At 36.6% G+C, this 72,089-nt stretch overlaps 4 protein-coding genes across 7 annotated transcripts in view; 3 read left to right on the plus strand and 1 right to left on the minus strand.

The window, feature by feature from the left end:
* Positions 1-11,243: 11,243 nt before the first annotated feature.
* Positions 11,244-12,655, plus strand: LOC145989265 (uncharacterized). Of its 2 annotated transcripts, none has more exons than XM_083124590.1 (2): positions 11,244-11,286; positions 12,124-12,655. In XM_083124590.1, the coding sequence occupies exons 1-2, from the start codon at positions 11,278-11,280 to the stop codon at positions 12,598-12,600; spliced, it is 486 nt and encodes a 161-aa protein (XP_082980716.1). In that variant the 5' UTR covers positions 11,244-11,277; the 3' UTR covers positions 12,601-12,655. The 2 variants fall into 2 exon arrangements, 1 of the variants encoding a protein (XP_082980716.1); XR_014441817.1 differs by lacking the exon at positions 11,244-11,286 and adding an exon at positions 11,291-11,399.
* A 2,772-nt stretch (positions 12,656-15,427) lies between these two features.
* LOC145988610 (lipase 3-like) lies at positions 15,428-56,920 on the minus strand. Of its 3 annotated transcripts, none has more exons than XM_083123612.1 (9): positions 56,820-56,920; positions 28,082-28,194; positions 27,296-27,497; positions 26,393-26,507; positions 22,872-23,115; positions 20,945-21,103; positions 20,110-20,194; positions 19,253-19,395; positions 15,428-17,734 (listed from the first exon to the last, which is right to left on the minus strand). In XM_083123612.1, the coding sequence occupies exons 2-9, from the start codon at positions 28,187-28,189 to the stop codon at positions 17,582-17,584; spliced, it is 1,209 nt and encodes a 402-aa protein (XP_082979738.1). In that variant the 5' UTR covers positions 28,190-28,194; positions 56,820-56,920; the 3' UTR covers positions 15,428-17,581. The 3 variants fall into 3 exon arrangements, with proteins under 3 accessions (XP_082979738.1, XP_082979739.1, XP_082979740.1); XM_083123613.1 differs by lacking the exon at positions 56,820-56,920 and adding an exon at positions 49,865-50,125; XM_083123614.1 differs by lacking the exon at positions 56,820-56,920 and adding an exon at positions 28,663-28,693.
* On the plus strand, positions 15,873-16,958 carry LOC145988611 (uncharacterized). The gene is made up of 2 exons (XM_083123615.1): positions 15,873-15,915; positions 16,418-16,958. Exons 1-2 carry the CDS (start codon positions 15,907-15,909, stop codon positions 16,850-16,852), a joined length of 444 nt encoding a protein of 147 aa, XP_082979741.1. The 5' UTR covers positions 15,873-15,906; the 3' UTR covers positions 16,853-16,958.
* An 11,016-nt stretch (positions 56,921-67,936) lies between the features above and the next one.
* Positions 67,937-72,089, plus strand: part of LOC145988612 (uncharacterized) — a 5,004-nt gene continuing 851 nt past the window's right edge. The window contains exon 1 of the mRNA XM_083123616.1: positions 67,937-67,943. The gene's annotated coding sequence lies outside the window, so the exon portion shown is untranslated. The remainder of the gene's footprint in view (positions 67,944-72,089) is intronic.

A 72,089-nucleotide genomic window follows, 5' to 3' on the forward strand; every position in this document is an offset into this window, starting at 1 on the left:
TTTCCTCTAGACAGACAGACACCTTAGGAAGGTGTCCGAGAAACCACGACATGGGAGGAGAAGGATAAGTACTTTTAAGTTTCGAATTGGCACTCACACACCCAAATTATATTTTGTTCATCTTTCTCATCCGTTAAACTACGTGGAGTTGACTTAACTGTAAAGGAATCTATTTAATTCATCATTATTAATTATTTAGTTCAATTAATATCCATCCAACTGGCACAAGTGATACGACACAAAAATGTTTAGTTCAGCGAGTTTAACATCGAAAATCTTTCTTTATGTAGACTAATGGTGCTTGCACATTATGTGAATATGAATAAACTCGCATATTTTGGAAAAGGTGTTTTATCTGTACTTTCTAATAGCATAGCTGCCCCATAGCAAAATAAGTAGACCTATAAGGCGGAAATTTCCACTGCGCGCTTTCTAAAGGTTTGTATGCATTAAACAATCCAGTTTAACGTGCATAAACTACACGGTATTGAGTCCCCACCCAAGTCTGTCGTGTGCAAGACCCCGTCACGACCCCAATATATACTATATATATATATTTATCCGACTTCGGATAAAAACTGTTCATATCCACAGAATTCATCCCCTTCCCTTTTCCATCTCGCGATTGTTACGTTCATATTCGTGTTCAGCATGTGCAAATTAGTTAAAGATAAAGATAACTATTTTTAGGTCGGATTCATTTCTGTTGTTGTTCAGTGTAATTTAAGTGGCAATGCGTTTTATCAGTACTGAATACCCAGAAGGACTACATTTGCACATATATACCAAAATTATTTATTCTTATGTGATATTAATGATTTGACGAAAAGTCCAACTTCAGGTGCATATAATATTGGGTTTAATATCGGTATCGGAAAGTATCTGTTGGATTTTATATGCCGATACCGGTCAATACTTTTCTGGCGTTTTGAAAGTTTTGAACCTCGCAATAATAATTATTGTTATATTACAATAATGACCACTTTAAGTTATTAAAAATATGCCAGTTTCAATCCAAATTTATTGTTAATAATATTATGTAAATGGATAACCTTTACTACTCGATCCACCGTATCAGTGAATATGAATATCTAACACATTAATTCTCTTATATTTTGTACAGTTAGTGTACTGAAAATCATACTTATTGTATTTTGTTATTAACTTTTACACAAGCGTTCAAAAAAAGGCTTTAACAGTAAGTGGTAAATTTTACTCATGAAGTTTATATTCTGTGACTTTTCACAAAGTATACTATAAGTTTTAGAAGCTGTGGATCCATTTATTCTTTAGATTAAATGATAGAATATAAAAATATAACCTGCTTTCTCTATTATACACTAAACTTTTTTGTTGTAATGCAGTTTTTACTGTGGTTATAATGTTATTTCTGTTATTAAAAATAAAAATAACATTTAAATTAGATATTTGTAGGATTTCGGGGGGGGCTTTAGGCCCCTTAGCCCTCCCCCTGGCTACTTGCCTGCCAAGGGTGTAATGTCTCTCCTTCGAACTATGAAGTTGTTTAATGTTACACTATAAAAAACCTACGAAAATTGACGATTTTCCAGATTTTGCAAGAATTTCGATTTTATTCTGGCATAAATGAATGGATTCTTTGTGGAGAGAAGGCTCTAAAAGTATGGAACTACAATATTTGGTAAATTTAGCTTCATAATCATTGAATCAAAGTGGTCCAGTTTAGTCAGTACAGTCCATTTTATTTCCCGTCCCGAATTTTTGGATCTGCAGTCGTGATGCGAAAATTCCCATTTTTTGTTCTTTGCTCACATTCAGATATGTTCTTCATTATAAGAAACATTCCTAATACGTATAAATTAATTTATCAATGTATTATTTACTTTTATTTTTTTGTTTTAATTTTAATTAAATGTATTTTCTAAATATAGAATTATCGTAGCTTTTCAATGATGCTGATATAAGGGAATTAAAGGATTTGAAAATATCGTTAATTTGCGGAATTCTGTACTATTCGAATACTTCTGAGAATTACATGTATACAATAAGTATCAAGCTGAACGCCTTGTGACAACATTTGTCTGTAAGCGATTGTGTTGCTGATAGTCAGGATAAAGGGTATCGACGAGTTGATTTTTTCCGTTCCCTTGCAACTCTACAATTGTACCTTGGCTACATTGACTGATTTATTGCATTAGCTTATTTTTACGTCCTTTTTCTGTCATTTTTGGCTAATCGCGACGATGAGGATGAGTAATTTTGTGAAGAAATTTATGATGAGACACTCAAAAAGAATACCCGTGCCCATGCCCAGGATTCGAACTCGGAACCTCTGGCGTCGTAGTGCGCTATAATAACCACTCAGCCACAAAGGTCAGCTGTACGTGAAGCTCGATCTGCATTACTACCATAGCGTTGGTGGTCACATCTAATACTCCAACATCTTCTATCTTTTGTTCACATTTTTGTATCTGCACCGCCTCCTTTCAAAAATTTCTGAGCACGGGCCTGAGCTATGGCAAAGATAAACGCATCAAATTAAAGTCTGGTTATTTAAATCTTACATAAATTTAATTCTCACAGCATACAGGCAATCAAACAAAGGTAAACACAATAATCTGGTCGAATCCCCCAGTCTTCTGGGAAAGACTACTCAAGTATTATATTAGATTTAACAACATATTTCAAAGAAAATATCAAACAATGTTAACTACAAGCAATCAACGCCACTAGTAGTGTTTCTTAACGGAATATGACATTACATACATATACAAAAAGTGCGAAAGGTAATATTTAAACATTATTCTACAGCAGAAAGTTTCGAAGAAGTTTACTCTTACCAACAATATATTAATTATGTATGGCATAAAAGAAATAAGTAAATTTCATATGTATCATTAAAACTAAAAACTTATTAAAATGTTTGGTGGTAAAATATGCAATAGAAAGGTGTTATTTCCACATTTGTAAGGAATTGAAGGGCATTTCGGATACATGAACTTGAATTGGCTATGAAGTAATGTATCCACTGAATCCAGTCAACTTAAACATTCTGTTGTTTCACTCTGTCTATTACTCTGTAATCTTTGTTGTTTTGAGAAGGTTTTCTTTGGCAATTTGATAACTCTTGTTACCTAAGTTAGAAACAGAATTCCAGAGTGAAATATCTCTGGACATGTTACGCTTGGTTTCCGTGGACGTATCAGATAACACCGTAATTACGAGAAAGAAATAAGAGTCTCTGAAATGACAACGCTGAGGCATGAATATCGATCAAAAATTTTAAAAAATAGGACTCTTATTTGTACAACCAAACAAGAAACAATTATAATCGTTTAGTATAAATACCTTTCAAAAAATATTAACTTACAAATTTTCTATTTACGTAATAAAATTAATCATGGATAACTTCAGACCCCTCCCCCAATCCCCGCATTTGCAGTCGTCGTTTCAATACAAATAAGTTTTTTTTAAAGCGTAGTCGTATTCTCACCTGGATATCTCTTGTGCATGAGCTATGTGGGTGGGCGCATAACCCCTATGGACATTCTCTTCCGAGTGATTCTACACTTCCAATGAACATAGTTCATTTTAAATGTCAATGAACTATTATGGACATCGCTGGGCACACATGTTTGTTGAGAGTAACAAAATTAACATTCTAAATTACCTCTTTTGAAATTACACATACGTTCTGAATTGTTTGCGAAGAAACAGAGCAGCATTTCTCCTACAAAACCAATGACACAAACTCCTATTCCAATAAGCCATAACCACAATACTGGCGTCATATGCTTTACAGATATGGAAATATGAACGTCTTCATGGGATGTGTCTTTATGTGAACTTTCAAGCTTGAATTGTCGCATTAAACTTTCTTCCCAAATTAAATTTAATCCGCTCTCGAATATACGACTCGTTAACACATTCAATGTTGAAAGATAGGGTGACCCTTTGGCAACTGCATACCCTCCCACGTAGGAGATAAGAGGTTCTTTCACTACGTGAACTAAACGTTCGCCAAATCTAGAAGCACGAAGATATTCCAAACGCAATCTCTCTGTGAACAGTACACTCGTACCTTTAGTTACATTATCATAGTATTTCACGGTATTCTTTACAGTGTAAATTCGAGGATTCATTTTCCTCAAATTCACATTGGATGAATCGTTTATGATCGAACATTTTCCTTTTTTGCACGGTATAATTAAATTTGACTCTGCCACTTGCTGCAATGTATTAATTTCGGGATAGTAGCTGGGATGTGTTAGAAATCCCACCAAAGAACCTTGATATATCGCGTTTGCGACTATTGAAAGCAAAATGTACAACAGTAGAACTAATCTTAAAGGTAAAGCATCGGGTAGAGAAGGAACAGATATTTGTAACAGCAGACTATAGAAGTATATGATGTCACTTGCAAGTCCATGTTCTTGAACATTTTCCAACACACTGATAAATATTTTCCAAATTACCCACACGAGAATGGTAGAAATTGCAATACCAATCCACACATCAGCTTCGAAAGCTAACACTAGGCTCATCCATTGTGGTTTAGGCTTCGCATTGGGTGCAAGAAAGTTCATCGTTGAAATGATGTATGGTTCAGTGAGGGAACACACTGCAGATCTTCCAGGATGAAGTCGTACTCTGGTAATGGCCAAATCAGCACTACGATCCTCCAACTCGCCCAACACATTGTACCAGGTTCCGTCAGGAAGTTTCTTTCCCAGAGAATTATATATACTTATGACTTGTATCGTATAGTTCATGTACTGAGCAAATGTTTCGTGAACTTTCCAATCAAGTCCTACTAATTCATTTTCATTCTTTGTGGATACGTAAAGGTAGGGTACTTTTTCATACCCAGACAGAGAAATTTGGTACCGGTGAAGATTTTTTAGTTTATCAGAGAGAAAGTTGAATTTCAGGGAATGTATTTCTGAAATTGATATTTCTTTTATGTCGAAGAGATTAGTAAAAGGATTGTAGTTACACATTTCAACGAAGCTCCACACTTCATCCTCAAGGTAAGTATTAAGCGTGTTTGCTACAGGAAACTTGAAACTTATTGCAACAACATTTAATATGTAGCGTAACCAAAAATTTCTTAGAGTATCGTAAGTTTGGGTTCTGCTACCGTTGTTCTCAAAAAGTAAAACGAATTTTGTATTTGCATTGTGATATGCTTGCTTGTGAGCTATTTCAAGTACTTCATTGAGATCATTATTAGTCGTTATATGTATGATAAATGTAGGCACACCACGCCACTCCTCAGTATAATTTGAAGTGCTTCCGTAAAACTCTACAGCTAATGGTATGGTACAAGATTTCTGGAATGCTTTGCTTAACGTGGCTGCTTTGTCTGTAGAACCTGGTCCAAAGAGTAGAACAAGACGATTGGTGTCCTTAACTAATTGTTCACAAACAGGTTTTGCAAGGATATTAAATTGTTGGTAGCAAGTATTAGCAGGTGTTGATATACTGTTGCACAGTCTAAATGCACAGCCAACTACGTGAAAAAGTAGCAATCCAAACTTAGCTGCGAACATGCTTGTTGTAGTTGGCACACCTGCAAACAAAATAAAATCTAGATTAGGAACCAGCTTGTCTATTTGTTAGTCTCCTTTGATCGTCCATTTTTCGTTCTATTATCTTCCTGTCGCGATTTACCTAACGATACAGATTACCAAAGTAAATTGAATCGACAAACCAACGTTTTTAAATCCTCACTTAAGCCCCGCGACAGGTTAAGTTTGCAGCAACTTTTCACATATATGGACCCAAACGTGCGCGCAGAATATAGTTCCGCTCCAATACTGCAGATTTTCTCACTGTCTGTGATATGAACAGCTCGGCGGTTAAGGCAAGACTGGCACAGGAGATGCTGAGCGCTGTTCTAGAGTGGATTAATACATAACATCTGCTGCAAAGTTAACCTGTCGCGGGGCTTAGTTACAAATAAGGCTTTAGGACATCATAAATATAGTTACATAACTTCTTAGATCTACTTGATTATCGGTCCGCTTTTTTTATTTGTTTTCTCCTTTGCTATTCAGTCACATAGAAAACATCGGGGATAAGAAAATAAGTAATTTCCTGAATTATTAATATAACGTGGTCTTTATGAAATGTTCATACTTTTAAAAATATGTTTGGAACTGGGAAAGTAATTTGTATTAGTGTTCATGTTCATTCACAGCGACGCAGATACACACACACACACACACACACAAATGAAGCAACATAATCGTATGTAAAATCGGAATTGCCATTGTTAAGCCTCGACACAGAGAAGAAGCGAAATGGAGTAAATGAGCCATTGCGTCTGCTTTGTACAACTCGATAAAATCAGCCTCTCTTTGCAGTGTTTCTAAATTTAGGTTTGAAGTAATAACTGTACCTATTTTATGTCATCTCGAGATACTTCCAACATACAATTCGAGGCGAAGTGGATAATACTAAGATTTGTCCTAAGTATCAGCTGTAAGAGAACTCATTATGGCCAGGTAGGAGAGTACTCTCGCCCCCAAAATACATTTGTGAGATTAAGAAGAATGCCATGACTTCAAGTAAAAAGTCAAGGGAAAGCAGAAAGTTGACGTACAAAAATTGCTCACGAAGGTTAAATGCAGGTCAGGAAAGTGCCTTTATTTTTCAGATGAAAGATGTTGACAGTGCAGAAAAGGATGACTATTATGTAGTTTTCAAGGAAATGTATTACAGAAATGTTAATGTGGTGATTGGTTACGATGTAACCAAATGTAACAAATGGTACCACGAGAAATGTATTTCAGAGGCAAATAACACATTCTTTTCATGAGACATTTGCATTACTCAAAACAAGTAGCCAACATTGTAGACTATTTTTGATTAAAGTTGACACAAGGCTTTTAAGCAAAAATTTACATAATCAGTGCAAACGATAAATCATTGTGTCAATGAATAACATAAAATACATGTATATATTATCGTGTCCTTTTGGTCATACTGTTTACCCGTATATAACATGAAAATGTTTTACAGTAGTGTTGAGATAAGTAAAACTTTTTTTATGTTGATGGAAAAAATAATAATGCATTTACTCTCTTCAGTACAGCTATAAAGCATGAAATCCACAGTGCTTGGTTTCTGTCTGATCACGAACCTTTATTTACCCTTTAACAAATCGAGGTAATGCAGACTTAAATATATGAAAAGTGTAGTACCACATTGAGGAGGAAAGTCCAATGTTTCCTATTGTTGATATTTGTTTTATTAGCTGTAAATATAAGCACCCCTGATGCTGTAATATGCTTAGTGTGTCAGGACTACTCCCAAACAACCCTATTTCTTCTATGTCAATACAGGCACACATGGAACTGGAATGTAAAAATTAACTTTTATCCACTCCGGGGGTTATCCAGAATTTTCCATCTAGGGGCGACTAGGTTCGTTTTAAGGGGTCTAAAGCCGTTTCAGATTGGACTTTTATGAACAAATTGAATCAGAGGGTATTTTGGAGAAATTTGAGAATGGCATGTTAGGGGGGGCGCGTTGGCAGAGGCGTCGCCTGAAGGGGGTTCACGGATCACACGAACCCCCAACCGAAGACGGAAAATTTTCAATTTGTTTCCTTTTCTGCATAATAAAACATTACATTTCAATATACTTATTTTTCAAAGCAGGTTTTTTTCGTTCATAAAATCTTACCAATGCTTCAAATTTCCCAATTTCCCCAACTGTATGACAAGAAAACTCACCAGATTAGGCAGCGAGAGCTCGGGACACATCTGGTGCAATGAACTCCCTCTGTTGTATTCTTCCTGTGTTGTTGTAGGTCTACCGAAGGAGCCGACAGAAACCAAGGGGGAAAACTGGAGATCGGAGCACGTGCACCTTCCGAAAGAACACTGTCAACAGATGGCAGCAACTGTTCGGAGAATGCCGATAGCGGCAGAGGGACGAGGTATTTTATTTTTCCTTTCGTTTAGCTTCTGTATGGGGGAAAAGTAAGCAGTAGTTAAGATATAATGCAAGCACTGTTTGCATTGTTATAGTAATTCCTAAGATCTTCCATGTTTTAGCCTGATATCTTTCTTTTCCAATACATTTCACCAAATATTAAGGCCGCAAACCTACTCAACACTCCATTGCAAATAGTTGTCGCGCACCCGAAACCTTGCATGGCGAACGTTGTAAGTTCTAAAACACTATATCACCAAAATGAGCAGATTTACACTTACATCGATAGTTAAAATGTGTTGCTTAAACCTATACATAATGGACATGAGTCAAAACGAAATAAGATTAAGACACTGTTAGCAGAAAATAATATTTATCTTGGTACGTACATTTAAAACGAGTATGGATAATTTCCAGTTACATTCTTTGGAAAGATATTATAATTGTTATAAACTTCTACAGATAAGCTTTAAAACAATAATTTTTAAGTATCGCGAGTTGCAATTCTCATCATGAAATTTGAGCATTGCCAGAGACTTACGAATGCAATATAGGGAAGCTGCTGTGAAATTACAAATAGCTATTTAAAAAATTCATATATTCGACGGTATCATGATTAGGTAAAATGAGAGCGAGGGTTAATTTAGGAGCAAGAAAAGGAATGTCCAAAACTAAAATAAAGAGAAAAGTAATTGTTTATTGGTTTGGTTTACTTTACTTCGCTTTTCTGCATCTTTTCGCTAATCGCAAAGATGAGGATGGGTAAACATGTTGAAACTGATGAAGGGACATTGACAAAGAATATCCATGCCCTAGCTGAGATTCAAACCCTGGACCCCTAGCGTTGTAGGACGCTATGCTAACCACTCTGCCACGGAGTTCGGCGAGGAGAAAAGTAAGGAATTTCAAAAATTCAAATTTGCAAAAGATTAATTGATTGATTGATTGTTGTAAGTCCACTTTATGCACAGGAAGGCTAATCGGGACTGTACCTACAATTTAAAGTGGGATCTGAACCAAATTTGAAAAATAATTCTTGCAATGTAAGTTTTCCATGTTTTTGAGTGAGTCTTCACGGGCGATAGGGGGGAGGGGGTTGGTAAGCAGGCACAATAATTCGCAATAAATTAAAATGGCCTGTATTTTGTAAATGTATTTTTGCTAAGCACCCTGGCAGAGTGTCTACACAATACACTACAAATTCAAGGTCCCAGGTTCGTATCCTCGATAAAACACGCGCTGTTATATTCGTACTTTTATGTTGCTTTTCTTCGACATTTGGCAAAGGCACTGGAAGATAGAAGAAAATAAATCTTAGCTTCGATTCTTGGCTGAAATTTCTTCTTTTGTATGCTCAATTAACCAATGTCACTTAGGTTCACTGTTCTCTTCTCTGCTATGGTGATCAATAATTGATTTCTCTGTGTGTTTGAAGCCCCCTCGGTCTGGGGGACGGGGGTGCAAATTTTCTCTGATATTAGGCTGGCTGTGAACACTCAAGGATTTACTCCACGCGACGCCACTGGACGTTGGACGTGTGTATACTTACATACGAGCCTATAAAATATTTTGAAATGATATGAAAAGATCTACCAGATACCATTTTTTATTTTAAAACATTTATAACATTTTTATAAACTTTAAAATATCAATTATCAACATGATAATTTATTACGACACAGACGAAGTTGTGACTATTGGAATTCATTGTGTTACCCTCAGGGCTTCCATTATTATAATCTGCAAGATTTTACTTCATTTTCCTTAAATTAACCATTTCCGAATATTTTAATGTAAACACGAATTTGCTGTAATTTATTATTCACAACATAACCTAAACAGAATAGAATAAATAAAGAGTGGAGTTCATGAAATAAGACTAAAACCTGTAAACACAGCTATACCACAATGCTACTATTTCCCAATTCTTCTCCCATTGCAGAAGTAATGTATTTCAACTTGAAGTGCCGGACCCCGCTTAATTAGTAGAAGTGAAGATTCTTCCGGAGGTTCAATCTTGTCAGCTCTTTCCTTAATGTCCAAGGTCACGCATTTATTACAATTTCTTGGAAATTTGAAGAGTCGCAAAAATGTGAAACACCTTTGGAGCAAAACCGAGAACTAGTACCCGGAAAAAAAGTAAAAGCTTTCCTTCCAGACAACACTTCAAAATAATAACAATTTTATTAGTGTGCAAATGGTGAAAGCATTTACCTTCTAATATCAGTACATGAGGCCCAATCTCCACCGAAGTTGAAGTCAAAAGGAATTACTCAGTATACTACACACTTCATTCCTAGGAAACTGAAAAATTCTCGAACAGTACAACGAGGAAATGAAACACTAAACAGATCGAAGTCCATAACATAGTTGATAAAACTTTCAGAAGTTCGTGACAACTAGGCTAGCTGGATATGTAGAGTCGCGTATCTAAGATGGATATTGCGATAAGATATTGACCATAAAATATATAGACTAGTGTAGATTTATGTGTTGCGTGAATGGGGTTATATACATATTAATAACCATTCCCTTTCAAATCCAATGTTGTCTCCAAGCTAGTGAAATTCCAATGAAAAATCGGTAAATTCTACATGTACATACGTACACAGAATTAATTATTAAAATACAGGAAAAGGGCTTCCAATTATGTGTGTGCGTGTGTGTTTGTGTGTGTGTGTATGGGGCCTTCCATTGTCACGGGTGGGACGCCTAGACTACAGTTTTTGCATTAAAGTAACTATTCTACTGACATTTAAGCAACAGTTTTCTCACAGTTTCTGTGCAATGAATTATGAAACGAAACACTGTTGATTGAACATAACTACCCTCAAAATACTTTCCCTGATTTTGTGTGACGTAAACTAAGGATAATTCAAAATACATGATAAGTATCTTTAAGACATACAAGAATTCGAACTTTCTGCATGGATGAACGGTTAATGAGTACAGAGCAAGGTTAAAACATCACGCACTTAACTTCCTCAACATTTTGTACCTAATTCCTTTTCAGCCTTATGTATGGAACTACAGACGTCAGCACGAGCAGTAGAAAATGCGTGTGTATAAATTAACTTTCTGATGAAATTGTTATTTTTTTTTCAAAGAAAGGAAACATTTTTATCAAGACAAAGAGAACAATTTCAATTAGTTTCTGATGAAAATTATTTTCCGCTCTTCATCATCAATTATTGAAACACTACATTATACCAATTTCATATTATTTAAGGAAGTGGATGGCTATTGGTTGAACAAGAACTCGTTTGGTATATAAGTTCATGCATTGTTTTATTCAGTATTGTTTAAGTTTCCTAGGGAGAGAGAAAACATAACACTACATATACCTCACTCAAAATGAAGTTCGTAAGTTTTAGATGTCTAAATGGTGATTGTTCTCATAGTGTTTTTAAAATTTACAAAATGTTCTGCTCAAAAACTTACATCATTGCTTCTAATTATGAATATATAATTATCAGGTAATACTTATAGGCCTAAATACTGAAGACATTATAATTATATACAAAATAATTATTCTACTTTTACATGTTTAGTAGTATAAAGTATAAGGTATCACTAATATTCATTATTATTACAAATATTCGCAATGATTCAATATATGAACCCCGTGACTCACAACATATATCCTGACAAAAATCGATGTCTTGCCATACACAGGAAAGCATATCCACGTCTATGACTTCTATAGTGGTAGCAATACGATGTTGTTGGAACAAGTAGTAGTAGCATTAGCATTAGAAATTAACAGGGATTGTCCTTAACACGTCTCCAAAATACGCCTCCTCCTGATAGCAACACATTACGCCATTCTTTCGCGTCCGGCTGAGCAACAGAACATGCACGCCAAGTAAAATTAAAACTTCAAGATTTTCCTATCTATTGATGAGACAAAATTTCTTCAATTACAAATAAATACTTTCTATTAAATGTATAAAATTGGTTCCTTCATTTCACTTTTATCTATTTTTTATTATTCCGTAATGTTTATTAATTCTAAATATATTTTTTAATTTGTAACCAAATAGAGGAAAGGATGAAGGATTTTAATGTTAAAAATGTCAGAGAAAATAAAAACACATACTAAAAGGTGTGAAATAAAGTCTATACCGCGGTCAAAGAACTTGAATGCTTCCACTTCTTTGAGGTTATTTAAAAAAGTCATTAATACTTCTCTCATTGCAGACAGCAGTATTTGTTCTAGCATTCCTGGGCTATGCTTCCGCTGGTGCTATTGGAGGATCACTTCTGTCACCAGCTGTAGGAATAAGTCGTAACATAATCGTTCCAGCTTCTGGAGTCTCATTGTCCAGTAGCATCAATGCGTCTCCTGTAATTGGTGCTCGTCTCGTCGCTCCAGCAGCAATTGCTTCTCCCCTGATTGGAACAACTCTTGCAGGCAGTTCAATTGCATCTCCCCTGATTGGAACCACTCTTGCAGGCAGTGCAATTACATCTCCCCTGATTGGAACCACTCTTGCAGGCAGTACAATTACATCTCCCCTGATTGGAACCACTCTTGTAGGCCGTGCAATTGGAAGCCCTCTTGCTGGTACTGCTCTTGGATCTCCTTTGCTCGCAGCTTCTCCACTTCTAGGATCTTCTCTCGTCTCTTCTCCAATTATCGCTTCTGGTATTGCAGGACTTGCAATTAAAGGTTAATGCAACAAAACTTTGGAGCAAAGATGATAAAGATAACTTATAACATTGAACTACATGAATGCTTGTTACATTATTCGTATATCTATTTTCCAAACCTGTTCTTGATTCTTCACAAAAAATAAATGATATTCCTGAAACAATTTCTCTTAAGATTTTATTTGCAATGTGCAGCTTTCATAATATAGAAAACTCATTATTTTGAATTGGAAACCCTTTGTTTCATATGGAACATATAGTAAATTTCGAACACTGGATGCATAATGAATTTGGTAAGATACCCAAACTATTTTCGATATTTCTGTCCCTACTTATAAATTAAGTATAAGCATTTTGTGAAAATAATTAGTTTACACATGAACAACATCTTAATATATTTGACAGAGCTCTCTCTCTCTTTGTGTGTGTGTGTGTGTATATATATATATATATATATATATATATATATATATATGTGTGTGTGTGTGTGTGTGTGTGTGTGTGTGTGTGTGTGTGTGTGTGTGTGTGTGTGTGTGTGTATGTATATACATACATACATATAAATGAACAAGGTTCAGCAAACACAAAAATCTTCTGACAATATCAAATACGTAATATAATAATTGTAATAAAGTTTACGTCTGCTTTTATTTAATATTGCATATGTTATTCGAATGAAGAAGGATAGATCACTATGAATGGTGTGTTTGCTGTTTACATGTCTTATACTAAGAAAGCTGAAAATGACATAATTTGATTAAAAATTTAAATTGCAAAGAAACTAAATGGGAGAAAATTCATATATTTGTTATTTTATGTGCCTTTTCGGACAATTTTGCTTAATCGCAACGAGCAGAACGATTTATGATTAGATTAAATAGATAAACATATACTCACAAGGAACACTCATGCCCAGGCCGAGACTCGAACTCGAGAACTTCGGTGGCGAGTTCGAAAGTCGACCACTTAACGGTTTTTTTTAACAGAACTCAATGTCATTCAGTTAATATAATGAGAATTGGTGCAATTTACACTTCATTCATGTAACAATTAGGTAATTTGAATATAATATTCTTTACATGTTCTCCTGTATTGCATCATATTGTGACCGCAGGGAAATTTAAATAGTTCATAGACGTTCATCTCTCGTTCCTGTACCAGTTGAACTTCTATTGATTAAGTCAATTACAATAATTAATGGAAGTTTCTCTTTGACTGAATGAATTATATAATTTCAGGTTAACATTAATTTTCCAGATGGGCCTATCTCTCCTTGCGCCCATACTTGTGTAATTCACAACGAATTTCTCTGCAATGACAATGGCAAACCTCAAGCGATATTTTGACTACATTCGACTGTCTTCTACAAGTGCATATTGTTCGTTTCTACTTTCAAAACGTAGAAATGAATAAACCTCTGCTGTCTGGCATCAAGCACTGTCAGATACTGAGACAATCTTCTCTATAGTATAAACTTATTTTTTAAAAATTAATATCAATAAGAAAAAGTTATTTTGTACTTAATATTTGTTAATAAGTTGATGTAAAACTACTATAGTTTATATTCAAAAATGAAAATTTACTCTTGAGTCTTGTGAGAAAATTTAAACTTCTACTTTAATTAACGAAGTTTGCTATTAAAACTAGTTTCTAAATTATGTATAATATAAAGAACAATACGTGCAATGCAGAGAAAAAAAATGATTTCCTAATTTCCATAGGTTTTGACCACTTATGATATTTGATCAAGAGTTTCGTGGTAACTTCAGCATCTTCTACTTCTTTCAGTATGCAATAGTAATTATAATGTAAAATTATTCCCTGTGCATTGCACCTTGCCTTCATTATTTTATACAAACACTAAACACATTCCATTACTTATCCCAATAAAATTTGTTATAATAACATTCTGCATTTTCGAAATAATAATACATCCCAGTATTACTTTAGTCAAATACAATTTATTCAAATGTTATAGTAGAGGATTAAACAGTTAATAATAATGTCTTCTGTAGACTGTCTCTCTTTCCTAAATATACGGTACTTATCGCACTCAAATAAAATATGGTATGGTGTATACCTATATTCTGCATTGCCACTCATTCAATTAGAATTTAGTAAAATTTGAATCTTAGTTAAACGATTATTCGTACTTTAATGTCCTGATTGATACGATTTAATAATATCGCCATATTCATTGTTCTTTCCACTTCTGTGCAAAGGTCTGATTCTGTATTAAAGTTATCTTCGTTCTTATGAAACTCCCCACATTTTGAAATTCATTTTTACACCTTTCCTTCCAATTTCCATTCAATTTTCTCTTCACTCTGAGCAAAAGGTCTGTTATCATGTTTTCAATTCTAGAACAGGTTGACTTTACCTTGGTCCTTCTTTTTTTGTGCGTACATATCTATTATTTTATTTCACAGGTATTGATAATATGCCATGACCCAAGTTAAATACTTTGCCTTTTCTCTGTTCCTTAAATTCTGAAAAGGTTTCATACAGTTTACAATATAGGGAGAACATTTGAAAAAGAAATCGTAATTATCCTTATGTTATTAAGAACACATTTGGAATCAGGTAATATCAATATTAATATCATAAACCATTGTGTAATAATTAACACTTTACTTAGGTCTTTATTTCATGGTCAAGATACACATAAACTACAATATTCTCGAGTTGGTGAGTTGGTGTTTTAAGTCCACTTTATGCACAGTAAGGCTAATCGGGACTGGACCTACAGTTTAAAGTGGGATCCGAAACACTTGTGCCTCCACCGGGTATCGAACCCGGGACCCCTTGATTACAAGGCAATGACGCTACCACTGTACAATATTCTCAAATGTCATTTGTTTCAGACCTCACAACCATCTACTACCCGTTCTCAGCAACAGTCAGTACAAACTAGGTCGAGATTCTCTAAAACTCACTAAAATTCGAACCTTCTACTTGGGTGAACGGTCGGCGAGTACGTAGGAGGTCAAAACCTCACGCACTCAACTTCCTCAACATTTACTAATTCCTCTTAACTTTCATGTAAACAGGGACAGGTGTCCACACCACCAGTAGAAAGTGCACGCCTTTGACTCTCTAATGAGCGGAAACACAGAGAAAGCAATTTCAATTAGATTCTGATGAAATATATTTTCCGCTCTTCATCATAAACTACTAATGTAGTACTACATTATCAGTTATCATTCAGGGAAGTGAACGGTATTTGGTGTAACAAGAATTCGTTTTGTATATAAGTGCCTGAATTGGTGCATTTTGTATCATTTTGGTTTCCAATAGAAAGAGGATCAAATCACTTGTGCCTGACTCAAAATGAAGTTTGTAAGTACTATATTTTTACCAGCTGGGGGCCGAGTGCGACCTTGCACAATATTTCCATGGTTCCAGTCCCGGCATGGGAGTTCTACATCAATATAATATAATCACCACTCAGTCTGATTGTTACGATTAGCCAAAAGCGGCGAAATAACAAAAATACAACACACACACATATTTAATGAAAATGTTATTTTACCTATGTTTATAAATTCAACTTCCAAAATAACCGAAGACAACATAATTATGTTATTTGTTGACACCATATTGTTCTGACCGACCCATGTCTTCATTATTCAGTACCTGATGAATAATTTTAAACGTTTTTAGAGGAATTTTCACTGCGTTTCATCTATGAAGACAAAATTAAATTATTATTCCTACAAAAGGCATTTAAAGACTTACGAAGATAGTACATAGATATCCTCCAATGATTTTATATTTAATGCCATCAAAAACTATAACTAATTTATTTATTTATTTGTTTAATATTTGTTTCTCCTTTCAGGCAGTAGCACTTACTCTAGCATTCCTCGGCTATGCATCTGCTGGTGCTATTGGAGGAGCCCTTTTGTCACCAGCCGTAGGAATAGGCCGTAACATTATCGCTCCAGCTTCTGGAGTCTCATTCTCCAGTAGCATCAATACGTCTCCTGTAATTGGTGCTCGTCTTGTGGCTCCAGCAGCAATTGCTTCCCCCGTGATTGGAACCACTCTTGCAGGCGGTGCAATTGCTTCTCCCCTGATTGTAAGCACTCTTGCAGGCGGTGCAATTGCTTCTCCCCTGATTGGAACCACTCTTGCAGGCAGTGTAATTGGAACCCCTCTTGCAACTACAGCTATCGGATCTCCTTTGCTCGCAGCTTCTCCGCTTCTAGGACCTTCTCTTGTTTCTTCTCCACTCCTTGCTCCAGGTCTTGGAGGGTTAGCTCTCAAGGGGTAGTTCACATAACAAATATTACGTAAATCATCTATGACGATCATGATGAATTACATGTATCCTTTATCTAAAATGTTCTTCTAATAACTTGCAAGTTTCTATTTTATTACCTGTGTTTCGCAATAAAGTTATGAATCTAGAATATTGTTTACATTTTTATATTGGAATTTTTGTAACCTCGTGGTGAACTAAAGCCGAAGAGAATACGGCATACTTTGAACATTTTCATGTTTGTCATTTAGTTTGTTGTAGTTATTGCATATTACATTGCGTTATATTGCATTGATTTAGGCTAATTCCAACTACGAATCTGGTTGATCCATGAACTGTGAGCGTGTTAGCACGTTGACTATTTACATGCATATAATACAATGGCATTTTCCTTAACAAATATAAAATATTGGGCAGAATTCTTGCAATTAAATAACGAATTTAACCATTTCAAAATCAATTCATTCATTCATTAAAAACTAGTACAGAACTCAAATTGTTATCAAGAACTAAAACCATGACATAAATATGAGATTGTAAAATATCATTCACTTCAAACAAGGACAAGATATTGGACAACGATAAACCCTACAGCTCATTATTTTCACTGTGGGTCAAGAAACTAGAATCTCAATAGCCTGCAAGATTGACTTTCCACAATATGATTTTTGGACGGGACGTGGTTCTTTGGGAAAGTCAATTTGAGTCTCACCACTGAAGTAGTTTTGTGAGTGTAAGGCATCATTGATATTGCGCCATTAAACGGATTACATCGTCGTAAAGAAGATCCTTGACGTCAATAGCCCATACAAAGTCCAAATGATTGAATTTAGGTAGAGGCACCTTGAATTTTCCTATTGGATTTGGGAGCTTGGCGTATAGTCTCTCTACATCCTAGAGAAATGAAAGAAAATACCATTAAAAGAAACATACATACTGTAAAATTGAAATTTGAAACAATGAATTTCACAGCCCGCTTTGTGTAGGGATGAGGGACTCGACAGTAAAAAAAGCTTGACACTAAACGAGTTAACATTGGATTTAGTTGCAGCAGTACAGTCTCTTGTTGCTGTACAGGCTCTGTTGCTGCACAATAGAGAACTAAATTCATTAATTAGGCGGCAACTTCTGGGTAACCCATAAATAAGATGGACAAACTTGAGTCTGTCAGTCAAATTTTACTCCAGAGCCTTTTAATTAATAAAAAATAAGTAATCTTAGCATTATTCTAACATTTTCTTATTCGCTATTAGTCTAAAATTTTAGTAATATACGACAAAAGTCTTCAAAATCGATGAAACGATACAAAGAAACTCCCATGCTCAGACGAGGACTTGAATTCATAACCTTCTGTGTGAAATCATTAGTGAAGAGATTGTGACACCGGGAGAGGGTTGCAGTATTAACAATTAATTCATAATGAAATTTTTAACATGTTCCATATCAGAATATAATTCAGGAGCAGAGGTATCAAATTAATACTGATCAAATTCTGTGCTCGTGAGAATATTCACTAAGTTGTGTAAATACATGGAAAATATTATAATGTAAATCAATTCTTCAATTTTACTGGTTGATGTTAATCGCGTACCTAAACGGAGTGGAAATAATAATTTTAATGACGACAGCAGTATGCTCCCTCACAATTTCACGAGTAAACAATTTAAAACAGAGTAATAATATTAGTCCCCCCATCCGCTTCGCTTCCCCACACATTTTTTTCTGCCATCGTTAGTGCTAGAGATGCAAATGAAAATAATACAAGATATCCAGTTTTATAACACATAGCTTTCAATTAGACATGTAAAAATATAAATCCCATCTTATTTTCCATTGTCTTTATTACCTAATAATGAATATTTAATTATTTGTATAAAGTTAGTCTTCAAATTCTTTTGATAACAACATGAATGAATATTTTAAAGATTCCCACTAACTTCAATGTTATGCTGACTTTATTATTTACAGATAAAAGTTTGGCAATTTAAAATTGTTAAAATGGTCTTACTGATTCTTACCATAATTTTTTGTAGTTTCTTTTTCTGAAAATTACTGACTTTTGTTTTAGGGGTTAGTACTTCCTATGTGGAATTTCAGGTTCAAGAATACAGAAAGCTAGTGAGATTTCAGAAATAAATTATGTAGTTGAAAATAAATGACACAGGCAATTTACAAATCTTCACTAGAATATTATAATAGCATCGTTCGAAATTCCATGTTATTTATCGGGGAAAAGAACTTTAGAATCGCTCACTGAAAACGCTTGAACTTAATGAATATCAAAATAATTATTCATTGCAGTAAATTAGAGCAGAGAACCTCAATAATTCAAATATATATTCGTACATTGTTTCGTCTGGTGCAAGACGCTAAATATACTGTAAAAGTTGTTTCTATCTTTTTTTTTTTTACCTGTGGAGCAGCTAACCAATCATTGTCACTGTAATGCAGCGCCACAGGAGCAGTTATTTTTCCCAGGTCGTATTCAGGTGGTTCAAATGACGAGTAGTGTTTCAAGTTTCCAAAAAACGAGTAGTCGTACTTTCTGAATTTTTCTAAAACAGAAAGAGGAAGAAGTATTATTATACGATCTCCTACTGATGAACTTATTAAGTATGAATACATTTACACACATACGTCTGTCATCCGGGAGACTCGGGTTCAATTCCCGGGGTAGGTGATGTCAGGTGGGATTTTTTAAATCACGTTACCCCCACACCCCCTATACGCCTTCATGGCGTGGTTCTAAGCACAGGGGAGCACTTTACCTTTACCTTTTTACGTTCCTGCATTAGACGGCCGAGATTCATCCAGCATGTAATCTTTAAAATGGAAGGCTGTATATGGACACACACACAAGTGCAATTTAAACTGTGATCCGAGCCACTGTGCAATATACCTCCACAGGGTATCAAATCCAGGATTCCTTGATTTCAAGATGATGGCGTTACAACTACAGCAAATGGGAAACCCCTATGTACGCGATATATTGGTATGTTTATAAATAGGCGACAGGGTATCGCCACACATCACTTACCAAATTTCACAGCATGTAGAAGGGCATCAAGACAGAAGTTTAAATTTAGTTTACATTCAGATGTCATTGTAAGCAATTTGGTTAAAAATGGTCGGTAACGGTATGTTTATTTCCATCAAACTGATTTAAATGACCAAGTTCCAGTACGAGAATTTCAACACCCGAAGGACACTATTTTGGATCGATACTAAATACAAAGTTTCGAAATGTTGTTTCATAATTGAATACTTACTTGAATTTACTACCTGGCTATAGTGGACAAGCGTGTTTACAGATGTTCCTGCTGGTGTATGTTTCAAAAAAGTAGGTATCATAGTCTGCAATAAGAAATATTATTTCATTATAATTCATTAGCATAACTCTTGAGATAGTATTGCTCATTTCCGGAAAGACCTAGCTACATAACTGAAAACCAGTGGCGGCGATTGGGTTCCAAAACTATGGGGGCAAAATGCAAAAAAGGGGGACAACTGCCCCCTCGCCCCCCCAAATCGCCGCCACTGCTGAAAACGTCTAATTTTTCCAGACGTGTCTGAAGGCATATCTCTCTGTAACGTTTGAAAAACGACAATCCATGTGAAGAGGAATATTGAGCGTAGTTTTGTACACCATAACATGTCATTTCTTTACACAAAACTTTTACCTATCTTTATAAGTTTAATCTATTGTCACACATCCTCAGTTAGCCAAAGTGGCGGTAAAGTGATGTAAAACAAAATTACAACACAATAATCTAAAGACTAACTAGCCCGCTATGTTTTTCTTATTGGTTTGTTCTTATCTGTATATTAAAAATAACACCATTGTTACCTTTTAAAGATGTGTGCGTGTAATTACCCCTCTCTCACCTAAGATACAACTACTTAAATTCTCCATGAAAAGAAACGTAACTACGTATTATGTACATGTTTACTTCTGGTTATATTATGTTGTAAATAAAATAAAGTTCAACCTTTCACTAATATTACGGTACACTTACATGTAACATCTGAGAATGTTTTGAGAAATTTCAACGGAATTCAAAATAACGCGATGTAATACGTAATATGAAAATAAAATTTACTTACAATGTTCAGTTCCTGCGGATCGAAGCCGCAAAGCAAGAACAAAATGTTTCCACAGAGAACTTGAGATTCAGGTGATTCTGTACAAAAGGGGCGTCCAATCGCTTTCATGAATCTATTGTTAGGGAGGATTTCATTTATGCCAAGTAACGAGAGACCCCACTGAAAGATAAGGGTTTGTAATGAATTTATTCATTTTTTATACTTTTCTCTTGCTACAAAGCATCATAACCAAACTGTTGCAAGATGAAAATATGTTTAAAAAAATTGTGAACAATTGCATCTCAGAAAAGTATGCAAAAGTCGAACCCCACCCCCTATGTCCAAAGTGCGACTTATTTCGCCAAGGTAGAGCTGCACACTAACGTTCAGGGTCCTAACTATTTCAGACTACCATCATGAACCTCTTGAATCATTTTTTGTTTTTGCAATTCGTGTAAATGATGTATTGCTTTTCATTTGTGATTCATAAATTCCATTAACGTTCTTCATGTCACCATAACTTCACCCCTTCTTAACTGATAAGAGTTAGTTTATCACTACCGCTGCGTAGTATGTGGTTGTTAAGCTGTTCCCAACATGTAAAAAGAAAGACGTTAACAAGATTTTTAAAAAACGAATCCTTTCCTAAGGTATCTTCGTTTCTGAGATTTTTCCAATGAAATTAGCCGACAAAAACTTTCCTTCAAATCTGCTAAAATATTTTCAGGTCCTGGAACATAATTGTGTTTCTATCGCAAAATGAAGGTTTGGTTTAATTTTCTCTGCAAAATAAATTATATTTGATGGTCGTGTCTTGGGGAATGAAATGAGGAAAAATGAGGTATCTACTTTGATACTTTTTCTAAAAACCATCACCATGTAAGTTATTTACCGTTAGGATTATCGTAGATACTCGAGAGTACTCCACTGCCGCCATTTTGTTGCAACAAAATTATAATAAAGAATCTTTTCACACTGAAAAAAATTCAACTTTTAAGAACCTTATGGAAGAATACAATTTGGGGGTTCGACTTAAGTAAACTTCCCCAATAAATTAATAAATTTAAATTAAATTACAGCAAGATTAAAGAAGACCAGATATGCTAGAGATCAGAAGAAGTTCAATGCTTTATATTTACTGATGACATTATGATTAAAAAAATAAGAATAAAATGACCTGTATTGAGCAGTCTTGTTTTTGACTCAATGAACACATTTACAAGGAACCCTTCTCCATGTAAGAAACACATGTTACAGCTGATATTTACATAGTACATTATATATCATTATAGCAACAGATCACATTAAAATATATGCACTTATTATAATCAATTATTACACGCTTATTCAGAGCTAAAATCAATACCAATATTTACTAGTTTAAGGTTAACAATGTTCATTAGAACACATACAGACCCAGGGACTATTGCTTTGACGCTGAATGCTTCTTCGGGTTAATTTAGGACTTGTAGAGTGAGTCTCCATGAGAATATGTTGATTTGAGGAAACTTATTCTTTGCTCTGATTTCATTTTTGTCCTTTTTTAGGGAAGCTGAAGCCATTGGTGACGACACCGCACCGACTAACTACTATGGCCACTGTCCAGAGCTTTCCATGATTTTGTCATCTGCACTGACGATCCTCCAACCACCCACCATGAAGAGATACTATGCGACAGTTGCGGTAATGACAACTAACCACATACAGGATGTTCACTCAAACCAGACAACAATAATCCTGCACAGTTATGAGTAAGAGTCCTAAGAGGTGCTCAGGATCATTCATCCGACAAGATAATCTCGAGAACATCTTCAAAACTCACTCCTGAGAAATCTTTCCATCATTCATTGATAGAAATTCTGAAAAACGTTTAATTTGCTTCTCCTTAAGTAAAGAACTCAGATTAATGTTGATCAGACTTTATTCCAATAAAGATTGTGAAACTCACCCCAATTTCTGAAGCATACGGCATGATAACAGCCAACGGCGTTTTTATGTGATCCAAGTATGCTATGGGGGCCAGGCTGATCATGGCTTTGATCTTGGCGTTGTAATGTGGTAGACTGCTTGCCATCACGTAAAATACGGTTGTGCCCATGGAATGCCCAACATAGAACAGCTGCTCCTGTCCAGTCACCTCCAGGATGTAGTCTACAATCGCAGGAAGGTCGTAGATTCCCATTTCGTGAAAACTGAAACGTTGAAATTAATGAATTATGAATAACCGAGAGGGATTTCCAACCCTTATCTGAATCTTGGTCCTGACATAGCATTTATCATAATTTCGAAGTCACATTCTGACAGTCCGAATTATGGAAATAGGAGATCGCTATTGAAAAGCTGTTGGTTGCTGCTGTTGGGACTCATGAACAACCGCACACAGCACAGGAGGTGAAGCAAATGATAGATGCCTTGCAGGGAAAAATAAATAGGCCCTACCTGGAATGGAACACTGCCTATCCTCTGTCCCAGTGGCGGCTGCTTAATACGTGCTACCGTGCTATAGCACGTTGCTAATTTTGTTAAAATGAAAAGAAGAAAAAAGCAAATCTCACAGATGCAAGAAGTTTAATGAAACCCCAAAGTGAAATGAAACTTCTCATGTTAAGAGCCTCAACATTTACCAGCGGCGCCTCAGCAACGCTCTATAGCCAACGCCATGCTACCGACCTTAGCAACGACTGTAGCAACCGGTTGTTTATTGCCAATATGGCCGCACCCATGCGCGGGACCAGCAGACGACTTGACCAGCGTATAAGGAATAGCGTACCGTGCTAAAATCTCAACAGCACGTTTTTGCCCCTTTTTCATCCCTCCGCGCATGAATACTGTACACCCCCACTCCTCGATTTGTACGGGGGATAGTGTCCCGGCTCGAGAAAAATCGTCTGCTAGCGTGCTACAGGAGGAATCAGCACGGTAAGTGTGCCATCTCAGGATAAGAAGAAAGTCTACGACAACCTATTGCCTCTGTCAGAACAACGTTTCTTAATGTCATTTTCAAACGTTCTGTACGTTATCAGTGTAGAGTTATGTAATGTTTGTAGCATGTCGTATACATTTGCACCACCTGCAAAAAAGTTGGAACGCGAATTGACACTACCCCTTAGCCTTTAATCTATTTCGGTGGTAAGTTGTAAAGATTGCAACTCTGAAACTATAGTCCGTGCCTTTTTTGCTTCCGAAAGTGGATTCTGCTACGTAATTTATGTTCAGGAAATTCTAATTTTATATTTTATCTAAATTGCCTGTTTTTAAATGCTAGATATTTCCTTGTGTTTATGTAGCACTTCAATAGTCAAGAAACAAACTTACAGAGTACCGTCATTTTCCCCCGGCTTCCAGATCCGAAAATTTTCCGCGCGGTTCATTGTGTTAAAATCGCGTGGCGCGTGAAGTGGTTGTGAAGGATTAGCTTTTTGTTGTTGTTAGAAGTGAAAGTGAGTGTGTGTGTGTTAGTGTACCATGAATTCGGTGGATTCTTTGTTGCAGCCACCTTTCTCTTCAAGAACACTTAAAGAAAAATTAGAAATAAAAGCCTTAGGACGGCCGTTGCCAGATTTGGATCTATCGCAAAATGCAAAGGGAGGTAAGAACGCTACGCATAAAAGGCGATTTAATAGAAAACTGTAATATAGTGAACCATGGCTTTGTGGGTGTCAAATTCGAAATGCGTTATTTCCTTGCATACTTTTTGGAAGTAATAATTCGTGGTCTGAAGGAGGGGTAAAAGATCTAGGACATGTATGTGAATATATGAGAAAACATAGTGAAAGCAAAAAGCACATGAATAATGAGTTAAATTTTGTCTCTCTCGGAACTGTCAACATAGCAACGCAGTTAAGCCACGTTTATCTAGAATCTCATAATGAACAAGTTGAAAAAAAATCGCCACGTCTTGTCAAAAATCATAGACTGCATCAAGTTCTGTGGAGCTTTTGAGTTGTCCCTGCGTGGCCGGCCACGATGAAACAGATTCCTCCGCAAAACCTGGGATATTTTTTAGGGCTCCTTGATTTTGTCAGCAGTTTAGACAATGCTGTTAAAGAACATCTTGACAACAGCACTGTATTTAAAGGCACTCGATCTCGCCATCGAAGTTCCGGGTTGAAGTCTCGGCCCGGGTATGGGTATTCTTTGTAATACTTTGTAATAATGAAATGAATGAAGGGGCATTCACAAACAATACCCATACCCGGGCCGAGACTCCAACCCGGAACTTCGATAGCGAGATCGAAAGTCGACCACTTAACGTTCGTGGCCACAGAACCGGCACGTATGTGTGTGTGTGTGTGGGGGGGGGGGGGTAGGGAGCATTATAAGTACATGATAAACAGCATCACATCAGTTGTAGCACGCATCTTTGAAAAGTCACGAGCCGCCGCTGCTCTGTCCGCTATAAGAATGAAGTCAGTGCAAGCAAAAACACGTGGCTTCTGAGAAATTATGTTGGTTATTCCAATGACAGATGTGCAGGAATATTGCACGTAGAAATATAATGCATGTGATAAAACCATATCACTCAACGTAGCCACTGAAGTCGTGGGTTACGACCAATATATCTTCATCGGCAAAATAACACCAGAACTACATTTCTTAGAGATCACGTGGTTTTGTTTACATTACCTTCGTTCTTAGAGTGGATGGAGAATAAATACATAGGGGGAAACCAGCGTTTAGCTACGGATTTGCCAGAAGCATACCACCTAGCCTACAAACATTCAAACACGAACGAAAAGCTCTGGGATACAGTGAAAGATGCGTAGGCACTTGTTATGCCTGATCTATGTAGAATATGGAATACGGTCTGACTTGACCACTGATCAGTAAGCAGCCTTTGTCTAAAATAAGAATAAATCATTTAGACTATAACATACATTAAGGGTGCGGTTAATTCTCGACCGCCCTGTATATTAATTCAAGGTATTATGCACCGTGCTAATCTATTGTTGGAATGTTGAATTTAAAGTAACTATAAAGTGCATTGATCCTTTGAATCAAAAAATATTTAGCTTAAATGTAAGGTAACACAAAAAGCTCGTGTAACATAAAACATATAAAAACATAAACTTACTTAGGGAAAGGTGAATGTATGGTGGCTACTTATGAGAGAACACTGAAATCTAGGTGCGTTATTTTATCTACGTTGAGTTTTTACTTTCATGGTGGTAGATAAAGTTTGTTTATAACTTCATGATTGGATTTCCAAATTAGAGAAGAACAACAGATTTCAGGGTAGGGAGGAATTAACTTGACACTGTAACGTAATTTGTAAATGCATATTGAAAAATATGAGAAGTATCAAAAATATTCGATAGAATTATGATTTGCACTGACAACTGGTAATTTATTAATGTCACATCTGTGTAGATTTATGCTATAAATCACCATAAAAAATCATGAAAGCATACTTGTTGTTCTAGGTTTTCTAGCCTTCAGAATAAAAATAATTTTACATGTGTGCATTACCTGAATTGCCAGAAATTCTTATCTCTCGGGTTCATTCTTGTGTGATTCTTCGAATATGTATTTCCCCTCAGGTTGGGAAGCCACACATCGTACCCGTTGTCAGCAAGTACGTACCCTATAAGCATAAAACAGAGAGTAACTCAGTAGTACACAAATGCAACTTTGAATTTGCGCAACAGATATATATTTTTTAATAATGATAAAATTCAAACTATAAATCTTGCCATTATTGTAACATAAAACCGGTATGTCATGATTTGTAAAATATATGAAAAGAAAAATAAATTCTGAAATGCTTGTTTCCTATATCAAGGTTAAAGTTAAAACTGTCAAAAGGGCGAGGTACATCTTAACATTTTCAAGAATTAACAATAAAATATTACACAGAGTCCTTTGTTTATTTCATATTACAAACTTTGGACAGATATTCATATAGAATTTCTACAAAATATTAACATCATGATGTTCAACATTCATCTCACTAACATCTAATAGGTCACAATATAATTGCAGGAAATTACCTTGTTTAAATACATAGTGTTCAGTACCAACATTAGTGTTTTCTTTGTATTCTTTAAAATCAGTGCTATATTCCAGCAAAAATTCAAAAGCAGAATGAAAATGGTCTAAATTTGTTAGACTAAACAAAGGAGCATCCAAATTCAAGTACTCTATATTAGTAATCACTAAATCTAGCACATTATTTGTGAATTGAGAATAGAATGCTAAATTTGCTTGTTTGCAATTAAGTACCTCTAGAAATTCAAGAAGTTTGCTACTTTTCAATTCAGGAGGTTGGAAATTACTACTATTGTATTCACTCCAGTTAATACTAGAAATATATAAAAGTCACCATATTAAATGTCACATCCTGTAGATACTATTGACGCCATTGGCACTTACCAAGCGCTCTTCCAGGTCCCAGGATGATCCAGTCCACAGAGCTGCAGAGAACTCCATGTTGAACTAGAACTGCGGGCCTTTTGTAATAGGAGGAAGATACATCTCTACCACGAGGGATTCGATGTATGGTAAGAAAATACCCATCCAGTGTTTGAACCACATGTGTCTCAGATGGATAACCGTATTTTTTAATAATTTGAGGCTGTAAAATCAATAGAAATGATTGTTTATGCTAAACAGAGATATAATTGTTCGTAAATAAATGCAGGCCCGAATTTAAGGACTCGGTCTGGGGAAAAATCGTTTTGAAAAAGAATGCAAAATTTAAAAATAATAAAAATTAAAAAACGAAAGAAAAAACGAGACGCGATAAGAAATATAAAACACAGAAAAAACTAACCATCTAATAATGTTTGGAACAATAGTTTAACTTAAATTGTGTGATAGGCTCAAAAAGCGAAAACGCTGAATGAGTGGAAAAGAAAACAGTGTGAGTTGTGACTTCAGCAGAGAATTGGCCACAACACGAAATTTTGGAAAAATATTTCACCTGAGATGCTAACCGGGAATCGAATCTGGGTCTCCCCAGTAGCAGTCAGATGCCCTACTGAAGGAGTTAAATTTGTTAATATGCTAAATTCAACACAATACGGACTTTCAGTCGGGAATGTATGAATATATGAATGGCAGAGTTGAGGTCGAATACAGCTGTTTCCACTCAACCATATGCATATAGAATAATACTACATATGTTCACAAATGTTGTAAAATAATAATATCACTCACTGTTAGTAGGTCCGCGTCAGGTATATCTTGTAAGCTCTGCGCTGATATCTTGTCTATATTTAGTGCTTGTAAGATTCCAAGAAGTAGTTTCAGGTACTTTCCCAGCATAATATCTGCCGAAAGAAAAATGTAAATGTTATTTGTTCATGATATTCATAGTCAAAGAGTGAATAATTAGTTGGCATGTTTTATTGTCTTTGCGCTATTTCCTTTAAAATATCCAATCGTAAGGAGATGTTACTTGCAAGAAATAAATTTTGGAACAATTACTCATGTCTATAACTGTTGTGCTTTACTCTTCAACACGCTTTTTTGTCATTTTTTTTTTCCAAATTTTAGTTCACACTTTTAGGCAGAGATTTAGTTTTATATCTGGCACCTTCTCTAGTTCAGAATTTTACTCATTTTATTATTTGCAATGATTAATCCACAATTGCTCTGAATATCATAGTTTTGCTCTTCGGAGCTTGGTACTTAATAGCAAAACTAATCTCTCTTTCTACATCTTTGATTGTTATTTCCACGTTCTTACATTGCTACTTGTGCCGTATTTGAAGCACATCACATTTCAATAGGCTTACCATACTTCCGGGATTAGCCCGGACAGTCCTGCTTTCTTAGTGCTGTCCGGGGTTTTGAGAACCATGAAAATACGCGTAGCTACCAGTATAGTTATTGATGACCTCTATTTGATGAACGTACATTGTTGAATAAGGTAATTCAAATCCAAAAGGTAGGTTGTGGTTCAAGTTCTGAAAAAGTACCAGATACTATTGAAGAGAAGTGAGTAGTGTAATTGATGATACAACCAGGACCGGAAAGGAAGAGCACCCCTCAAGCAGGTTTGGCTATACTTAAAACAAGCTCAACATGGCCATATGAGCTTTTTGCTCTAGTGTGGAACCCTGTCTAATCCAAGGATTTTGTAAAAATGCCCTCGGGAATTTTTCAGAAAGGAAGAGCTCCCTCAGATTGATTTGTGCATACTTACAAAAGTTGCATCAGCCAGATTTTTGTCCATAAATTTGTCAAAAATTGATATATTTTTGGCCACACCAGAAATTAAGCAAAAACCCATACATATACACACATATTTACTTCTGGTTTAAGTTTAATTGGATACCAGGTTCAATTTGCTTATCTAATATTAAAACAATGCAATATGCAGAGCCCTTCTAGAATTGCTCCGTGACACTCTCATTTTTTATATTATATGTTTGCATGTTTCTCCTCTGTGTCAGTGTGTACAATTCCCGAGACGGCAGTATTGATTTTTGCTTTGCATGTTTCTCCTCAGCGCCAGTACTTACAGAAATTCCCGAGTATTGCATCAGCCAGTATTGTGAGAGTGACTGAGGAGAACAGATGTGTTGATACAGTGCTTCTCATACTTACAGGCCTGTTTGGTTTAAATATTCATATTGAACAAAATAAAATATGATATTTGTTGTAATCCACTCATATTTAGAGTCAAGCTTATATTTGTCCCATGTCCTGCATGTCTGTGCAGGTATTTGTCAGTGTGAATGAATATTTATTCTTTTTTTCCACTTGTAAGCTATTGGCTTTACAACCTGTCATAATAAGCATAGAGATTAGATTTAAAACCCAGGAAATTTTATATAAATACCAAAGCCAAAAATATTAACACACATATATACATACACACCTACACACATATACACACACACACAAAGCACACAGCTGAACCCAACTGATATTTTTTATTCAGTATAAAGTTTTGAATTGAAACCCAGGAAATTGTATATAATAAACAACAGCAAAAATGCCGAATCAAAAATATTGTAATCAGTGCAATAAAAATATATTTAGCTCTAATTGGGCCAGACACCAAAAGATTTGTAACCCAGACAAATGCAGAACTCCTACAAAAATTTGCCCCAAATGCAATAGAAAATACAGCATGCAATACTTCACATATACACATAAAAATACTTGCTCTGCACAATCATCAACACAACCATCCACATCTGGTCTGAAAAGAAGGCACGAAGCACCTCTTAATGCCAGAGCAGCAAAGCAGCCACGCTATGAACCCATCCATAGCAGTTTTAATGCCCAACTTAGGGATTATCGGTTTGTATCAGAGCCAAGATGTGGTATTGAGAATTTTTTGAACAATATAAATTCTGATCTGCAGGCAATTCTTAATGCACAAAATGGCTCTTATAAGCTCTCCCTCAAATTGTTTACACAATATAAGAAACCAAATGGCACAAAATTTACACAGCCCCACATAACAGAAACTGTACCGGTTTATTCAAATACAAATTCAGACAAAATAATAGGCAGAATGATAGATCAATTGAATATTAAACACTCTGAATTTGCAGCAAAAAGAATCAGGATGGAGCCTATGCGGTTCATCACACAAGCTCTATGTTAATATTTCTGAATTCAGCTCATTACAAGGATCTACATATGTGCCATTACCTGCCAATATCAAAAACAAAAGAGCCGTGGTCAATATTGAAAATACCGACCAGAAATGCTTTTTGTGGTGTATTTTAGCTGCTTTGTATCCAGTTTTAAGAAATCCTGAGAGAATAACTTATTATAAACAACATGAACATCTTTTTGACGAGGCAATGAAGGGCTTAGAATATCCAATGTCTGTTCAGAATATTGATAAATTTGAAAAAAAGGCCAGACATATCAATGGCAAACAATTATCTATTAATGTATTTATTTGTTCCACTGGCAATTGCTCGATAGAACCTCTCAGAATCAGTACAATTGATGATGAATCTGCTATTCCAATTGATCTGCTCTTAATTGAAGGGGATGGCACATATCATTACACTCTGATACAAAATCTTGAAGCTTTAGTCAGAACACAACTAGACAAATCTAATAGAATATTTAAGTTGTGCAGAAGATGTTTAACTGTATTTGATGGTCAAAAAATGGTGAAAGGGGTTCGGGAAGAAAATGCAGAAATTGCAAAAAACAAGTTAATTGAGCATCTGAAATACTGTGGCAACCATAAACCTGTTCATATGGTGATGCCCAATCCAAGTGAAAAAGCAAAATTCAAAAAGTTTGAAGCCTTGTTGGAACACCCAGCATATATTGTCTGTGATTTTGAATCGAACCTCAAACCTCTTGCATTCTGCAATCCAGATCCTGAAGAATCTGCAATTACACCATACCAGCTACATGAACCTTCCAGTTTTTGTTATATAGTTATACAGGATGGTGTTGTTACTAAAAAAGATTCATACTTGGGACCAGATGCCATCAAAATATTTGCACATAGAATAGAAAATGAGTGCCGTGACATAGCATCTAACATCTTATTAAAATCAAAGCCTATGTTGCCTTTAACAGAGAAACAGATTGAAGATTTCAACAATGCAGAAAAATGCCCGGTATGTGATTCTGAATTTTCAGATACAAATATCAAGGTGAAACACCATTCTCATACAGATGGTAAATTCTTAATGGCCCTGTGTAATAGCTGCAATATTAAGATCAAGAGACCAAGATTTGTCCCCATATTTTGCCATGGAGCATCCAATTATGATTTCCATCATCTGGTCAGGTATGAGGGGTTTGACAAGCAGAATTTAAATATTTTAGCTGAAAATGATGAAAAATATATATCTATTAGCAAGATAATTAAAGTTAATGGTGTTCCTATTCAATTAAGATTTCTTGATTCTTACAGAATTTTATCTGCTAGCCTGGCTACACTGGCCACTCAATTACCTGATGATCAATTCAAAATCACACGTGCCTTGTTTCCAAATCAGGACCTGAAATTAATTAGGCGGAAGGGTGTATATCCATATGACTATGTTACAGATTTTTCTAAATTTGATGAGTGTTCCCTGCCACCACAAGAAGAGTTTTACAGCAAAATCAGAGGATCTGGAATCACTGATGAAGATTATCACCATGCCCAGTTGATGTGGAACAATTTAAAATGCAAGACATTTGGTGATTATCACATGGCATATTTAAAACTTGATGTGACCCTCTTAGCTGATATATTGCAGGCATTCAGAAAATCTTCCATGCAAAATTATAAACTGGATCCATTGTATTTTTACAGTGCCCCAGGTCTAGCATGGTCTGCAACGTTTTTGAACACTAAAATGCATTTGGATCTGATCCACGATCAAGATATGTATCTGTTTATGGAACAATGTATAAGAGGGGGGATGGTGCAATGTTCTCAGAGATATGCCAGAGCAAATAACAAATATATGCCTGATTATGATCCAGCACGGCCATCAAATTATATAGTGTATGTAGATGCAAACAGCCTCTATGGTCATGCCATGATGCAAAAACTGCCATATGCAGGGCTTGAATGGGTTGAAGATTTGAATATTGAAGATCTTCAGGACTTTGATGACAGTGACAGTGGCCTCATCTTAGAGGTTGATCTGACAATTCCTGATGATTTGCACAATAAATTTTCTGATCTGCCCCCAATTCCCGAGGTTCAGTGCTCACCTGGCTCTAAACAGAAGAAGCTCATGATGACTCTGGAGCCGAAACAGGGATATGTCATATATTACAAAAACCTCCAGTTCCTGATGCATCATGGTGTTCAAGTGACCAAAATTGGCAAAGTTTTGAGGTTCAGGCACTTAAAATGGTTGAATCCATATATTGATACAAATACAGAGCTTCGAACATCTGCAAAGAGCCAATTTGATAAGGCCTTGTTTAAATTGATGGTCAATTCTGTATATGGCAAAACTATTGAAAATGTCAGAAAACATACCGATGTTAAAATAATTACTGACCCCAGCCTGAGCAAAAAATTGGTTGCAAAGCCTAATTTCAATTACAGAAGAATTTATGATGAGCACATGGCACTTTTCAACATGAAAAAAACAAAGATTAAGTTTGATAAACCTATTTATGTAGGGGCTGTGATATTGGAATTGGCCAAATTACATATGTTAATATTGTATTATGATGTGTTGAAACCTTTTTATGGTGATAATATAAAATTGATGTACATGGACACGGATAGTTTTATTCTTGATATTCAAACAGAAGATGTTTATCAAGATATGTTACAGCCTGAATTGTTTCAATACTTTGATACCAGTGAACATACAAAGATTCAACACCACCACAACAAAAAGGTGCCTGGCAAGTTAAAAGATGAGACACTTGGTGATGTTATTGTAAAATTTGCTGGGTTAAGTGCCAAGGTGTACAGTTTTAAAACATGTAGTGGTGTTGCTGCCAAAAAGGCCAAGGGTATTGGCAGAGTGACTGTTGAAAATGAGCTTGAATTTGAAGATTATGAAAATTGCCTCAAATCCCAGAATTTAATCAAAACATCAGAATCCAGAATTCAGAGTGTGGATCACTTATTGACTTCAAATATTGTAAGAAAAGTGGCCCTGGACCCACATGATGATAAGAGATGCATTTTATCATGTGGCATACATACTTTACCTTGGGGGCATTGTGATTTGAAAAATGGAAATCAATGCCCAATTACAGAGCATGATTTGAAATAAATAAACATGCCTATGAACTTATTTGGGTTCAAAAAACAGGCTATTATGGAGCTGCCAACACCTCAACCCTCTTCTGATATGATGTCTAAAGTGAGTGGCTTGTTAATTATTCATCTGAACAGCATACTTACAGATGTTGATGATGAAACAGGCAAAACATTGTACATATTTAACAATAATTTAAATCATTACCAATTACCTGTAGGTGGGCAATTACAATTTATTACAACCCCTGAGGGCGATGTCAAGATTTCAATAGGGAGAAATATTTATAGAATTAAGCACTCAAACATGGTTTCTGGCACTGTATATACTGTTTCTGCTGGTGACTGCTTATATATTGAGGTCCTTGGATCTTATGACAAGCTTATACCCTTTTTTATAGAATTAAGAATCAGATACTCTATAATAAATAACCACTAAAACAAAAATGCCTAATGATATATTTGGCCATACAAGACATGAAGATCACAGTGATGAGATTCTGATGCTTGATGTCAGAGTCAAGAAATTAAGAAGTGATTTACAAGCTTTACAAACCACACTGAATGCCAGTCTTCAATTAGAAATTACAAATTTACAATCACAATGCATGGACCCTCTTCTTAAAATTGACTCAGAACTCAAATTGCTGTTTCAGAAATATACTGACCTGGCCACATTGGATAATTTTCAAAGTTTAGAGGAAGCTGTAGCAGCTCTTCAAGCCAAATTTAAGACCCAGGCCACCAATTCTGAGCAATTGAAACAACAATTGGAAGAGCAGATAAATAATGTTCAGGCACAGCTCCAAACAATTGTCAAAAGCATAAAATCACAAGAAGATTTTGATCTAGTCATTTCCACTCTAAAAGAACAGATTCAATCACTCCAAATACCTAATCTGGACCCTCTGCACAATGCCATAGCCGAGGTTAAAGAAAAAATTGAGACACTTGAAAATTTTATGAACAATTTGCCATCTTCTGATGCTTTGAATGCAATAACTCGGAGTGTAGCAAATATTAAGCTGCAACTTGAAACATATGAAGATTTTGGAAAAATTCAAAGTTCCATAACCCATCTTGAAGGTACAATAGCAGCAGTGCAAAGTGATTTGGCAAATGTACAAGAAACTCTAGAATCCCGCCTGCCCGGTATTGTAGACACACTTGTTAGTGTCCAGCAACAAATCACAAAGCTTGAAAACCTCAACACTGAATCTGAGCTATCTCATTTTCATCACTTGATCGATGATATCCAAACAAAACTTGAAATTTTACAACAATCCACACCCACTCAGGCAGATATAGCCCTGCTCCAAAATGCTATGCAAAATGTGGCTGATGCTTCTGAATTAAACAATGTAAAATTGGCACTTGAATCTTTGCAAAATACAGTATCAAATCTTCCTACATCACAGGAACTTAAAAATATTAAGAGAGCAGTGAATAGGATATTGAAATCAGAAGATATCAAGAATATCCAAGCAGAGATCAAACAACTCACTCAGACAGTGGCCACTCTACCAACCAATCAACATATTAATGAACTGCATGCCCTGTTTGAGGATATCAGAAGTCAGGTCCATGATCTTACTGCTCAAAATTCAAAATTGGCAGTTGTTGAAAATTTGCAACAAATTGTAGCTAATATCAAGCAGCAGCTAGGGACCATGGAATCCAATCAAGCAAATGCTCTGTCTGTTTTTGCCACCCAGCTTCAAGAGATTGTGCAACAATACAAGAAACTTATTGTGGACATAAAAATTAAGCCAGGCCATGATGATGTTGTTAGGACCATCAATGAGCACCTTGAATCTGTAACAAGCAGATTGCTCACAGCAGAAAAGGAAATAACAGGCATAATCGAGAATCCAAAACATACAGTAATTCTTGAATTGTACAGCATCCCCAACAAAGAATATGATTCTCCATTTACACCAGGTGGCAAAATATATATGCTGTCCCCTGTACAATTTTATTACCAGTTTTTTGTTGGGGGCACACTGAGACCAATCAAGATCAAATATTGGCATCAACCACAGGCACACCACTACCCTACCTTATCAATAACAAATGCTGACAACAAACAAAAAATCACCAGTGTAGAGTTAGAGGATTTTACAGACCCCAATACATTAGAAACAGCCTATACTGAAGATGATGGCACTTTGGAATTTAAAATACAAATAGGGGACAAATTATATTTAGAAAATCCTGTAGTATCAGCTGCTGAACACCCTATAGTTGCAATATTTTTGTTTTCATATTATGTCTAGACAAATTATTGTTGATGAATTACACAGACAAGCCCGACATAATTATAAGAGACTCCCAGTAGTCACAAAGGGCATAGATGATTTATGGCAGAGCGACTTGATTGAAATAGCAAGTGGACAGTTGAAAAACTTAGACAAAATCAACAAGGGCTACAAGTATCTACTCACTGTAATAGACACATTTTCAAAATTTGCCTGGGCTCTGCCACTCAAATCCAAGACTGGAAAATGTGTTACAGAAGCCATCAGGACAATCATCAATCAGAGTGGAAGATCACCGCGCTATTTGCAAACAGATAATGGCAAAGAATTTTATAATTCAGTGTTTCAACAATTTATTAAAAGCCAGGCAATACAACATTATTCGAGTTACAGTGATCTCAAAGCCTCAATTGTAGAGAGATTCAACAGAACCTTAAAAAATCTTATGTATAAACAATTTACACTCCAAGGTAATTATAAATGGATTAATATTCTTCCAGAACTTCTACATAAATATAACAACTCGGTCCATTCCACAATCAACATGAAACCCTCCGAAGTAACTTCATCTGATGAGCAAAAATTGATCAGCACTGTTTATTATCCTAAATATCAGCCAACAACAAGAAAGGCCAAATACAGGGTGGGGGATCAAGTAAGAATCAGCAAATATAAGCACTTATTCAAAAGAGGTTTTACAAGAAACTGGAGCACTGAATTATTTACAGTGGTTCAAGTTAAACCCGGGACCCTTAACACATATATAATAAAGGATCACCGAGGAGAAATTCTCAAAGGCAGGTTCTATGAACAAGAGCTCAGCAAAACTAAACAGCCTGACACATATCTCATAGAAAAAATCATCCGCAGAAAAGGCAACAAGTTACTTGTCAAATGGCTGGGTCATCCGGAAAACAGCTGGATCGATGCAAACAAAATAATAATATGAGCACCTGGGATGTTATAAAAAGGCTGCCAGAACCTGAACAACAGAATAAGAGAAATGGAAAATTGCTGCCTGAAAATATTAGGTGTCTTATTGTTGAGCCATCTGCTTGTGGTAAAACTACACTAATGGTTGATAATTTTTTATTGGCACCCAACTGGTTAGACTGGAAAAACAGGCACTTGTATATCTTCTCTAAGAGCTTGGAACAATTAAAATATCAGCAGCTGATGAAGCTATATGATGGATTAGATATTGCTACTTTTGAACCAGATGTTAAGCCACTTGATGAATGTCTCGATAATTCTGTTGTTGTGTTTGATGACATTATATTGGATAATCAAAACAAGGTTAGAAATTTCTTTACACAGGGCCGGCACAAAAACATTGATTGCTTCTACCTGGCACAGACTTTTTCTAAAATACCGAAGCAGCTGATCCGAGACAACAGCAATTTTATATGTGTGTTTCATCAAGATCATACCAACCTCAAACACATACATGATGAATATGTAGGTGGGGACTTGAGCTACAATGATTTTTCTAAATTTTGCAGCAGGTGCTGGAACCAGGACAGTTATGGGTTTGTCACAATTGATATGACAAGAACACCCATTAGTGGCAAATACAGAAATAAAATCAACAATTTTCTAGACATTGAAATATAAATAAATAAACATGAAAAGGCCAATTATTGACGATCTTAAGTTAAGAGATTATCTTGTAAAAAGATTTAAGGGATGGAAATCAGAGAACCGGGGAATTTATGAAAAACACAAACAAACAGAACAGCCCATAATTGATGCTATTGGTGAATTAGGTAAGAATATCAAAACTGTTACAGAGCAAAATCAAAATTTGATCACAGAGCTTGTACCTGTAGCTGCAAGGAACATATTAGATTATCCATTCACCCCACTTTCCAGTATTCATACACCTAGTCCTATTGCTCCTAGAAGAATTGAAGCTACTCAGGATCCTATTGAATTGGGTCTTCTTGCTCAAAAATATTTAAGCACACCTAAAGACAATAAAGATGAGGTGTTTGGCTTATATGCTGACACAGAGCTTGATGGTAGCATCATACATAGAATTGGCAATTTCAGAGTAACATTTATGGGAGATGATCTGATTGTATATTCAGAATCTCGTCTCGGAGAAAAAGGTGCTTTTGTTAAATATCCCGGCACACCTGGGTTGTGGGAACTGATGACTAGGAAAAGGCCTGGCAGCTATACAGATCAAGATTATGAACATTACAAAGAAATATTAATAAAATCAGATGCTCTATACCAGAACAATGATCCCACACAAAAAAGGGTTAAGTCTAGCAGTGGGGCAAAATACAATAATTTAATCATGCCCATATGGTCACAGATCAAGACAGGTAGTGGAATCAAACAATACAACACCCTGCCTAAAGAATTTGTCTGGGTTGATGATGTCAGGAAACTTGTAGATAGGTTGCTGGTGATAGCTGGGGAGGAAAATGCTGGCAACCACAATTTTTACAATGAAAAGGTTGGAATTATGGACATGATAAGCACCAAATTGTCTAATTTTATAGTGAATGACCCTAAGGGGATTGGATATCTCATAAAAATTATTAATACTCTACCCCCCAAATTTTGGAATATTTCTGAGGGTCGGGGCCTTGTTAATGACATTATAAACAAGCTGCCATTTGAACTACACATTCCAGGCTATCAGTATTGTGGTCCAGGCACAAAATTGGAGCATAGATTAAACAGAGGTGATCCTGGAGTTAATCCCCTAGATGCTGCTTGTAGAGACCATGACATAGCATACAACACACATTCTGATCTTGACAAGAGACATGTTGCAGACAAAAAATTAGAAGAGGCTGCATTTGGTAGATTTGTAAGCAAAGATGCTTCTTTGAGTGAAAAAATAGCAGCATTGGGGACCACCATAGCTATGAGCACCAAACAAAAACTGGGGTGGGGACTGTGAATATGTATATAATAAACCTAGGATGAAGGCCAAGGGTGTTATGTATCAAATACCTTATGAAGGTCTTAAATCTCTTAAAACTATTGACAGTCTCTTGACCAAAAAGCAGCGCAAGAAAAAAAGCTCTTGTCTTGCAAAGGGACATGGTATGAAATTGTTGCTTAGTACCCCTCAATTAAAAAAATTACAGCAATCTAGAAAAAAATCACATGTGGGGGGTTTCATATTTACTATCCCGGCCATCTTAGCAGCTCTCGGGGCTGTTGGGAGCTTGGCCGGGGGATCAGCTGCCATAGCAAAAACAGTAATAGATGCCAAGAAAAATAGGGCAGAATTAGATGAGCAGAAGCGCCATAACCTGGTCATGGAGAAAAAAGGCAAAGGTGTTAAGAGAGCCATGAATAAGTTTAAAAAAAACAAGAGCCGCTTACAAACCAAGATATTGAAGCTTTAATCAAGCCACTGGGCATCAAAAATTTTAGGGGTGTGTACATGTCTGATTCTTTACCAGAACAACCACTCAACAAAGAGTGTGGCATTGTTAATTTGGATAAGTACAAAAATCAGGGCACTCACTGGATCTGTTATCTTAAATATTTAAACAATGAGGCATTTGTGTTTGATTCATTTGGAGGTGTTCCACCTGAAAATTTAGTAAAATATCTAAAATCACCCAATCTTTATTACAATAATGCCCGTGTTCAAAACTTCAAAGATGTTAATTGCGGACATTTGTGTTTATCTGTTCTCAGATATATGTCTCAAATAAATAAACCATCAATTGAAAATTTTCAAAAGGCCTTGTGGTATTTAAAACATCATGGGGGTATTCCATCTCACCAGCCAAAATTCAATATTGAAACTCAAATTGCATGATGACATAGTGTATCCCAAAACAATAGCTCTTAGAGCATTTTACGGCATGTACCTGATCCCTAATATTACACACCACAACAACAAAATTGCAGTAGGGGATCAAAAAATTGTCATCACTCCAGGGCAATATAATCTGTCCACTCTAAATGCTCAATTACCCAGAGGTGTAGTGTTAAGTCAAAATTCTGTCACTCACAGAGTAGAGATTGTATCTGCTACAGAAACAGTGGATCTGGGTACTATAGGAGAGCTGTTAGGCTTTGAGAACAACACAAAACTTGAAGCAGGCATCAAACACACTGCTATGAATATACCTAAATTCTTAGCCATAGAGACTCTGAATATTCACTGTAATGTGGCCGAGGGTATGATCACCAAATCAAATGGCATAGGCACTCACAAACAAACTGGCATCATTGCAACATTCAAACCTAATTCCGAATTCATGGAGCCAATCATCTACAATCCATCCCCAACATTATATTTTCCTGTGTGCCACAACAGAATAGATAACATTGAATTGATGATCACTAATGAAAAAGAAGAATTAGTTGATTTTGCTGGAGCCACAACAACTGCAATCATAGAGATTAACATTTAAATAAAAATACATACAATGGAAAATATTGAGAGTTATGAGCTACAATCATTCCCTCCAAACAGGAGGACATTTGCAAATTTAAATCAACCCAACACAGAGATTGAGGTTGATCTTGATGTAGGGGATGGATTTATACACCCCCACAGAGCAGATCTATACATCAAATTTGATGTTGTAAAGCTCGATGGAACAGATTATCCGGCAAATTCAAATATAAGATTGGTGGACAATTTTGTGCCGCATCTGTTCTCTGAAATTGAGATCAGAAAGCATGGTGTTGTTATAAACAGAGTGGATTATCCCGGCATTACCTCCACAGCTTTGGCCACACTAAAATTATCCAAAACCGAGGCTTCTTACTACAAAATAGGTGGATTTGAGGCTGGTGATAAAATATTAACCAAGAACCACACAGTGCTGTTCCCCATGCGCCTGTTGCCAGGATTCTTCTCAGATTACAAAGATATTATGTGGAAGGGTGGTTTAAGAATTACATTTAGAAGAGCTGCCAATGATAATAATGCTTTGATGATGTACAGCACATTAAACTCTACAGGAGAAGCTCTGCCTAATACCCTACCTGATGCAGGCAAATGCATTATTCAGACTATGGAGTTAAGAATCCCTGTTGTTGAATATGAGGCCAGTTATGCTCTTAAACACAAAGCTGATATCCTAAAAAATCCACAGATTCCTCTGCAATTTTATACATATCAATCTGTACAGAAGCCCGCATCTGGTACATATTATGAGTTTGATGCTACAAATTCATTCTCCAGTATACAATATGACATGCCGGATTTTGTGGTGGTACTGTTTCAGACTGGAAGACACAATAATCAGGAAAAAAATTCAAGTAGATTTGATAACTGCAACATCAAGAACATATATCTTAAAAATGGCAGAAATGAGGTATTCCCTAGAGAAAATTACAATTTAGACATTTCCAAGGATGATTTCCTCAAATTATATGAGGCATTTTCATCATTCAAAAGGGTCACTACTGGCAGTACTGACATGTATTACACACCAGATGAATTCAAAGCACAGAGACCCATGTTTGTAATCAACACTTCAAAAAGAAAACAAGTTGTGGTGAATGACAGGACAAACATTAAAATTATCTGTGAATTCCATGAGGCATTACCTGATGACACCATATGTAGTGTTATTTTCATAGGTGAAAAATCATATGTTTATGATGTAAGAAATAAGAGGGTCACAGAGCAATTCTAGAAGATATTTGCTTCTATTATGCTGTTATACAACACACAAACCTCAACTGTATTATCAGCTAGCAGTGAATATCTTATGTGTGGGCAGTTGTATATATTTCAATCTTATATCAGGACTCGAACCCAAAGCCCCTGATTACAATGCAACAATATTAACACTTCTCAATATGGAATATGCCCACATTTTACTGGGTTCTGAGACCCTAATACAGACAAAATTGGATTTTGAACTGCCATAATATTTTCTAAGTCTTTGCCTAGGCTCGTATTATCAGAATAGAATTGGTTTCAGCATGAAAAACAGTTCATTGCCACTGTGTCAGAAAATGTGTATCTTTATCTCAATAATCTTTGTTACACTTTTACATGTCGCACAGAAAGATTAATGGCCTCTTCAGTGAATCGCACAGAAAAATCATTAATGTTCCCTTCTAGCTATGTAGATTATATCTCTTGCATGCCGGCAAGACATGCAAACAATTAATTATGCTTACCCGCTCTTCTCCTGGTAAACACTTTTTACCAGGTTTTCAGATCTGGGAGTTGTATATCAACTAGGAATAATTATTCTCAAAATCTCACGTGTGGAGATATTATTTTGCCACACATATTTCAATCTATCAGGACTCAAACCCAAAAACCTCCTGATTACAAGACAACAATACTAACATTTTGCCATCAGGGGAGGCTTCACATTTTACCAGGATTCAAACCCGAGCCTCCCGATTACAGGGCAATAAAAACCATGCACCACACTCCACTGGGTCTCAGAACCCAATAGATATCAATTCAAGATTCCTGGGATTTTGACAGAAAAACATACTATAAACAATAAGATGATAAGAGAACTTGCCATAGTTTTAAGTATGCACAAATCAATCTGAGGGAGCTCTTCCTTTCTGAAAAATTCCCGAGGGCATTTTTACAAAATCCTTGGATTAGACAGGGTTCCACACTAGAGCAAAAAGCTCATATGGCCATGTTGAGCTTGTTTTAAGTATAGCCAAACCTGCTTGAGGGGTACTCTTCCTTTCCGGTCCTGGTTGTATCATCAATTACACTACTGAAGTGGCAAGCAATTTTTAAAGTGTTTCAAAAGACTAACATTTCATGTACCAACATTTCTAAAATGGTTGAGTTTGCTATGTCTTTGCCTGGAACATCTGCTCCAGTTGAGAGAGTATTTTCAATTATGGGGAATATTTGGTCTGCATAAAGAGGTAGACTTCTAGTATCCACTGTTAATCATCTGCTGAATGTTAAAACTAATGCAGAACTTTCACGTTGTGAATTTTATGATGTTATTAAAAGAAACAAGCCATTTCTGAAAAAGTCATGTCTAGTGAAAAGTTCAACTGAGTGAACTACCTAGAACAGAGAGGTTTCCAAAACATCAGAAAATGTATTATTCAATGAAATATTTGAAAATAGTTTAATGTTCCAATAAAATGTTAAGGCTTTTAAGTAATTCCAATTTATTTTTTATTTATTATTGTAAAAAGAACTGAAATTCGGCAGTAACGAGTTGATCGCGAATATGTCCTGGGTTGGACCCAAAAAAATATGGTAAGCCTACATTTCAAGCCAAATTTACCATGCGGCTTCTTTAAGACATACCAAGCGGATATCCACATCATTATTTACATATAGATATTATATTATGTTTATAGTATTTACAAAGTCAATCAATTAGGGCAATTTTCAGCCAGGGCTGTGTAGTAGTTACAGAAGCATTCAAAATAAAATACCGTTTTTCGAAAGCTCGAAGCGTCGAAACGAAGCGTCACACAGTAACAAAACCTTCAGAAAAGTTTAACTGGACCTATAGTTTAAAGTGGGATCCGAATCATTATGTACCGTGTATCAATCCCAGGGCATCTTGATTACAAGATGGCGACGCTATGCCATCGAGAAGGCCATAGGTAGGCTTCGTAAAAAATATCCGCAATTTCTATTGAATAGAACTTAGTATGTGTGTGGTTAAACCAAAATTATGCAAGAGTCATTGAAAAAAAAAAAAAACAACTTTATGTCAGATATTTCCATGGCATGAACTTAATATACTTTAACCCGGGACTCGAAATGGAAATTTTAACAAAACGGATAGAATCCAGACATTCACAAACCGGAACGTCGTTCCGGTTCGCACCAGTCCATTTCGGCACCCTGATCTAGCCTGCTGATTTCGTGATGTCTAAATTGGGTAGTTTTTAGCAATATAAAATAGGTAATATAGGCCAAGTTTATCTTTTTTGGTGGATTTCTCTCATCGCCAGCCGGGAATTTACCACGAGGCTATCCTAGTCTATAGCCTCAAAAATGAGACGCTGACGAGGCAGACCCGACAAAGACCATCGACTTTCAAGAATTTTTAAAGGGTCTACACTTCACTGAAGCAACGAATGAAAACTTATTCGTGAAAAACATTTAACAGTGCTTTTCTCAAATCTTGACATTCCTCTGAGAATTCTTGTGAGTAATTTTGCCATCAAATGCCAGTGGAGAGCAGCCGTTCAATGTTCTAAAGAGAATTAAAACTGCCCTCAGAAATTCAGCGTCGGATAACAGACTATCTAGTTTGGCATCCTTCACAGCGATTACTGATGTCGCATTCATCAGTTTGTTGTCATGGAAGCCAGACGGAAACAGTTTTAGGATAGTGTTCTCTCGTTTGGTTTGATTGAGTTAGTGTTTTAAGTTCACTTTATGCACAGTAAGGTTAATCGGGACTGGACCTAGAGTTTAAAGTGGGATCCGAACCACTATGTGCCTCCACCGGGTATCGAACCCGGGACCTTTTGATTACAAGGCAACGACGCTACCACTGCGCCATCGGGGAAGCCTGTTCTCTTGTTAAATCTAATTGTATTGTTTTATAGAAGTATAATGAATAATTTTTAATCAGATGTATCTATATTTTAAAGTTTACAAGTGTTGTTAATACAGAGCATTCAATTAGTGAACGTGAAGTACCATGATAACAACACTGTTAATAATTATAATAGCGTAGTGGTAACGTCGTCGCCTTGTAATCAAGTGGTCCCGTGTTCGATACCTGGTGGATTCACATTGCACAGTGGTTCGGTCCACTTTAAACTGTAGGTCCAGTCCCGATTAGCCTATCTGTGTATAAAGTGGACTTAAAACATCAATTAAAATTCAATTGAAATAATAATAATGAAGATGATGATGTTGGTAGGGCCTAAAACAAAGGATAGCCTAAAGGCCCAAATTTTATAAATCCCTCCTTGCTCATCGCCATATATTTCTAACCTTACCATCATACATTTTCACGTAAAACGTGGGTTGTATCTCACTCATAGCTTTAAATAACTGATAGATGTTAAGGGCGGTGAACATATAAAAAAAAAGCGTTCAGCTTAAATGGAAAGGATTTGTTGATCTTGGATCTGTGTACGTGCACACGATGCGTCGAGAAGTCAGTAACCGACTAGGAATTATTACAACTAGGTGTAATTGTAAAAATAATGCATGTTAGCAGGTTAGGGGAGTTGGTTTTGACACTCTTAGCACACTTTTTATAGTCACGCGACACTGTCGAACGAACCCTGCCCGAGAGAGAGAACAACTCGGCCCGCCACCTTTCGCCCATTTACGCAACTAGTGTGTGCTTGTGCATAGCCCGCTCCGGTTTGTGTTGAACCTTGGACTCACAGGCAGTATGCAGTCTGTAAGACGATAGTATTTACAAGACATGACAGAAACCCCGTTCTATCTTCTTCGCTTTCTGTACAACAAGTGATTGATCGTTGGTGAAGTGTAGCTTTTTCGATGGTTGTGAGCAGACTGCGGTAGTTGTAGCGATGAACAGCGAAGATTATCTTCCAGAAGTCAGGATAGAAAGACAGACAAACTAGGTCGACCTGCACCGAATTTGAATCTACAACAAATAGTGTTCAAGAAGAGAGAGTGAGATAGTGAATTGACTCGCAAATTTCGTGTTGAAACTTACGGAAGTACGTTTGTTTGAAGGGCAGAAGGTTGGATTTCAGATACAAGCATGACTGAAGCAGGTGCCTGGTAAGTTTGAAGTTCTTAGTATAATGTTAGAGATTCTAGTAACGCAGATATTACAGTTTCACTATAATATATTTATTTTGGATTCTTGTATTTGTAGTACGAAGGAACAGTAGCGATAGATATCGGAGATAGCAATGTTATGGATTTAGAATCAGTGTAAATATGTACAAAGGCCAATCGTAACGTTAAACTAGGTTGTGAAGTTTGTTTTGATCTAGCACACCTTTCAATACAGCAATCAATATACGCTGAATAGTTGTGGCTATCATTTCCTGGATGGAGAGTAGGCTGACTATAGGTGGGTTTGTGGGTGCAGTTTGCGTCCACCGAACTATTTTTGGGGGGAGGGGGAGGACTTGTGATAAAAATTTGATTGGATAAACAATACAACATTGGACGGAAGTTGAACTACGTTATTATTTAAACATCACTTCGACATAAAGAACAATTTGTAGATTGCTAAGGGATTTATAACGGGTAATAAGTATTAACTTTTTTTTGAAGGGGACAAAATCCAGCTTCTATATATTAAGCCTTAAATTGTCACTCGAATTCTGGTGGGAGGACATGGGGGAGGAGGGGGGCAATATCCAACTCTTGAATGTCAGTTTTAAATCTTAGATTATCACGGAAAGGGGGATTTAGCATTAAATTTGAGGGGATATACAATTCTTGAATATCAACAATAGGTCTAAAATTGAGATTGAAATTTTGATAGGGATTGAGTATAAATTTGCGTGGGATACGCAGCTCTTGATTATCAGTGTTAAATCTTCAGATTGTCAAGGAATTTCTGTTGTTGTTAAGTGCACTTTCTGCACAGATAGGTTAATCGATACTTGACCTACAGTTTAAAGTGGGATTCGAACCACGGTGCAATGTGAATTTCTGTACTGCGTGTTGTGTGTGTGTAGAGGGGGTGGTCGAACATTAAATTTGAGGGGCAATATTTAACGATCTGCTATAAAATTCGTACACTGATCGTTACTTGTTATCTTCCTATACCAGTGGTTCTTAATATTTTATCTTAATCTTTTAATGTTGCTGTTGCCACCCTTGCACGTCGGCAACTAAGAAAATAATAGGAAAGTTGTTTATCGCTATTTTTTTCCTTCGATATTCTCTTATTTTAAGTAATTGTGTTATGCTTGTGAGAGGGCAAAATGATTTTCCTGTTAACTGACATTTTTGTTTCATTTGTTGAACCTCACTTGCCGGAATACAGAGTGAATTAACGGGTTGATGGATAATTTGCCTACTAATATATTTGTCTATTGTCTAGATATTTGAATTGGGGCCTCCCCGATGGCGCAGTGGTAGCGTCGTCGCCTTGTAATCGAGGGGTCCCGGGTTCGATACCCACTCCTCTAGCAGACACAAAGGTACATACACATAGGCCTACACACACGCGCGCGTGTTTGTGTATATACATACATACATACATAAGCATTGTCTCATGCTGTCTCTAAACAGTCAGTAGAATTCCATCCCCCCACTGCAAATTTCTTATCACATTGAATACCTGCATTGCAGTTTTATACAGCTGTATATAACCAAATGTATGTAATATTGTGAAAATGTTACGTAGGCTCTGAGAAATACCCTCTAGAGACGTTTTACATTAAACAGTGGCGCAGGAAAAATTCTGCTTTGGAAGGTACAAAGTTCAAAAATAGTTATTGAAATTAGTATTTTATACATAGGCTACATCCACACACACAGAAATAAATATGTGTGTATTAATAAGTAAAGTCAATCCTTTTTTTTCCCTTTTGTTTCTTGTGCATTACCTATCCTTGACAAAAACCGAAATTTTTTGCTCACATTTTGTTGCAAATCTACGTTCATTGGCCAAGTTTGGAAAGGTTAAGGTATGAGGCCATTATGAACGGTCGTCAAGTCACCTGTTTAGCCCCCAGTTCTTGAAATGGAAAAGAGCTTATCAGAGGAGCAGTTAGCGATTTTTTTCCCAGTCAACTTGTGAATGCGGGTTCATTTCTTGCTCTCTGATTGGCTGTTGGAAAGTTACGGTGCTCTGATTGTGAGAATATCTTATTTTCTATTTTCAGCGCAAATTTGCTGCTTTCTAACCTAACCTAACCTAACCTAACGTACAGCGCAAATAAGATATTCTCACAATCAGAGCACCGTAACTTTCAACAGCCAATCAGAGAGCAAGAAATGAACCCGCATTCACAAGTTGACTGGGAAAAGAAAAAGCGCGAGCAGTTACCTGTGGCGGTTGAACAGCGTGGCCTAAGTTTTCTGGCAGTTCATTGCAAATAGCTTAGTCTGGGGACGAATGCCCCCAACCGGTTTTAATTCTCGGTGAGGCATTCCAGCCGTTCGTGTCACGTGCGAGATAAAGTGAAATGTACGGAAGCGAGCTCGGTGCTTGTGGGTTACTTACCCTTTCACATATGAATCTTGGCAAGGGTTTATCTGAGGACATATAAGTCCGTATTTAGAACTTGAATAAGGGTAAATTTTGAGTCAAAGTGACAAAAATTTAGGCATTTATGAAACATTTTAGGTCTTGTTGAATTTTTTAAGCGTGTTGGGATAAAAAAGGTAAAGTGTTCCCCTGTGCATAGCACCACGCCATGAAAGCGTGTTGGGATGTGGGCATAAATCACTGCATCTCGGTACACCAAATTACATGTTTGTATATTTAGTTACTAATTTTGAGTTACAAAGTCATAACTTAGCGCGGGCATGTAAAAGAAAATCCAGGTTTATTAAATCCCGGGTTCGATGCTCGGTGGAGGCACATTGTACAGTGGTTCGGATTCCGCTTTAAACTGTAGGCCCAGTCCGGATAGCCTATCTGTGCATAAAGTGGACTTTAAACCAAACTCAACCAGTCAACTGAAACAAACAAAATTTATAAACTATAATTTGTAACTTCTAGAATTTGAGCCTTTTGTTCAAGCGATTTCGGAAAATAAATTTAACTTCGAAATGCCGTGCTCTCATTTGACATTTGAGAGAATGGGGAATCGCAGGAAATAGAAAATATTGGCAAATATGTTATCAAATCGTTTGAGAGTATTGGTAAATCTTCTTACTTTACGCCGATTTTCTGCCAGGTCTGATTAATCGCGGCGACGAGATTAGATGAAAGATATGAAGGGGCACTTAAAAAGATACATCCATACCCAGGTCGGAACTCCAACATGAAGCCTTAGGTAACGAGATCGAAATCTCACACTGGGCCACCAAATCGTTTCTTAGCCTATATCTTACCCAATTTTACTCAGTTTAGGTACGTGATAGTGTAGTCCAAACATTCTTACACGCACGTACGACGAAGTGGAAGAAGATAACACGTTTCTGAATGTTTTTATGCCTTAAAATCGTTATGCTAGTCAATAATAATATCAAGTGCAATGATTGTTCCTTAAATATTCCAAGGCACTTAAAACAACACTGGTACCAAGGATGAAAAAAGAGACAATATGTTTATTTATTTTCACTTCCATAAAGCCACAAGGAATATCTAACTTACAACAGGTCCAGTTCATTCTGTCTCAATAATTCAATCTTATTGTTTCACGCACGTGTGCCGGAAAAGATGCAGCTGATTGAGTAATAGTGCAACTTTCATATTACTATCTAAACCTACGAAAATAAATTATAGCTTTCCCAATTCTCTCATTACAATTATAATTTTCCTGTATTTCCCGTCGTTTACGTGCACAAACTTGGGATATCGATAATATCGATTGCGAGGATCGGATATCCCTTCTTGAAGTCATTAAATTTAATAAAATACTTTTCAATTTTCTGGAAGCACATGAAAGTATACTGACGAAAGAAGTAACATGTGTTACGTATAATATTTATCCGATTATTTTCCAGTTTTCTTAGTTCTCGCCTGGGAAAAGGGGGGGAGGAGCATCTTCCTTGGTCCAAGACCTAGAAAAAGTTATTAATGAAATAAGTAGCGTCAGTCTGCGTCATGAGAATATGACGTCGTAGAAATCCTAGCAGTAGTTATGACACTTCGATTTAGAGACGCTGATAAGATCTGTGACTAGATTTAGGCAAATATCTTAATTAACATAGAGTAATTGAGATTTCATGTCTTATGTTAGATACATACGAAGCTCATGTTTCGTAATAATGATACTATCTATTTCACCATGGCATATATCTTGTTACGCGAGTCACAGAATATTTCTGAATAGAATTACACTTTTGACGGTCATATACTCCCGCAGAAGCGATTGATGTTACAAATATGAATTTCAGGTAAACAAGGGACGTAGTGTGTCAACCTCGATTGAAGTTACGTAATTATTTTCCTTGCGTGTTTCTAGAAAGAACTACGTAACTATAATTACTGTACTTACGTCAGGTACCGACGAAGTAAGCCGCCACACTTTGAAAAACTGGCTCTGGTGGCTTACAAACGACGATGCAGAGACACACATCGTTGGACTGTTCCACCTGAAGGTCGGAGACAATCAAAGCGTTGTATCAGATGATTTGCCTTCAATGCATCCTATGTCTCTTACGCCTACAACGCTGATCAAAAGCATACACTTCAGACAGAGTGGCTTCCTTTTTCGAAGGCTCTCTTGTGCTCAAAAAGGAACTTGAAATACTAGAGTTGTGGATCAGTAGTGTAGTATACAGCCACACCAATATCCTCAATTTAGACTGAGGCCAGTGGCGTGTCCGGGGAGGGTTGATGGGGACACAAACTCGCCTTTCACCATCCTAAAAAAGTGCAGAAAAGGTGGCAAAATATGGAACTCGCTACTAACCAAAGATGGATATAACTCCCCTTAGGAAACCTGAGCCTCGTTCAGCCTATCTGAGCATAAAGTGGACAGGGGGACCAAATAATTCTTCTTTGTCAAGCTCCCTACTCTCTTCTAGAAGCTTTATCTTCTGATAAATTCTGATAACTTGCGGTTTTGGTCTTCTTTATCAGCCTTTCTCTGTTCCCTATCTCTCCTCCTTCTGCCCTCTATTATTATTAAATCTTCCTTATCTTTCTTAATTTCCTCTTCCAATTTTTTCTCTCTCTCTTCTAATTTTCTATCTCGCCCTTCAATTTCTCTTTTCCTTTCTTCTGTTCGCGCTTCAAATAAAAGTAACACATCCAGTACTCGATATTGCCTTTTGATTGCATTTCTTATACTTTAATTTTTCTGCTCAATACGAATCCTTGGGCTGAAGAAATTCGACACATTTCAAATGAAACTCCATTGAGCACTCGTAACACTGGTCCCGGGTTCGATACCTGGTGGAGGCACATAGTGGTTCGGAACCCACTTTAAAACTGTAGGTCCAGTCCCGATTAGCCTTAAAACACCAACTCAATCAATCACTCGTAACACTCCGCCACCTCTTCCTCCATTCTGCTAACATCTTGGAAGTGGCCATCTTATACTTCTTGCTGTCACTCCTCAACAACCTTCTCTGCATTCCCAGTAGTCTTTCTTCTTACTTTCTTCAGTAGCCTCCTACGAGTAAACTGTCTTTAAGATTTGGCCAGCTAAAGAGCGACAAACATGGCAAATACAGGGTTGAGTAGGAAAATCCGGCCCGCCACATATTACTTGATCTGAAACAAAACTTTCTCCTAAATTAATGTCCTTCAAAAGCAAGAATAGACGCAGATACGGCTGGAGGGACGACGTGACGTGGCCAGATGGGGAGAGTAGTGGAATGGGCGAATGTAGAAGAAATAGTTTGAGAATGTCTGACAAGATGAGGCGGGCCTGTTATAGCCATAGTAATCTTCATGGTCGCAATTACCCAAACGTAGCAGAAATGTATGTAAAATAAGCAAAGCAAATACGTGCATTTTTGTTACTACAGTGCGCTCCCTTTAATTCGAACTTGGATAATTCGAACAAAAGCAAATTACCCTTGAAATCCCTATGTAAAACAATGTTAAAAATGACTACTTAATTCGAATTTTGAAGGTTAAATTGGGATAATTCGAAGTCAGGTTTCCATTAATTTAACATAAATTTTTCCAAGAAAGACCAAAGTGGTTGCTACGTAAGAAATTCCAACGGATGACTCGTCCCCCTTTTTGTCTTGAAAAGGTTGTTTTTAGGGTTAACAGATGTGCCGACGGCAGATAAGAGAGGGCAGCGGGAATCCCCAGAGCTTTTGTTTGTAGGAATGTGACCTTCACCTTTCAGAAACAAGTTGAGAGGGAAGCGGATAGCCGGACAGAAGGGGTCATTTGTCTGTGTGTTTTAGTGGAGTCACAATGTCGAACGTGGTGCGTACTGTAGCTTAACATTAGATAAGAAAGTTGAAGTGCTTAGAAAGGTAGAAAGAGGAATGAAAAACAATCACGTGATGCGAATATTCCAATAAGTGTACTGTTCCTGGATGGAGATATGGATAAAACATAGCAGTTGTAAGGTAAGGTGTACTGTTTGCGTATTAATGCAGTTTTATGTTTAATACAGTGTGTTATTTCATTGGTGTTTTTTTATTATATTCTGTTTAATTCGATTTTTTTTCGTAGCCCCATGGAGTTCGAATTAAAGAGTCCACTGTATATGTCGATTTAGCTATTGTGGGTGGCCATATGTAAATAACATGAAATTTAGTTCTGAACCTGTAAAGATTATTATTGATCATAAGAAAATATATATACTAACCCGGCATAGCTCATACAATACAAACATAAGTAATATGTAACCTTTACGTAACTTATGGCCATAAGTAAATGTTTATCGGGATCCCTTACCTTTTGTCAATTATGCGGTGCACCGTACATAGAATCACTTCCATATCATGTCTATCGTCACTCACGCACTGTTCTTCCTTTACATGATGGGGGAGGGGTTGTCAATGATCTGTTGTTGGAGGGGATAAGGGGTCACTGGTCACGGATTCAGGTCACTGCTTCCTTGTGACTTCCTCTAGGCTTCGAGCCCGGAACGCCCTTAGTCCTCTCGGGCGGGGTGGAGTGGTAGAAATATAAGCGTGATTATAAATGAATGGTGCGGTTTCAAAAATTAATAATAATTTTATTTATTACCTTACACGGGTAAAACTTACACCGTAAGCAGCGGCAACTGTCCAAGTTTCTCATGCGCTACCAGCAGTTTGATTCTCATGGTTACTGCGGGGCCGCGGCGCCAGTTTCCGAGATGGCGTCGCAACAGGAAAAGGCTTTCTGTGTGTTCCTGTTTGAGGTGTTCAGATCTGTGGTTACAGTGCAGCGTGAGTTTCGTGCACGGTTTAGGAAAGACCCACCACACAAGAATAACATAAGTAGGTGGTACCGACAGTTCGTTGTGTGAAGGCAAGAGTTCTGGTCGACCTCGTGTGTCTGATGACAACGTTGAAAGAGTACGCGAGGCTTTTCAGCAAAGTCTCCGCAAGTCACTTGGTAGAGCAAGCACTCATCTTCTGCGATGAAGACACTTTCCATGTAAGTGGCAAGGTGAACAAACACAATGTCCGTATCTGGGGGATCGAGCAACCACATACACAGATAGAGCACCAGCGTGACTCTCCAAAAGTCAACGTTTTCTGTGCGGTGACCCGCTAGAAAGTGCACTGCCAATTTTCCTTCCAACAAGAAACTGTGACCGGTGACTCATTTCTAGACATGTTGGAAAACTGGTTGTTACCCCAACTGAACACCAATTATGATGATTACATTCTGCAACTTAACGGTGCCTCCCCCCATTTTCACAGGAATGTACGAGAGCTTCTCAATCGTTTTCTTCACCAGCGCTGGATTGGACGTGCTGCAAAAGAAGACAACCAACTTCTCCCCTGGCCACCCCGTTTGCCGGATTTAATACCATGCGATTTCTTTCCTTGGGGGCTTGTTAAACACAGAGTTTACGGACCGTCATTGCCCTGTCCCTCGATGAACTTTGTGATCGGATAACGCATGCAAGGCAGACCATTATAGCGGACATGCTACACCGAGTATGGGAAGAATTTGATTAACGTGTAGATGTGTGTCGTGTGACCAATGATGCACACATTGAAGGATTGTGATTAATGCATAAGAAACTTGGACAGTTGCCACTGCTTACGGTGTAAGTTTTGCCCGTGTAAGGTAATAAATAGATTTATTATTAATTTTTGAAACCGCACCATTCATTTATAAACACGCTATATATCTCCCACTCACCATCGCCACCTGCACACCAGTCGCACTTCACTTACTCCTTCCCAAAGTGTATGAGAATATGCAAAGTTTAACCACAGCATGTCACATACACCCTCACTCCTGTCACCACTATCTCGTGTCCTGTCCTTCCCCAAAGACGCTAAAACTTCCCCTGTCTTCTTGCAATATTGCAGGTTTTTTGTAGCCTTGTCCAGTGGCTTTAACACACACACACACACACACACACACACACACACACACACACACACACACACACACAAACCAATACACACAAAAAAGAAGAAAAACTAACAAAAAGGACACCCTAGCCAGTGTAAGTTGCCTGAGGGGCGCGGTTCTCCCTCTTCGCCATGCCAAGCAAGGGATTGGGTGCGACTTTGAAAAAAATAAAAAAAAATAAGGAAATCCTACGAACTTCTAACTGGTAAATGAAAACGAAAAGCCCAAAAAATATATAATAAAAATAATAATAAATTTAGGGTGGCACTACACTATCAATATGATGATGAACTGACAAATCAAGTAGGAAATGGAACAACAAGCATCCATACATACATTACGAAGATACGAACCTGTAGTACTCCTGATTGTTGTAAAAACATGGTATAGCATGCCACTGCACATTGCAAGTAGCCATGGGGCTCAGAGGGGGATGGGGAGGTAGGATCCCATTTTCACTCGATCTTGGCCATTCGAAGATGTGATCAGCATAACACTCCTCCAGCTTTTACCTCTCCAGTTTCATTAGTGTCTCGATGGCACCCAGAGCCACCTTATGCAGGGACATGTACTGAAAGTTCTCATCGGAGATCAGCTGCTGGAGAATCGAACCCGAATCTCCCGCCCTGTAGTCAGATGTCCGACTAACCTTTTAAAAATAATATTTTTCATGTCTTTTCATTTCCTTCCTTTATTCTTTTTTACTCTATAATTTTCAACAAGATAGACAAATACCAGCATGTATGTTTTACCCACTCCACGACTTAGGTCGACTGTTGTAGAAATTAAAAATAACTAAACTTGAACGCACCACCTTTATCAACATATATGAGAGTCGTTCGCCTACAAAGTTCAAAGCTGTACAACCGGTATCCAAGTTTCTACACACTAAATATAAAATACAAAAATAATACATTACTTAAATATATTAAATATATCAGTGGGTGCATACGTGTGCGTGTAAATATTTTAATAATAGTTTCATAAGAGCTAGAATTGTGTGTAAGCACAAATAAAAATCGCTGTGCGTGCAATTTTCATGCTCTGTCAAGTACTGCGAAACTGATGAAAGATGTTTGTAATTTCAGTCGTAAAACATGCTTAATGATCAGATTAGACTTGTTTACATTCGGAAGGTATTAGCTACTTAACAACAATGTTAAGCGAAAATGCCTTCGTTATGTACAAACGTGGCCGACATTTTAATACAGATTAACATTTCTTTACAATTTACTAATTATTGTCAATAATGCTGAAATATATAAAGTATACCAGAGCAAGGGCCTTAGTTGGAAATTGTAATCGGAGTGTAAAAATTAGTAAACAAAAGTTAGTGTGCTTCGAATGCTATTGTTATGATGATTATTGTAAATACTTGCCCCCCCGATGGCGGAGTGGTAAAGTCGTCACCTTGTAATCAAGGGATTTCGGGTTCGATACGTGGTGGAAGCACATAGTGGTTCGGATTCCACTTTAAACTGTAGGCCCAGTCCCGATTAGCCTTACTGTGTGCCGGACCACGTGGCTGAGTGGTTAGCACATCGCGGTGCGACGCCAGGGGTCCCGGGTTCGAATCCCGCTCGGGCATGGTTGTTTGTAAATGTTCATTCATCAATTTCATCATTTTATCACTCATCCCCATCTTCGCAAATTAGCCAAGAGGCACAAACCGCGAAGTAAAATAAAACAAAGCAAAGCCTTACTGTGCATAAAGTGGGCTTAAAACATCAATCAATCAGTTACTTATTCACTATTATTGTTATTATTAACATAAATAAAAATAAGAATAAAACAATACTTAAATAAATTTTCAAGTCTAACAATAACTTATATTCAAGTGTTTCGCTCTCTGTCTCTCTGGCGCTAGTAATACCACTCATGCATATCTTATCATTCTGTTCTCGTCTTATAGGCTACATGTCTTTTTCGCGGTCTCGTGAAAGTGCTTGTCTTGTTCTGTCTGGTATCGTGTTCTAAATGGCTACTTTCTTCGCAGTCTCTTCTCGAGTTTGTTATTCTCACTTTAGCCTTGAAGATTAAGTTTTCTTTTTATCTCGACAACGTTTGTTGTAAGTTTACTTTATGCCTGGATAGGCTCATAGGGACTGGACCTACATTTCAACGTGAAATCTGAAGCATCGTGAAACGTGCCTCCACCCATAACCGAACCTGAGACTCCTTCATTACAAGGCAACTTCGCAACGATTACATCATCGGAGAGGGTTCCTAAACTTCAGTCTCGATATGATATGTAAAAAAACGCTAAAAATCATTATTAAATCAAATATAAAAGATATATTCTTGCACTCTTTATACAACATTCTTGCCATTGTACCTATATCTGAATAAGTCACATTTTCATTTAACGCATTCAAAATTGCGAATTCTACGGTACGTGTGCCTTCTTGATTATAAAGAAGTTTAGTTTAGTAAAGTCTAGTTAAAAGACGAGTTAGAGATTAGTGTTGGGCGATATATCGTCCAGGCAATATCAACTAGACGATATATCGTCACGATATTTTAGCGATATATGGTCACAATATTTTGGTGATATATACCATGTCAGCGATATATTGGCAATATATATCGTGTCGGCCATATAACGTCACGATATTTGGCTATAAATATCGTGTTGGCGATATATCGTCACGATATTTGGCGATATATATCGTGGAAACGATATATCGCCGATATCACGATACGAATAAAAAATCGTATCGCATCGTCTGTGACGATATTTTCTTGACGATATATCGCGATATCAAATTTTCGATATCGTCCATCCCTACTAGAGACATGTCTCGGTACCATCCTCCCAATAACAAATCAGCGGAGACATCTCAACATCAAAAGTTTTACAGGACACATAGTGATGACACGATTTGGCCGAAAATTACAATTGATCAGCACGCTGTCTCGCAATTCGAGATTCACTTTCCACAGTAGTATACACATACCTTTAAGTGATGTCAACAGTTCCAATACGAAACATTCGTTTTTCACAGTCCTCGACACTTTTAGAGCATAGACGCCACAGTGAGATTATACGATTCCATCGCTGGCACGACGCCTCATCCTTTATTTTTTTATTTGGATTCAGATTCCGCACGCTCTTCAGCAACCGGATATGGCAGAATATAGTTTCCATAGCTCTTCCATTTCGACCGGACACGACTATATCCTGTCCTCTAAAAATATTTAATTCATGTTTTTCTTTAGTACTGGATTTAACAATTTTCTGGCTTCATTCTTCAGTTCATGCATGGATAGATAATATTTTTAAAACATTGATGGATTTGTTAATTTAGAAGCCAAAAAATTCTAGGTTTGAATTCTGTGAAAAGCATACATGCGTCATTGTATTTGCCCCCTCATTATTTCGTGAATCATCCCATCGTAATAGAAAAAGAAGAACAATATATTATAATCTGCAACCTGAGGATTCCTACATGCCATGAAGGCTTATACAAGGTGTGGAGGTTATGCCTTGCATGCCCACAATACCGTTCATTTTCTGAAGATGATAATGTGATCAATACCACATTTCGGCTTCCTTTACACTCAGGCTGGTATGGTTATGACCGCTATTACGCAGGGGCATTGTCGGAAAAATTTCCATCCAAAATCGTCCACCTTGGGGATCGAACCCTGGCGCTCCGGCACCCTACTAACTGGACCACCGTACGTACAAACCTTACATGCAAACCTCTCAAAGTTCTAAGAAAAATCTCCGTTTTAAAGTAGGTAATTGCAGGCACATATTTAAAAATATTTTTCGGGGGGGAGGGTTGAACCATGTGTCTCAGGATTAATAATAATAATAATAATAATAATAATGTTTAAATTAAATGTAGTATATTTTTATTAAAGAAATAATAATTTAAATATATAAATAAATTATATTATATTTATATTACACGAATGGGTTAAAATAGAGATATAACAGCACATATTCATTATCTAGCTTACCTGTAGTTAAGGTCAGCATAATTTGTATAAAAACAAGTACCCTGCCAAAAAAAAAATGTCAAATAGATGCAGAATTGAATATTTATTGAATAACAAAAAATGATGTTAGATCCAGTTGGCAAAAAAGTAAAGTTCCTGATTAATATTTTATGCATATTATCATAAATAGTAGTATGCAAGCATAATTCTTTAGCATTGGCCTTCGAAATCCGGATGATCCCAATATAATCCTTTTCTTCCAATAAGTTCAGAGAAAATTAATAACCATAGATTATTCAACAAATGCTAAGCAAGTATATTTTCATTATTTAATTTTCGTACTTAATAAGTCTTTCGAAGGGGGGGGGGCGGATCTCCTGAACTCCCCCTCCAATACGTCCTTGGGTCATTGGTAATTCTAGTGAAAAATGCCATGCACATGCATTTCCACTCTTAATAAAGAATTCAGAACAGAGAGACGTATGCAGATAGAATTTTATTGGAAAATGGTAATATGAGAAGCAGTTAACTAGTCAGTCCCATTTAGAAAATTAGTTCTTTTATCTGAATGCTAGAAAACATAACCTTTAAGTTCTCCATAATCACATTACAGAACAGACCAGTACGGGTTAACCTTTAGTAGCGAGTCCTCCAAGAGCTGGAACGTGGAAAAGCGGCGAGTAAAGGAGATCCTAGAGCAGTAGTCGCTTGAGGAGCTCCAACTCCACCACCAGCTCCGACAGCTGGAGAAACCAGAGCTGCTGCTCTCAAGGGTCCTCTCTTCTCCATCTCGTCGGCGAAGCAGCGAGCTACCAACAGCGAGCTTGCCAGTCATGTAATATGCATTCGCCTCATATGTCACCAAGTTTTACCCCCGAGCCCTTCATATATAATTTTAATAGAAACTGAAAGAATATACATGGTAAACTGCGAGAGATCGATGTTTGCGCTCGGTGTATGGATTTAGAGGCAAGATTTTATAACATAGCTACATCAGCAGGGGTATTGTCGGAAAAATTTCCATCCAAAATCGTCCACCTTGGGGATCGAACCCTGGCGCTCCGGCACCCTACTAACTGGACCACCGTACGTACAAACCTTACATGCAAACCTCTCAAAGTTCTAAGAAAAATCTCCGTTTTAAAGTAGGTAATTGCAGGCACATATTTAAAAATATTTTTCGGGGGGGAGGGTTGAACCATGTGTCTCAGGATTAATAATAATAATAATAATAATAATGTTTAAATTAAATGTAGTATATTTTTATTAAAGAAATAATAATTTAAATATATAAATAAATTATATTATATTATATATATATATATTATATATATAAGAATATACATGGTAAACTGCGAGAGATCGATGTTTGCGCTCGGTGTATGGATTTAGAGGCAAGATTTTATAACATAGCTACATCAGTAAATCCATGGATGCACAAAGAAATAATATAGTGACATAAAGTCCATGCAAGACAGTAGATTTAAATAATACACTTAGTTTATTTTATTTGCCTCGTTTCATAAAATAAGTTTTGTATTGAGCAGTTTCAATACTACGAGGGTCACTATTTATATTTTGAGCCTAACAATGAAAAAACAGGAATTTGGCATTGAAAACTGCTTTATTGTTTTTCGAAGTATTCTCCTTTATGGTCAATACACTTTTGCATTCGTTCGAACCATTTGTCAAAGCAGTTTTTCAAATCTTTTTGAGACACCTCCATAATATGGTTTTTGAACTCATCAACGGCGTCTTCCGCCGACGAAAATCGTTGTCCACGCAATTTATTCTTGACATTCGGGAACAAGAAGAAGTCATTGGGTGCCAAATCAGGACTGTACGGCGGATGACCCATCAATTCGATTTTTTGACCGTTCATAAAGTCGGTTGTTAGACGAGATGTGTGACAGCTGGCATTGTCTTGATGAAGAATGATCCGACGGCGTTTGTTTGTTTTCCGTATTTGACCGAAGACCTCTGGCAAACAAATTGTTGTGTACCATTCAGAGTTGACCGTTCTACGTTCCTCTAAAGGCACAGTTGCCACATGACCAGTTTTCCCGAAAAAACAGGCGACCGTTTGTTTCGATGTGCTTCGAGCGCGAACAACTTTTGTTGGATTGGGTTCATCTTGAAACACCCATACAGTCGACTGCTGTTTACGTTCCGGCTCATATGCATATATCCATGATTCGTCACCTGTTACAATCTTATATACGTCTTTTGAAGCACCACGATTGTATTTATTGAGCATTTGTTTGCACCAATTGACGCGAGCGTCTTTTTGAGTTTTTGTCAAATTGTGTGGGATCCAACGAGAACATACCTTTCTCACAGATAAATGATCATGTAATATTTTATATATGCTGGTGGAACTAATGCCTATGGTTGCCTCAATCTCACAGTATGTCACATGACGATCTTGCAGTATTAGGTTTTGCACAGCATCAATGTTTTCTTGAACAACAACTGATTTTGGACGACCTTCGCGAATCTCGTCGGTCAGCGAATGGCGGCCACGATTAAATTCGTTATACCAGCGTTTCACAGTGGCAAAGGATGGGGCTTCATCGCCAAATGTGGAAGTAAGTTGATCTATGCACTCTTGTCTTTTTATAATCCACGTCGAAAATCGTAGAAAATCATCGCACGAAAATGTTCACGAGTTAATTCCATTTTATTGTTGTCGCGCAATCTCCAAGGCAACATAAACAACACAAATCAAGCTATTGACAAAACATTTGAAGTACGTTATGGTCAATAATGCCAGAGGATTCCGTGCAAACGTCAAATCGCGCCTAACTTCAATCAGTGTTGCCAAGGCTCAAAATATAAATAGTGACCCTCGTATTTGCAATTTGTATTAAAAAATAAAAACATTTAACATCAAATAAGCAATAAAATATTTCAGAGACTTACATTAGTTGGCATTCTATCATTAAAAAAACTGCTGTAGGGCAGATTCGAACAGGTCTCATAGTGACTGGACCACACCGTCCTTCTTAACCTATTGGTTATATGCTCCTAGCCATTTATGTGTTAAAACCATAGTGCTCTATTTCATATGGAATTCATAGAAAATATTTTAAACAGTATATTACAATTACCGGTAAATTGGATGGTGACGGATTTCTTCAAATTTACAGGAGAAAGTACTTACGGAAATCGTTTTCTGTAGCGTTGTGGAAGTTCGTGAATGTAGTTTTGATCCATTTTAATGCGAATACATGTTATTTTCTGCGAAAATCTCTGCCCGACACGCTGTTTCTGCTGCCGCCATTTGCTTTCTGCACGAGAGCACAATAGATGACGTAATCCCGTAGTCAGTGTTTCAAACTCACCGTGTTTTCATTAGAACATGACGTGTCGAGTATTTTTTTTTAACTATGATTGCCTAACCTAACTTAACCTAACCTAACCTTACGGAAAATGGTTTTTTGGGCTAACGTGAATGGTTTTTGGGGCTAACGTCAATGGTTTGTGGGGCTAACGTCAATGGTTTGCGAGGTATTAGCATAATTTCAAATCCGGGCACGAAAGTAGGTATTTTCCGGTGAATGAGGTTGCAACACTGCATAAATCGACAAAACACTCGCACAACGCGCGATGAACCAGTACACTGTCGCCATAATGTGTTTTACAGAATCGAAATAACAAGTAACAGTAAGTACTCGTAAATGTAAGAAATAGACATTATCTTACTTAGAAATGCATTATTTCACCATAGGAAATGTTCCGCATTCCAAAATATATAGTACGTTAGAAATGTAAAAAAGGGCGAAATATGATTTATAGGTGTCACCCCCATAATATAATAGTACCAAACCAAGCAGGCAGAACACACACACAACGTGAAAACTACATTTGTTAAGGTATGTATCCAACTTGTAAATATAATTACACTAAAATGTCGAACTTGTTTCCCTTATTTCTGCTGTAAATTCAAACACCTGCCGTTTACCCACGGTACCCCCTCGAGAATTACGTCGATTTTTTTTAGATTTCAATGTTTTACGTAATGTAAAAGTTGTTCCAGCGTTAGAAAAGCACAAATAACTTGAGATATCTGATCCCAAAGAATGGCCCACGTAAGTTAAAACCTGCAATTTCGGAGTACTTTCGTCGCTTTTTGTAATTACACTAAAGTAGCAAAAGAACACGCCGAAAATAACTATCCGTACCAAACCTAACTACGTAATATTAATGCTGCTGCTGTGCAAAGTCTGAGTGCGCGAAGCTTTCGGGTTGTTCTGCTTCACAGTAAAGTAACATGCTAAGGTAACAGACGCACTTTTCTTCACAATAATACATTTCCGAGAGCTAAAATCAACTGAAAACGTTCATAAACCATGCAAGACATTTCACTTTCTCTAGGGCGTACAGAGGGTCAAGGGCACCTCTACTACTTCTAGCATAGGCGTAGCTAGAACTTTATATTTGGGTGTGCACAAAGAGAAAAAATGAGGTCTTGTATCTTTTTAATAGCATATTTTGCAACACAATTACTTGGCTCTTTAACTGCACTGTTGTTTTTAAAGGAATATAAATTCACTAAATGACAGTGTTGAAAATTTCTGAATATATGTAGTGGAAAAAAATCAAATTGCATAGAAATTACACACACATAAAATGTTCATACATGTTACAAACAAATACATCAAAATACACGTCATCTATATCGAGAGACGTCTGTCAAAAGGTACAATGTTCTTAAACTCATCAATAGCTTCATTTACATCAATAGACTAAGCTTTTTGCTGTTCCACAAATAGCAAGAGCAGGGCTTCCAATCTATCCTGCTTCTGAGTTGCTCTTAATTTAGTTTTAACTTGGGTAAGCTTGGAGAAACCTCTCTCTCACACGTGCAGCTTGTGACAGGTATAGAAGAATGGCGCTGCAGTACAGAGTAAAATGCAGTAAATATCTTCTTTCTCCAATGACATCCAAAAATCGAAAATCTATAGACACCCGTTTCATCAGCGATAATGCACACGTTTGTAGCAAGTAATGACATTTTCAACTTCTTACAAAATGCCGCTTATTTTCTCTCTCATTGAAATATCTGTCTTTAATTCTCTTTGATAAAGCAGCCCATTAGGGTGTGCCTAGGCACACCTGGCACACCCCGTAGCTACGCCTATGACTTGCTAGCATAATTTGAAATTTGTGTTCTCGATAGTTTTTCATACATCAGATTATGATCGAACACCAGTTTTGTGTGAAAAGCTTCATTTTGTGATAACATGTAGTTTAATATTCTGACATTATTGTTGAATATTTTAAAGCAAAAATCTCTGTAAATTGATGCATATAATTTGAGTGGAATATTTACAAACAACTATTAATCAATATTTTGAACAAATGTTATTACAATTTTGAAGTACTGGTATCGGAAAGGGGGGGGCCGTGGCCCCCTGGAAAATGAAAGACAACCAATAATTATGTATTCACACATATAATTTCATTTTAGCCACAATAATATGTGTTAATTATTGCATGGACACCATAAATTCAATTTTAAGCAATGTTTTTTTTAGGGAACAACACTCTTTTGGGAGAAAATATGACTTGCTTGCTCCCCTGTAAAAAATACCTTCCTTGCCCCTCCCTGGAAAAAACCCTGCGGATGTCCATGGGTATCGGCGAGGTGAGATTATCGGCAATGGTAGCGGCTCAGTCCTAGTTTTCAATTGTTGGTGTAATTTTTAAAATAAGTGTTACTGGTGTACTGAGACCATGGGCATCCCCAGAAATTTTCCAAAGTGGGTGGGCTCGAATCGGAGATGTCGAAAACACCCCCTCAAAAATATTGTGACACAGACCAGTGGCATATGCAGAAGTTTGTCAAGGGGGAGTTCATTATTAAAATTATTGCATTATGGGTATTCTAAATTATTGTTATATTATTACTACTACTAGTAGTAGCAAGTTTATTTTAGCATCCAATAAATTTATTATATGAATAATATAGTACTTGTTACCAGTGGCGTAGCATGGACATTTCGGGTGGGAACGCCAAGTCCGAAGGAAGAGTCGGCCCTTTCTTGCTTAATAATTTACTTATGGTATTAGTCGCCACGGGTATTATTTGCCTGAAGTAAGCTGGGTTTTCAATAAAACATCATCATTGCATGTTTTAGCTAGAAAATTAGATGCCTCACTATGCCACAGATGTTTTGAACTCTGGTGTTCTATTCCTTTTTTTATATCTTTCTGCATGACGCAAGTCATTAAAAACCTACCTGAATCACAAGCGCCTCTGCACAACAGTAGACGTCATTGTTGTGGGCGATCCAACTACTGATTGATTTGGTTTATTTTACTTCGCTTTTCTGCCACTTTTGGTTAATTGCGAATATGAATATGAGTGATGATATTGATGAAGGGACACTGACAAAGAACACCCGTGCTCACGCCGGGATTCGAACCAGGGACCTCTGTCGTCTTGGCGCACTGTGAAAAGCGGAGTGGATGATGCAAATATCGTACACTCTACTGACGTAACAGTGCCGATTAGTAATTCAGACCACTGTTTATTACATCTTGAGAATGCTGATAAACATTTTAAAATAATTTTCTCCAGAGACCATTCGATGTTAAGAGTTTTCAAATGAATGCTAAACATTTCCATTCCCACAATGTTAAGTAGTTAGATAATAACGAAAAAATACAATAAGAAAATAATAGTTTTGCGGGTTAAGTGGTAGAGCAGCCACAGGCTGCATTTCTATCACGAGGATTTCACCAACTTATTTGACAAAAACTGTGTTGATCTTTTAGTTTCTAATACACATCGCTGTTCGTGCGATAAATTATACAATGCAGTGGCCATTAAGAAGCAGTATATTTGAGATTGGTAAAGTTACGTCAGTCAATATTGCGTATTGTAGCATCACATAGCACGGGTTGCATGAGCGCGAAGAGCGAAGAACCGGGTAAGAATTCTGCCGCTGTGGTCTGCTTCAGAAGGCAGGAAGGGTCACATGAACCAATCACGGTAGACCTCTCGTACGCCGGCGTAAGAGAGCCTATTTACGCGCGTGCTGTAGAAATGGAAGCTTTCCCTCCATAAAGGCAGCAAGGAATATAGGAGTCCTGTACGCCGAACCTGCTCGGCGTCCGGCCGGGAAAGGCATTGAAAAGAGATGCTAGAACGAGTGTTGAGAGTGGAGCGTTGCAAGCGGATCGCGAAAAATAGCCATTATAATGCCATGAAGGTCAAACATATATGAAATTAGTCACGTTTTACTTTATAATCACAGCATTTAAGCATTTTTGAAATTTTAAATCTGGGAACGCCGGGCGTACGGGCGTACTATAACGCTACGCCACTGCTTGTTACAACCATCATTACATAATAGTTACTTCTAACATTAGTAGCAGCAGCAGCAAACACAGTATTATAAGAAGCTTCGGAACATAGTTTTTTTTGTAGCCATACAATTAAGAAATTTTAATTTCTCTTTAATTCTGTATTTTGAAAATTACGTATCTCGCCATATTATTAGATAATAATCAAATTATACACATATTTAGACAACAATTTGTATAAAATGAGTAAGGGAGTTTAAAATACGTAATTAAGTATTTTGTAGGAAAAACAATTTTTTTTAATGAGAACATTTGAGAAGAAACAGGAGAAATATTAATTGTAAAATTACAGTTGAAAACTACATTCAATTACCAAGTTCACCAATTGTAGTACACGTGTACTCACCGAAGATGAAGAGTATTTTGCAAGCCTGGTTCTGTAGCAAGATTCCACATACGTTCCTCACATTTCAGGAATCGCATAAATTCATAGCATTGATTTTTGTTGAAAAATTGTTTTTTAACGTCGTACATGAAATCATATAATTGCCATTGTATTTTTTAGCACAGCTAATGTCCACTGGTTTTCTTCGAGAAATGGGATCAAGTTTGGGAAGCTTTTCGTAATCACCACTCACCTGAGTCACCTCCTGTCCATCTTAGAGTTCTCGCTTTCCGGGACAAACTTCAGTTTCTGCAACAACTGTTTCCGAACACATCAATTTATATATATATATATATATATATATATACGTATATAAACTCTCAGTCATCCACATCCTCATAGTAGCAGTGTAGCACAAATCTCCTGCATGCAGCACTCAGTGCCGCCTCACCAAAACCAACATTATTTACATGAATTATTGACGCAAAACTATGTTGAAATACACTAGCGCTCAATGGAAATCAGGCGAAATATACATGAACGTAAACATGTCCATTTCAGACATTTTATTACCTATTATACCTATTTAATAAAGTAAATAAAATTGTCTCATAGAATTACAAGCTAAGAATCTTGAAGCAAATGCACCAAAATATTATTCTAAAAATAATTAAAGCTTTGCCATATAATGAAGGAACTAAAAACTGAACTCACCATTCACAAAATTTTCAACGTATTTTTCAACAAAATTCAATTATAACTCCATTAAGCCTTGTTTCCATGATTATGAAAAACTAAATATGCTGACCAAGGCAGTAATTTATTTTATTAAAAAACATAAACTAACGTAACGTTTCAACCTTCTAGCAAGGTCTTCTTCAGACTCTGTATCAAGTACAAAAGACTTTTGTACTTGATACAGAGTCTGAAGAAGACCTTGCTAGAAGGTTGAAACGTTACGTTAGTTTATGTTTTTTAATAAAATAAATTACTGCCTTGGTCAGCATATTTAGTTTTTCAAAATTCAATGTATTTCTCAAAACGAATTGAAATTGTATAACTTATATGGGATTAGAAAGGAACTATTTGTTCCAAAATTCTCAGTCAAAATCTTACTGACTCGCAGAAAAAGCAATCAAATGTAGAAAACGTAACTCGAAGAAACTCACAAAAATTTTTTGTAATGTTGAAACCTCAATGTGTTTCTCCTACTCTTACGAGATACACGTAAGAAAAGACATACTGACTCAAATAAAAGGAACCGAATGTTCTCACTTTTCAGTATCATTATTTTTACAACTCTAGCATTTCGTATGGGTACTGTACAGGCCCGTAGCTAGAAGTGACCCCCAGGGGGGGCTCACTGGTTTTCAGGGGGCTTTGTAAACAAAGTCCATTTTTCAAAAGTTGAACAGTGTTAAATGAATTTAAATTATATGTGTGTGTGTGGGGGGGGGGGGGGGTCATTAAGTTAACATAAAATTTAGAAATATCACACAAATAGTACATTTTCTATAGGCATTTTCTAAAACATCTCTTGAAGTGTTAATTGCTATTGACATCAACACTACTTTTCATGATACAGATATTTATATCATACAAAAATAAAATGCACAATATTCGATCATAGTGCCTACCGTACATTCACCCCCAGCTGAAGGAATAAAACTTCCCTTCGTTCCCAAAACTGTTGGCCTTTGATGCAGATATGGAAGGAATGTGGATGATGACGTCAAAGTCGCAGATTTCTGTCTAAACGGGAGACTGCAACAGGGGCAGTAAAGATACGGATAAAGAAGTTGCTCTGTGAAAGGACATTCTATAGTCTAGAGAATCTTCTAAATACTTGTCACTACTTCAACTTCAGCTCATAAACAAGATGAAGTTTATGTTCTGTGAATTTATCCTTCACCATGTTGTGAGCAAAATAATATCTGCTGTCTACATTTTCACTCTTCACTGCAAACAAAGTACACAAAACAGTTTTACCTAATGTCAAGGGGGATCTCAGCCTGGCTACAGCCTTGCTATGCAAGAACTTTCTAAACTATACAACCTACTAAATACAGGGTGTCTACAAATGATTGAAGCAGTTTCACGATGTTACTGTACATGTATTATTGAACATATTGTGAAGTAACTTTGCAGTTTTGTAGAGAAACTCAACAATTTTTGTGACACAATACAAGTGTTCGATATGCCCCTTGTTCATGATTCTGCAGACATAAACTTTATAATCAAGTTATTCCCAAATGCGATGCATCATGTACCTATCAGTTCGATCAAAAGCACTGATGATACGAGCCCCCAGTTCTGCTAGATCACTCGATAATGGAGGTACAATCACTAGATCCTTCACATAACCCCACACACAAAAAGGTCACAAATGCTTTTCTGCATTTTGGGTGAACTGCCTCAGAAAGAGATACCATATGTGAGTACAGGTTGAATCTGTCCAAAATATACTGTCCTTAAATCATTCAAAGTTAAAACATTTCTCAAAATTCTCATCATGTAGCAGAGCCTGCTTAACTTTTGAGTTAAATTAGTAATATGCATGTCCCAAGACAGGTTTGTGTCTATCCATACTCCTAAGAATTTTATTGCATTGCATTCTTTGACAACTTCATTGTTAATAATCACATTTAAGTTTTTTATTTGTTTTGCTGGATTAAAATGTATTAGAAATGTTTTATTAACATTCAGGGAAAGCTTGTTGTTGTTTAGCCAGGTGTTTAGTTGTGTTGTTGTTGAAATGGAATTCTTTTGAAGTTGCTCATATTCCAGGCTTTTTACTATGATATTTGTATCATCCGCAAAAAGTATTGTTTGAGACTCTGATAAGGTTTCTGGAAGATCATTTATGTAGATTAAAAATAAAACTGGTACTAGAATTGAGCCTTGCGGTACACCTGTATTGAGGAACAGTTGGTCTGATTTGATTTTGTTAATATCTACATACTGACATCTGTCTTTTAAATAAGAGGTGAACCATTTTTTTGCTAAACCTCTGATACCATAATGGTCCATTTTATCAAGTAAAATGTCATGCTGAACCAAATCAAATGCTTTGGTGAAATCTGAAAATAATCCATGCACATGCATTTTTTTGTCTCTCGATTTTAGTATGTTATTTGTAAATTCAAAAATAGCTTCTGATATTGACTTACTTTTTTGGTATCCAAATTGATGTTTGGATAAGATGTCGTATTTTTCTAAGAAAGTTACTAATCTATTTAGCATAATTTTCTCTATTACTTTAGAGAAAACCGATAAAAGAGAAATTGGCCTATAGTTTGAGCATTCTTCTTTGTTGCCTTTCTTGAATAATGGTCTCACTTTTGCTAGTTTGTACTCACTAGGAAAAATACCTGTTTCTAAAGATGTGTTGCAAATACTTGTAAAATACTATTCACACATTTTTTTAGTAGAGAACTTGAAAATTCATCTGGCCCTGATGAATACTTATTTTTTAAATTTATAATTACCTTCTCAACTTCTCCCTCAGTTACTGGTGTGAGAAACATAGTGTTTGTGTTTCTGGGACTGTTGAAATATGTTCTTAATCTAGGTGTAGAGATTACTGCATTTTTATTTACGGTATTGGGAAAATTCACAAAGTATGTATTAAAAATTTGTGCTACATCAAGAGGATTGCTTATTTTCTCTCTATCAGCCATATTTTCTATCTTTTCATTCACGTTCTTTGTTTTCTTACCAGCTTCATCATTAACAATTTCCCATAGTTTCTTTGATTTATTAGCAGATTTGCATATTTTATCTGCAATGGCCAATTTCTTAGCATTGTTTATTACCTTCCTGAGAATAATTACATATTTTTTGTAGTGGTCTTTAAGTATGGGATTCTTGTTTTTCTGGATTTCTTTATATAATTTTCTTTTTGTTTCACAGGACTTTTTTATCCCTTTAGTTATCCAGGAAATTGATTTTGTTTGATTTAGGGGTTGTCTGTATGTTTTGTATGGAAATGCTACTTCAAAATGATATTTTACTGTCTTTGTGAATAAGCTTACTCTTGTGTTTAAATTTTCCTCCATGAGCACATCAGTCCAGTTTTCTTTCTTTAATGAATATACAAAGTTTCCTATATTTTCCTTGGTGAATTTTCTTTTTTCTACAGTAGTGATATGTTTTGCAGTTTTTTCTTTTATATTCTCTGGTATATGGACACTTATGAAAACTGCTTCATGATCGGACAAGGCTAAAGGTAAAACAGATGTGGTGTATTCAAAAAAATCTTGGTTAATTATTATTTGATCAATACATGATTTACTTGTTGGTGTTATCCTTGTTGGTGAATTTATTGTTGCAATCAAATTATGGGAGGTTAGAATTGTATTTAGTTCATTTTTTTCCGGACTGTTTTTTAAAAAATCTATGTTTATATCGCCCATCACTATAATGGGTCGTTTCTTATGTGGTAAAATGGACAACATTGTTTCTAATTTTTCAAAAAATGTGCCTAAATGTCCATCTGGTGTTCGGTATAAGCAAACTACTGTTGATTCATTTTGTTGTAATTTTAAATTCACTACTGCGTGTTCAAAATTGAATTCTTCATTTAAATAATTCGTTTTTGTTATGTTTTCATATGGTATATTGCTTTTAACTAGTATGGCAGCACCACCTCGTTTGTGTTGTTTACGGCAATATGCGCTGGCTAAATTAAAATTTGGGATTTGTGTGGAAGAAAACTCTTCTTCTCGCAACCAATGTTCAGTGGCACAAATTATATGTGGGACTTCTTTGAGGGATCCAAGAATCACATCCAGCTCATGGACCTTGTTCCTTAATGACTGAAAATTTTGACTCATTAACCTAAAAATATTTTTGTTTTCAGAGATAAGAAGTTGTTAATTTTTGTTTATGTGTCTATAAGGTGTGTGTGTTCGGTTTGTGTTTTCTAAATTAAGCGTTTTTGCTGTGGTGAGGCCTTGTACGTTTTGATGAAATATATTTAATGTGTTTTCATATGCATTTACTTTTCTAACATGAGTACCTTTCCCTTCTTTTGTTTTTTTATCATCACTCTTGACACTTGGTTCTAAAATAAAAAATCTTCACGAAATTTTTGTGGTACACGTTTTTCCCTTCTTGACAGTCTTGGAGCTCCGTCACTTCTGCTGGGAGAGCATTCGACATGCCACCTTTTCTCTTCAATGAAACCAATATCACTCACAGTTTTCATAGCAATGTCGGTAGCTTCTACACCCACCCTATCATTTTCATTGCTGCTCTTGTTGTTTGTCTCAGTCAAAGGGTTCTGTGTTTTTCCCTTGTTGGATTCAACTAGCGCTGCTCCACTTATCCACTTCCTTGTGTCAGTACACTTTTTCCAGCAGAGTGGGATGATTTGATTTTCCTGTGATTTTCTGTTAATAACACCATGGATCATTTGACATACATACTGTTTTCCTTTGTGGTTCAAGTGCTGTCCATATCTTGTATGATATTCTCTGCTCATGGTGTCAAGGTCGATTATGGTTACATTTTTGAAGTGTTTACAAGTGTTCTTCATCTGTTTATTTATTTTTTGTATTTCGATGTTTACACACAACTGAGGGATGAGATCATATCTGTGGGGTATAGTAGTTACAATTACATTTGTATGAGTCAGCATGGGCGTCCGGAAGGGGGGGCAAGGGGGGGGGGGGCCGTGCCCCCCCCCTGGAAAATGAAAGTCATATATTTTCATTTTAGCCACATTAATATGTGTTAATTATTGCATTAACATCATAAATTCAAATTTAAGCAATGTTTTTTAGGAAACTACACTATTTTGGGGGAAAATGTGACTTGTTTGCCCCCCCTGGAAAAAAATACCTTCCTTGCCCCTCCCTGGAAAAAATCCTGCTGACGTCCATGTGAGTCAGTGAACCTTGTGAGTCACGTACTGCCATTATTGCATCGCTGCCCTGATTTGTCGCAATATCATTGGAGCCAGTGACTATAATAACATAGTCATTTGAGCTGAACCTCGAACACTCCTTCCTTGCTGCTTCTAGTACATGTTTTGACTTTGCCCCGGGTTTCACTGAACCATATGAATGGCTTATTGCAGAAAGGGACCTGAGTCACTTTTGCACAATTCTGAGAAAAACAATGAAAAATCGTATAATATTAATAGTGTAAGAAAGAAATGTGCCGTTGTTGGCTCAAATATTCAACATAATGAATAGTTAATTTTGCAACCCTCAATGCACCCCCCTGCAGTATGCTGCTAGACACAGTGGAGATGAAAAAATTAACTCCGATACCTCAAAAATGTGACTCAGGTCCCTTTCTGCAATAAGCCATTCATATATATTCATTGCTGGTAGAAAATCTTTCATATTGGTGGCCAGGTAGCACCCATGGCTGTCGGCGAAGATCACTGCTTTGGGTCTCTTTTCTTTGATTTTCAGTTTTGTAGTACTTTGAACTTTCCCGTCTCGAAGTGCATTGATTGGGTCTGTTGTATGCATTTCTGCTACTTTCGTCACGGAAGCTCCCACCATACGCGCACCCACAATTTGCCCTCTTTGAAACTCTGTCAGCTCAGACATGATTCACGATAACC

This window comes from Lepisma saccharinum, chromosome 6 (genome assembly GCF_977018435.1).
Source record: "Lepisma saccharinum chromosome 6, izLepSacc3.1, whole genome shotgun sequence".
In the NCBI taxonomy this organism is placed as follows: domain Eukaryota; kingdom Metazoa; phylum Arthropoda; class Insecta; order Zygentoma; family Lepismatidae; genus Lepisma; species Lepisma saccharinum.

Bases quoted from the DNA above. Each gene is read 5' to 3' on its own strand.
- LOC145988610 (XM_083123612.1), bottom strand. From the start codon at position 28,189: ATGCTGGGAAAGTACCTGAAACTACTTCTTGGAATCTTACAAGCACTA. The intron at 20,195-20,944 runs GTAAGTAAATTT...TTCTTATTGCAG, and splicing joins ATCCGCAGGAACTGAACATT to ACTATGATACCTACTTTTTT. The intron at 19,396-20,109 runs GTAAGTATTCAA...TTTCTGTTTTAG, and splicing joins TAGCCAGGTAGTAAATTCAA to AAAAATTCAGAAAGTACGAC.